Source organism: Castanea sativa, chromosome 4, assembly GCF_040712315.1.
Source record: "Castanea sativa cultivar Marrone di Chiusa Pesio chromosome 4, ASM4071231v1".
Classification (NCBI taxonomy): domain Eukaryota; kingdom Viridiplantae; phylum Streptophyta; class Magnoliopsida; order Fagales; family Fagaceae; genus Castanea; species Castanea sativa.
In genome coordinates, this window is record NC_134016.1 from 19,893,557 (window position 1) to 19,948,389 (window position 54,833).

At 36.5% G+C, this 54,833-nt stretch overlaps 2 protein-coding genes across 2 annotated transcripts; both read right to left on the bottom strand.

Moving 5' to 3' along the window:
- Positions 1 to 24,931: 24,931 nt before the first annotated feature.
- LOC142632577 (uncharacterized) lies at positions 24,932 to 25,402 on the bottom strand. The gene has a single exon (XM_075806954.1). The coding sequence runs from the start codon at positions 25,400 to 25,402 to the stop codon at positions 24,932 to 24,934; it is 471 nt and encodes a 156-aa protein (XP_075663069.1).
- A 7,651-nt stretch (positions 25,403 to 33,053) lies between these two features.
- LOC142631539 (PHD finger protein At1g33420-like) lies at positions 33,054 to 38,688 on the bottom strand. Its single transcript, XM_075805712.1, has 5 exons — positions 38,004 to 38,688; positions 36,558 to 36,684; positions 35,635 to 35,850; positions 34,360 to 34,980; positions 33,054 to 34,146 (listed from the first exon to the last, which is right to left on the bottom strand). Exons 1-5 carry the CDS (start codon positions 38,338 to 38,340, stop codon positions 33,324 to 33,326), a joined length of 2,124 nt encoding a protein of 707 aa, XP_075661827.1. The 5' UTR covers positions 38,341 to 38,688; the 3' UTR covers positions 33,054 to 33,323.
- Positions 38,689 to 54,833: the final 16,145 nt, after the last annotated feature.

Genomic DNA, 54,833 nt, shown 5'->3' on the forward strand with positions numbered 1-54,833 from the left:
TTGGACGACCCTTATCGGTCCTAAACAACCTTTCAGGTCCTGGACGACCCTTCTTTGTCTTGGACGACTCTATGGACGAACTGGAGATAGTCCGATTTTTAGTTCACCATCAGTTTATATTTTATGAAATTAGATTTCATAAATATGAATAACTAAAATATTAAACTGAGTACTCAAGGAATAAAATAGTTGTTTACAAAGTGACAGTTTATTATGACTTTGTTCATTATGGATATTTCATGGAGGGGTCAAATGATATCATATTAGAGTCTTGGGAAATAATTTATTAATAAGGCCTAGAGTGAAATTATATTTTCATAGTGGTACTTGTTATATAATTAATGGTAATTTCGGGCTTGTCAAGAGTTGATAGATAAATCTAAGGCCCATTGGAGTTAGAGCCTTATTAGTCCCTTTGACTCCATCCCAAGCCACATACTTAAGCCCAATTGAGCTGGCCCAAAAGGCTAACCCAATTAGATAATCAATTTTTATTTAATAAGAGTTATTAAATAAAGTAACTGCCAAGGCAGTTAACATGTACGTATGATTAAAAGAATAGAAAATAGTTTTTCTCTACAAGGATCTTGGAAATACATTTTCCAAAGGAAAATTAACGTACACAAGAACTGATTGAGAGACCACTCATCTTTGGCACCATGTGGAATTGGGATGAAGATTGAAGGTATTCTTAAGTTTTTTTTTGAATCTCACTGTATCAAGGTACACTTTCTTTTCTTTGTTCTAGAATTCAAAGTTACATGTTATCTCTCACGAATGAAGTAAATCTTTGTGTTGCTTCCGCTATAGGTTTTGTATGAGATGCAAAACCAGTTTTTCCAACACATATTCCACAAGTACTTATACTTGTGAAGTGACCATTGCGCCAAAGATGCATGGTGGTAATGGTCAATCCAATTAACCTTATTGCATGCACCTTGCAAATAGCTTAGGTCAGCACGTAACAAATTAATTCATGATTAGTGATTATCAAATCTGTATGAGCCAAATCATTCATTCAAATTCTTGCACGTTGCAATTCTAAGTATTTTTGAAAAGTTTACATGAGAAAAATTATGAAATTTTAATGAAAACAACACTTTTGACTAATGGACGTATCAGAACTTGTCATGAGACTTATTGGTGTTCACTGTTATGACCACATTGTATAAAGAATTATATCTCAAGCAAAGTTTGCCGACATTAGTTGAAAAAGTCAGGAATAAAAGATGTGCTCCATTAGCTTGCTGAGAAAATGATGATGCAAACGATTCCACTCGGCTCTTTCTGATAAGTTGGCTTAATAAATGAACGCTACTCGTGGAGGTTTGTTCTTGAAATCTTTACTCTCGAGGCTTCATAGGATTCAAGATTTCTCCACTATTTTCAATCAAATTATAAAATATTTCTCTACTATTTACCTAAAAATAATGGCAGAAAAACTAAAAGCTAGACAAAATTTGACTACAAATTTAGTTGTAGCTTTTTTTTTTTTGAGAGAAAGTTTAAACCTAAGGAGTCCACTACTAATGATAGATAGCTCTTTATCATCAGACCAAGACACCAATCAGTTTTTGGTGTAGACAGGAATTAAACTTCAGATCTCTTAATATATTTTTTTATTGGCTATGAATTTTGACAAATCCGTAAATGGATTACATATATTTTTTTCTTTTTCTTTTTTTTTGTACTTACAAAATTTCTAGAAGATGAAAAATCAATAACTATATCATCAATCAAATGTTTAAATTTCAAGTTTTGTAGTATAAAATTATGCATAAAAAATAAGTTAACAGATCAAATAATAAATAACATTTGATTTTCATGAAATCTAACAAGTGTATTAAAAACATAAAGTGCATACAATTCAATGATTAAATTTTCAAAATATATAGTCATGTTTTATTTTTTTTTTATAAGAGTTGTAACTTTAAGGTGTATTAAGAACATTTGATTTTCATGAAATTTAACAAGTGTATTAAGGACATAAAGTGCATACAATTCAACAATTAAATTTTCAAAATATGTAGTTCTTTTTTTTTTTATAAGAGTTATAACCTTAGGCTATAACCAATTTTGTAGCTAAATTTGTCCTAAAACAAAGTATAATCTTCTATCATGTGTCTTACCCTGCTAATATTAGAAGGATGTGTAAATGATTTAATTTATCTTTTTATAACGGCATAGTTTATGGGATCATTAAACGGTTATAAGTTTAAACATTATCTATGTTTGACCTCTTATTTAAAAAGTTAAAAATATGATGAGTTTGATTTCAATTATTAAAAGAAATTTGAGCCCATATTAGAAGAAAAAGAAAAAAAAAACAATATATTAATGTTTAAATAATTAAATTTATCTTCTTCTTCTTTTCTAACATATATTCAACTTTTGAGATTTGTCTAGAGTGTTGTTGGTGCACTGGCTCCTCCACACGTAGAAAGCAACTTTTGAGAACAAACCAACAAATACATATCAACGTGGGTTTGCCATTTCGTTGTTGCAACCGTTCCAATGATCACCACGTTTGCGGGTCAATTTGGTCAGATTGAGTTAGGGATGATCGGTGGAATTTTTTTCTCTTTCTTTTTTGGAGAGTCATGGTACTGTGGGTTGGTGTGACGTGGAATAACTTAGGTGCTCTTTATATGGTTCGAGTACAAAGACATGGTATTTATTTATCTCATATTCATAGTATGAGTCACTTATTAAATTTATGGTATAATCTATCATAAATATGCGAATAAGGAGCCCTACGTTATCATATTTTGAGAGTACTTAATAATTTTCCTTGATGATGTACGAAAATTGTCAGTGAGTTGATGGCTCTTGATCACACCGATGTGTAGCTAAAGAATAAGAAAATAAGAGCCAAACAGGAGGCACCGGTGGGGTACCGGTCAAAGACCCTCCGAAAGTTAAGTTAGTGAATGAGAAATCTCTAAGAACTCTATAGTGAGTTAGGGATTTTCTGCGTACCTAGGAAAGTAGGAGGATTGGTGCTTATATAGCGGTGGGGAGGAGACCTAGATCCTGAGAATACATGGATTTTCCTTAAATGAAGAATGCGGAGTTAATGCTATCAAGATCTTGGGAATACTCTCCATTCTAGGAAAGTGAAAATCATGTGGTAGGGTCTTTGTGCATGGTGCACAAGATGTTTTCATATATGAATATGTGTGCAGACCATGTAATGCCATGTAGGACCCGTCGGTATGCTTCTCCATCATTAGGGGTCATTTGTTAGTCTATTAGGGGGATGCACCTTTGAGCTTCATCTGGACCCATCTATGTAACCGTTGGCATTCTTATTGATGTAAGGTGCGGGGTCTTGGACGGCTCTTAATGAAACCGACAGCTTCTTTGGGGCCGACGATTCTTTGAGGTTGTCGGCTCTATTGTTGATACGATAGCTTTTTCTTGACGGGCTACCTCTGACTCCATGGTCCCGTCGGCTATGCCCAACGAGTCTTAGAGTAATAGGGCTTTTATGGGCATTGACTTCTCTATTGAAAAGTGTGTCATTAATGGGGTAGGTAGTCTTTGCAATGAATGCTAAATGACACGTGGCACTTGTCCATTGGCCTTGTTTCTAATTAGAAACGTCGCTTCGTATATTACGCTCCTTCGTTCTATAAATAGTTCATCTTCCTTAATTTTCTCCTTTTATTTCATTTTCATCTCTAGAGCACTGGAATTCTAAGCCCTTCCGTCGGTGCTTCCATGTTCATCTTCATTTGTCGTTTTAACCATAGAGTAATCGTTGAGCCCTTACGTAAGTTTTATTTTCTCTACCTTAGTTGTTGTTTTTCTAGTTGGTCGTTGCTTTTTAGAGACTCATAGCATGAATAGGTTCTTAGAATACATCTGTCGCTTGTAGATGAATAGATGTCAGGTGATAGAGAAGCAACGAATGAATAGTCGTCGTCAGTTCATGAGGGTGTGGGCTACAATGAAGTCTATCAGTCGGGGTGTGAGCCCATGAAGGATTTGACTTGGTCCCCAGAAAGGGAGTCATCTGCCCATTCTCCTATTGATGAGGAAGAGGAGGAGTACAGAGGGAATGAGGAGGAAGGAGAAAAGGAGGATGAGGAAGAGGAAGATGGTGAGGGTGAAGAAGAAGGCAATGATGACTAAGGAGGAGATCATGGGGAAGGTGATGGGGCCATCGGCCAGGTAGATAGTGGCAGTCACAGACCCTTCATCCTTCCCTTAATATGGACAGTGAATGATTTCTACCCGACCATGTCCTCAAAGGTTTTCAACACTCTTCATGATTGTTACCAAATTCCTGAACACGTCCCCCTGCGGTTGCCAAGGAAGTTTGAAAAGTGTTATTCGGTTAGGATGGTGGACGTGGGCATGTATGATGTCATGTTTACTGCTAGATTGAGGTTGCGTTAACGAAGCTACACTGTCAGCTTGCTAACTATTTAGGCCTATCTATTAGCTAACTCACTCCAAATGCATGGAGGATCTTTGTTGAGGCCGAGGTGATATGGGGCCAGTAGAGTGGTGGCAATCGTCGCCTTACTCTCGATGAGTTCTTCTACTACTACAAGCCTAGGCAAATATACTCATCAAAGGGCATCTATCACTTCTTGGCAAGCAAGCAGTCGTTTAGGTTGGTGAAAGACATGCCTGACTCCAATAGGAATCAGAAGAATAGGTATTTCTTTGTTTAGGGAACATACTGAGTATGTAAACCCGAGGAGTGGGATAGCATGCCTGACAGGTTTGATAACACTTGGTTTAAGGGAGTTTGGTGAGTCGTCGATGTCTATTATCCTTTTATCCCCTCAGTTTTGATTATGTAACTGACCTACTACTTTTTCATTTTCAGCTCAAGCCTATCTGGAAATATGCGAAGAGCAGGAGAGTTTCCTCAGGCAAGTTTGGGCGATTCCGCTTGAGTAAAGAAAGTGGAAGGATTTAGTCATGCTTGATACCCTTCGTGCTTTCTATAGTGGTCTAGAGCCGACGGCTAAAGCCTGACAATTAGATGCTTTCTCTCGTCAACGTAAGTTTTCTTTTTTCTATCCGTCCGCTTATCTTTCTAACCGTCCATTCTAGTCCGTCCATTTTCATTATTTCTTTTGTTATTGTTTTTCAAAGATGGATGCTAGCAGGAAAAGGGCCATGGTGGGGAAGTCTACTATTGCTCACCTTAAGTAGCAAGGGGAGGCATCGGCTTCCTTCTAGAGCGGCTCCCAAGAGGAAAGGCGCATGAAAGGATGACCATCTTTCCAAGAAGGCAATTGGTCAATCTACTAGGGAAGTCCAAGAGGTGCAACCACAGAAATCTCCTCCACCTCTCCATCATAGGGCTGGCAAAGGCCTCATGTCAGCCCATGGTCCCATCGTTTCTAACCCCGTCCAAAGGCTGGTGAGCCATAAAGGATATGCCGTTGAGATGGTCAACTCAATCATCAAGGACATGGACCTGGATGAATATGGTGAGCACGCCACTAAGGACTTGGGGGCCTCTGGCCTTTTCAGCCTGGCGAGGGAAAGTATCCGTCTAGTTTACATTCCCTTTTTTTTTCATTCTTCCCTATTATAACCGTCATCTTTTTGTAGCCAATGGTGAGGATGAAGGCCCTTCAGGACAGGTGTGAGGCCAAGGAGGGTGTGGTCTGTTGACAACGGAATCGTATGGAATACAAAGCAAATCAGCTAGAGCAATATAAGGAAGCTTCTCATATTCTTAACATGGAACTAACGGCGAAGATTGCTTTGCTAGAGAAAGAGACCCGTCACCGCGACGAATTGGCTAAGGTGAACACCAACTTGACGATGGAGTTGGCTGCCCTCCACTTGCAAATGGAGTGAGCCAAGGTCGAAGTTGTGGTGGGGTTCTAGACCTCTCAACCATACTATGACAAGTGTGGCAACTTCTATGGCAACAACTTCAATGATTGCCTCGAGCAGGTGGTTGTTGTCTACCATGACTTGGACCTGTCTCAAGTGGTTATTGATGATATCGTCCCGCCAACTCCTGGGGGTGCCGACGCCGTCATGGACGAAGCTGACAACTTCGTACACACAGTCGAGGAGGAGGTGAAGGAGTCTGAGGCCGTTGGCCAGCATGCTTTTGAGGGCCAAACCATTCCTGATAGTTCGACCACTCCTTAGGTTTCGTCTACACTTGAGGGTCCGTCTGCTACTAAAGACTAGCCTACCTCCAACGTTTCTTCGTCCTAGTTTTATCTTTTTTATTGTTGGTTGATGTTTTTTGTAAAACTAAATTTGAGACAATGGTGGGCCCTATTTTGGGCTTTATGTACAAACGCTTATTACCATTGGGTTTATATTTATTGCTCTTTTATCCATTACTTTCACTTGTTGCTTGTTTCTTTCGCTTTGTATGTCTATTGCAATTGTGGATATGCCCTCTATCTGTTGTAAAGACTTGACTATGCCTGCCCAGTGCCTGTCAATACCTTAGGTCATCTGTTAATCTCGTAGATAGGACTTTGTAATTTTATGACTAGGTACCCATTGGTATCCTTGGTCATCCTCACATCCCATAGGTAGGATTTAGTAACTTTGTGACCAGGTACCTGTTGGTATCCTTAGTCATCCATCCACTCTATAGGTAGGATTTAGCAATTTTGTGACTAGGTACTCGTTGGTATCCTTGGTCATCCTTCCACTCTGTAGGTAAGATTTAGTAATTTTGTAACTAGGTACCCATCGGCATCCTGATCACCCGTCCATCTCATAGGTAGGATTTAGTAATTTTGTGACGAGGTACCCGTCAGTATCCTTGGTCATTCGTTCATCTCGTAAGTAGGACTTAGTAATTTTTTGTGACTAGGTGCCAGTCGGTATCCTTGGTCATTCGTCCATCCCATAGGTAGGACTTATTAATTTTTTGTGACCAGGTGCCTGTTGGTATCCTTGGTCATCTGTCCATCCCGTAGGTAGGACTTAAGTCATTTTTTATGACCAGGTGCCCGTCAATATCCTTGGTCATCCGTCTATCCTGTAGGTAGGACTTAGTAATTTTTTGTGACCAAGTACCCGTCGATATCCTTAATCATCTGTCCATCTCGTAGGTAAGTCTTAGTAATTTTTGTGACTTGGTACCCGTCGGTATCCTTGGACATTCATTCATCTCGGAGGTAGGACTTAGTAATTTTGTGAAAAATCTCTTAAAGGCTAAATATTTATAATAAAAAATATATGAATGATGTAGAAAAACGTAGATAATGTGTTCGATAATCCTTAAGAGTTTCATTTCAATAATCAAAATACTTAATATCCTACTTTAACAACATAAAGAAAAGAAAATCAATAACGTAGTTTGTAGTTGTCTATTCCTAGTAGTATCTCTGTAGGTGCTCGGTGTTCCATGGGTGGTGGAGTCTTTGTCCGTCAAGGGTCTCCAGGTGGTAGGTCCCCTTTCTATGGCAGTCAACAATCCTATAAAGTCCTTCCTAGTTGGGGCCTAACTTGCCCTGTGCAAGGTCATTGGTAGCTATCGTCACCTTCCTCAAGACTAGGTCCCTGACCTGAAAATGCCAAGGTTTGGCCTTGGTGTTGTAGTGCTTTGTCATTAGGTCCTAATAACATGCAATCCGTTGTTCCACCGTTGCCTTAACTTCATCTAGAAGGTCCAACTACAGGCACATTCCTTTTTCATTCCTTCTTTCATCATGGTGAGCCACCCTGTAGCTGGTTAATCCAACTTATGTCGGGATGACGGCTTGAATCCTAAATGCAAGGCGGAAGGGTGTTTCACCTGTAGGCATGCGAGCTGTCGTCCGGTATGTCCATAACACACTTGGCAGTTCGTCGGCCATATCCCATTTTCCCCCCTCGAGTCGAATCTTGATCATCGGTTTATAATCTCTACTTAACCATTGGCTTGTGGGTGGGCGGGGATGAATAGTGGTTTTTGATTCCCAGCTGTTGGAAGAAGTCCCTAAATACGTCATTGTCAAATTGTTTTCCATTGTCGGAAACAGACTCTAATGATGCCAAAGCGGCAAATAATGTTCTTCCAGACAATGCCTCGGACATTCTTCTTAGTGATAGTGGCCAAGGGTTCTGCCTCGACCCGTTTAGTGAAGTAGTCGATTCTTATGACAAGGAACTTAAGTTTCCGGATTGCTATGGGGATGGGTCTCATTATGTCAAGCCCCCACTAAGCGAATGGTTAGGGAGAGTTCATTGGGGTAAGCTGCTCTAACAGTTGTCGTATTACTTTGCTGAAGCATTGGCATTTGTCGCATGCCTTTACGTAGGACTGGGTGTCCTACTACATAGTGGGCCAATAGTACCCTGCTCGTATCAGCTTGTGGACCAATGAGCATGCTCCTAAGTGGTTTCCACACTCCCTCATGGATTTCCCTCATGTTGTAGTCTCCTTCATTGGGGATTGAGCATCTTAGGTACGGATGAGAGAAGCCCCTTTTGTAAAGGACATCCCCAATTAGTACGAAACATGACAACTACAGCTTCAACCTACGGGAAGCATTGTGGTCTTTCAGGAGCATCCCATTCCTAAGGTAGGATATGATTGGTGTTGTCCAATAAGCTCTAATAGGAATCACCTGTACATCTATTTTGTGGATGGCAGGGGAGTATTGGACGAAGGATAGTACTTGACCAGTGATGACCATGTGCTCCGCGAATGCAGCCTTGGCTAGACTGTCAGCTTGCTATTCTCTTCCCTCAGGATTTACACAAATTTGACCATAAGCTTCTGGCTCACCCTTCCTTTGACCATGCTTAGATACTTCTTCATTCGTTCCACTTTGGCCTCATAGTCTCCATTGATATGTCCGACGAAAACTTGTGGATCACAGTGTATGACTACTTGTAAATAGCAGTGTATGACTACTATGGTGTGTGCTTGAAAGTACGGTCTGAGTTTTCAAGCAGCTGAGATCAAGGCAAAGGCCAGTTTTTCCATAGGGGGATACCTTCCTTCCCCTCCCCAGAGTGTGCAGCTGGTGTAGTAGATGGGTAACTGTATGCGACCTTCTTCTCAAATGAGAGCTGAGCTGACAGCCGTTGGTGACACAGCCAAGTAGAGGGAGAGCTCTTCATCGAGTTTGGACAGACTTAGTAATGGTAGGGACGCAAGGTACGCCTTCAATTCCTCGAAAGCCTTCTAGCATTCGTCGGTCCATTCGAAGGCCCGCTTTAGTATTTTGAAGAAAGGTAAGCACTTGTATGTCGCCCTAGAGATGAACATGTTTAGAGCTGCCACCCTACCGTTTAAGCTTTGCACTTCCTTGACATTCTTCTAGGTGTCATCTCCAATATGGCATGAATTTTGTCAGGGTTGGCCTTCGTACCTTGCTATGACATCATAAAGCCTAGAAATTTTGCCAATGATACCTCAAACACACATTTGCTGGGATTGAGTTCATGTCATAAAGACATAGGGTTTCGAATGTTTCCTGAAGGTCATCCAAGTGACTACTCTCCTTCGCGCTCTTTACAAGCATGTCGTCTACGTATACTTCGACGTTCTGCCCAATCTGCTAGATGAACATTTTATTCATATGCCTTTGGTATTGTTGGGTTAAGATAGCTTGACCCTGGTTAATTAATTCAATTACTCAAGTTGATTAATTAGGTCCAATTGCATGCAAATCGTGAAGGCATCAACAAATCACCAAAAATACTAAATGCAGCAGAAAATAAATTAGACACTATGATTTATTGACAAATGGGGAAAACCTCGCAAGGCAAAATCCCCACCAAGTGATTTTAGGGTCACCACTCCTAAGAATCCACTAATCAACAATCAAGCAGTTACAAGTATAAGGAATCTTACCAACTACCCTGGCCTATTCCGAAATACCAACCTACAGTTGAACCTTTGCTCCAATACCCAATTGGACTTGATCTTGTAGTAGCATTCTTTCCTTTAAAGCACAAATCTTCAATCTGTGACTAACCCTTTGCACGGATCCTAGTACATGACTAACTCTAGCAACTTGAATAGAATTTTTTGGCTGCAAAATTCTTCACTTCATTAACAATGAAGATTAAGAAGCACTTGGTTACAAAACCCTATGGCGTACAAACGAAATAACTTCTCATAGAAAAAATAAGTCTCTTGGTCTTTGTATCCGTGTGTGACGACTCTTAAAAATAAGCCTTATATATGTCTAGGGTTGTGAGAGACTAAACCCTAAACAAATACACTAGCCTAGGCTGAATTTCAGATTTGGAAATTCTAAAATCGTAAATCTCTATAGATTGAGTTGTTGTCGAGCTATCTATCAAGCTTCACATTAAGTCTCGATAGTAGGCATCTATCGAGCTATCTATTGAGACTTAATGAACAGCTTTTCTTCACTTGTTTCTTAGACCAATCTTTTGTCTTTAATACTTGACTTGAACAACATGTTTCTTGAAGTATTAAACTCATCTTAGATTTACCAAATTACAAGTAAAGTGCATTTTGTCAAAGGATTAGCCAATTACAATAAAATATGACCCTAACAATCTCCCTATGAGAGATCGGGAAAAACTAACCTGAAGGTGCTCTCAGAAAAGGAGTGAGACATCTGCATTTCTCTTTTTAGGATTATGTGTGGAGTCACCACTTATTTTTTTGTTACAAAAAATAAGAAAAAGAAAATAAGAAAATACATTGGGTACATATCTGAATAATACAACTTCTCATTAATTTGAATGAATTACAATTTAATAAAATGAAATATACAAGGCTTTGTCCACTAAATTACAATCTAGGAAAAGATTACAAAGCTTTGTTTCCTAGATTACAATCTAAAAAAGGAAAATTACAAGGCCTGGTTTCCTAGATTACAATCTAAAAGAAAAGATAAAGCACTGTCAACGAACCAAAATCTAGATTCGGGGGCTACGTTACATAATGGGAAGGTGTTAGGCACCCATTCTGCCCACATGGAGTCTGGTCTTCTAGACTCTAAATGACCATTTATATACCCATTTAAATGATGCATGACATTACAATGTAATATTGAAATCCCTAAATTCAATATTAATTCACTTGTTAAAAATTCAAAATCTACAATTTTTATTTAAGAAGAAACACAAAATTGTTGATATTTCACGTCGAAGAAAACATTTTTTTATGAAAAAGTTCAGTTCTGTATTTAAAAAAAATACAGATCAGATTTTATATTCGGAAAAAAAATTCAGATCTGTATTTAATTAAAATACAGATAAGTTTTTATTCAAAAAAAAATTTAGATCAATATTTAATGAAAATACAGACCAGTTTTTATTCAGAAAAAATTTCAGATGTATTTAATGAAAATACAAACCAATTTTTACTCAAAAAAAATTTCAGATCTGTATTTAATGAAAATACAAATTAGTTTTGTTATTGTTCTTTTTTTTTTTTTAAAGTTTTTAGTAATTAATTGCAGATCTTGAAATTTAAAGAAGAACTAAATCTTAAGCATGATAATCAACTAAAGAAAAATCGAACTAAACATGTAAACGTGGTATATATAAAATATGAACAAGATTGTATTGACAATGAAATCAAACATCTATATCCATGAAAACCATGCAATGAATAACACACATATATCAATTAGGAAATTAAAAAAAAAAAACAAAACAAAAGAATGAAATTAAATACCTACATGCATGAATGTACCCTTCAATGAAATAATACTTTAGAAATCAAAGAAGTTTAACTTCTTTGGGATCTAAAATATATTTACTTACAAAAGAGAAATTCTTAAAGCCAAGGCTTCTAGAACGTCTTTAACGTAGGGGGAGCAAAGAAGTCAAAAAAAGATGGGCCTTGATTTTTGATGTTTTTCCCCTATTTATAGGGGGTTGGATGCTTGAGAAATAAGCTGAATAATATCAAATATGAATTAGACTGTGTCGTTATGCCCAAAAATTTGAAATAAATGTGTTCTAGCTTAATCAGAAGATTTCCAGGCCGGGCCTCAGGGTTGTGCCAATCGGCATTTGAGAAAAGCCAATTGACACTTGCCATGGGCGATCGGCACTCCAAGAGTGCCAATTGGCCCTCTCGTGTGCCGAGCCCCACTTCCAATTTTGGTTCAATTGGGACTTTTTTTGAGGATTTTCTGAGTCGAGAATTACACCTAGACGTGTTTTTAACTCGTATTCTAAAATAAATCCCTTTTATTTTGATAATCAGGTCTTTAAAAAAATAATTATCTGATAGATAAATATTCTTAAAAAGACTTAATTATCAACAATTCTTTTGTCATCTGATCATCCATTTTATTTCCATGCAAACAGGCTTATTTTTTACAAAAACCAACAACCAATCACAAAATTATTTAATTAATTTTAATTGTTTAACTAATCAAAATTAATTTTAATTAATCACATGTGATTGGTTCCACCCAAACAAAATGCATGCAGACCGAGAACATTTGATCTTGTGATATCTTTTAATCTGACAATCTAATTTGGGAATTGGGCATACCGTCACGACTGTCAAAATCTCAAGATCATTTTTATGATATGCAATGAATGAATTAATGCATTTAATGCAACTATGATTTTTCGGGTATATGAAATGGTCATTTTAGTCATCTTTCAAGATTAAATTATGGTGCAAAATCGAGTGTCTACACTCCCCCTTTGGCAATTTGTGACAAAACCATAAACAACAATTAAGAGAGAAGTCTAACACAACTATCTCATAATTGACACAAATATACATAAGTCTAACCCTACTACAAACTCTTGAAAAACTTTGCAAAAAGAGAGATCATGGCATGGTAGACTTGCAACCTGTCTTAATTGAAACACTTAAACAAGATTCATCAAGTGTGAAACATAGACAAGTTGTATTAAAGAAGAAACATGTGTATATAGAGAGAAAGGAAACAACACATGTGAGACAAAGGTGAAGAAAGAACATACATCATCATATATCAAAAAGAATACAATGTATGTAAAAAGTTATCACAAGACCATAGTACATGAAGTGAGAAAAGATACACCAAAACCTCACTACATCCCTCACATACACTCTCCCCGTAACTAGTATATCATATGTTGTCTCTCCCCCTAACATAAAGACTACTCTCATATACAAAACTACTCCCCCTTTTTGTCACGAGTGACAAAGGGTGCATCACTGAAAGGCGTCATCTCATCATCAAGGGAAAAGCCAGAACCATTAGCATGATCATCATCATCTCCACTAAAAAGAGAACTCCTTAATAGACTTGGGTGAAGGTGAGGGCACGAAACCACTTGATAAGAATCAATAAGCATTAAAGGATCCATTGCATGTTCTAGTTAGCCCTATTACTAGAGCCAGATCCAAGAAGATCAAAGAAACACTTAATGGGCTGATTCAAGAGATTTGGGTTGATTCTAATACAGGACATTCCAAACTTGGGCCAAAGGAAGATGAAGGCGTAATAAATTTAGTCCAAGCTATTGAGGGCTGATCTGGCTTAATTGGAGCTACTAATTTCAGACCAAATCAACTTTGATTTAGGCTTTTATTATTTAGTACATTTTTTTTTAATATTTTTCTATTTTCAGTCATGTCTTATAAATAGCTGCACTCATTGTCATGGAGGATTATGGAAAAAAAATCAGAAGAAAAAAAAACGTGAGGTTTTGCTTCTTCTTTTGGTTCTTCAAGAACTGTGAACTTATTAGGGATTCTTCCTTGTGGCGTTCAAATTTTATACCTTCGGTTCACGATTCTGTTATAATCATTGGGTCAAGGTCTGTTACTTATACCTTTGGTTTACATTTCAATTATAAACGCTGGCTTGGGGTTTCTATCAAAATCTGAATTTTGGCTTTCTTGGGCAAGTATTCCAATATTATTTGTTGGGTCTCAAGGCGTGTCGATTGAGGTTTGCATCATTTGGTATCAGAGCACAAGTCCTAAAATCAGTTTTACTATCCCTTTATCTTTTGTTTCCTGTTATCATCCTATCTTGTTCCTTTTGTGTTCTTTATTTCTTGTCCTTATTTTGTGACACGCACCAAGTTCAAAAAAAAAAAGTGAAAAAAAAGAAAAGACATCAAAAGAGAAAATAAAACCGAAAAAATATTGTTTGTAGTTTTAGTTCTCTCAAACCAAAATATTGTTTTCTTTTGTCCTCTTCCTTTGATTTATTGTTTCTGTAATATTTTATTGCCGTTGATATTGGTTTGAATACTACAAGTAGAATTTCTTGATCAAGTTTATTAGTTTAATGAAGAATTGAAAAGGGGAAGCTACGAGTGGAAAAAGGCAAGAGAGTGTGAGACTAATATCGGGAGAAAGCCAATTTAGGAGAGAAACACGAGTGTGAGTGACATAATTTAAGTGCAAACACGTGAGGGAGTGTTGTGAGGAATTATTTCTAATATTTATCTATAGTTTCAAAAGTATGTCTTCCCGGGGCGAAACATCAAACAGAGAAGGAGGGGAGGAGTCATCTCTCATGTTGTAGGCTATGAAACAACAATTTGAGTGCATGAACGTGGTGTTTAATGAGATTTGGGATTGAATGGATAGGCAAGACGCTGTTATTGCTACTTTGCATGAGGCACATCCCCAAAGGGTCTCTAATGCTAGAAGGCAACAAAGGTGTGCAGGCATGAATGATTCTGATGATGACCACGAGGATGAGTTTGAAGCTGATGAGGATCAAGCTTTATTAAACAAAGAGGGTAGGTTTGTGCCAAGGGGAGAAAGGTGTGGTAGAGGTTTCCGAAGAGATCTGAGATGGCAAGATGGGACTGATATAAACCTAGAAAACATCAAAATGAAGATACCATCGTTCCAAGATAAAAAACGATCCTGAAGCGTACTTGGAATGGGAGAAGAAGGCGGAGTTAATCTTTGAGTACCACAACTACTCTGTGGAGAAAAATGTAAAACTCGCTGTCATTGAGTTTACAGACTATGCTATTATATGGTGGGATCAACTTATGATGAATAGAAGGAGAAACCATGAGAGGCCTATTAAGACTTAGGAGTAAATGAAGGCCAGTATGAGGAGGCGGTTTGTCCCTAGTCACTACTATAGGGACTTATATTAGAAATTACAAAGTTTGACTCAAGGCTATAGGAGCGTGGATGACTACCACAAGGAGATGGAGATTTCCATGATGCAAGCTAATGTAGAGGAGGATAGAGAAGCTACCATGGCAAGGTTTTTGAATGGGCTGAATCGGGACATTGCCAACGTGGTGGAGTTGCAACTCTATGTGAAGTTGGAGGACATGGTGCACATGGCAATAAAGGTGGAACGACAGCTTAAAAGGAAAGGAACTTGGTCATTTCAAAATTCAAGCTCTTCTGCTTCGTGGAGGTTGAATGGGAGGAAAGGTGAAGGGGTTGTTTTTAAGTCCAAAACCAAACCACCAAGAAGGAGAGATGAAGCTGCCAGTGTCAACAAAGGTAAAAATGAATTCCAAACTCGTAATCGTGATATTAAGTGTTTTCATTGTTTGGAAGTAGGTCATATAGCTTCACAATGCAGAAATAAAAGGACCATGATTGCACGTGTTGATGGAGAGGTGGAAACTGAAAGCAAGAGCGATGATGATCAAATTCCATCACTTGAGAATGCTTGTGACGATGATGTGGAGTATCCAGTGGAGGGTGAGTCACATGTGGCTAGGCGTACTTTAAGTGCCCAAGTCAAAGAGGATGACATGGAACAACAAAGGGAGAATATTTTTCATACTAGATGCCACATCAACAATAAGGTATGTAGTATGATCATTGACATGGGGAGTTGTGCTAATATGGCTAGCACTACTTTAGTTGAAAATTTGAATATACCTACCTTGAAAGACCCTACACTGTATAAGTTTTAATGGTTGAATGATTGTGGAGAAGTTAAGGTAAATAAAGTACTAGTTTCCTTTTCAATTGGGAGGTACAAGGATGAAGTACTTTGTGATGTTGATCCAATGATACGGGTCACATATTATTGGGCAAGCCAAGGCAGTTTGACAAGAAGGTCAATCATGATAGGTTCAAGAATAGACATTCTTTTGTAAAAGACAATAAAACCATTACTCTTGTACCGTTGACTCCAAGACAAGTGTATGAAGTCAAATGAAATTGAAAAGAGAGAATGAGTTGAAAAAAAATTGTGAGATTGAGAGCTCAAAAAAAGATAATGAGAAAGAGAGTGAAAGGAAAAAAGAGAGTGAAAAGAGAAAAGAGAGTGAAAAAGAAAATAGAGAGTGAAAAAAATGAGAGAAAAACAAAAAACAAGCGAGTTTTTATGCTAAGGCAAGTGATGTCAAGAGTGCTTTTTATACAAACCAACCTATATTTATACTCTTGTACAAAGAGGCATGTTTTAACACTAACAAACTTGACGAATCTTTGTCTAGTGTTGTTGTCTCTTTATTGCAGGAATATGAGGATGTGTTTCCTAATGATGTGCGTAATGGATTGCCACCTATTAGAGGAATAGAGAATCAAATTGATTTTATGCCCGGTGTGACAATTCCTAACCGACCAGCCTATAGGAGTAATCTGGGGGAGACAAAGGAACTTCAAAGGCAAGTTGAGGAGTTGCTGGCCAAAGGACACATGAGAGAGAGCATGAGCCCGTGCACAGTGCCGATGCTGCTTGTGCCTTAGAAGGATAGAACTTGGAGAATGTGTGTTGATTGCAGGGCTATCAACAACATTACAGTAAAGTATAGACATCCCATCCCTAAGCTAGATGACATGTTGGATGAATTGCATAGATCATGTATTTTCACAAAAATTGATTTGAAAAGTGGGTATCTATTGGAAAAATACATGTTTGTATTACATACAAAACATATGCAATGAAAAATTAACGAATCTACTTCATTCGCAATTGATAACATGTGCTATGTAAGTTTCAGAATATAATAACAAAAAAACGTACCTTGGTGCGGTGAAATTCAAAAAAAAAGATTAGAAGTACTTGGAAACACTCTTAATCTTCACTCTAATTCCACTTAATGCCCAAGAAGTGTGGTCTCTCAATCAGTTTCCAAGGAGAGAATAAGAGAGTGTCTAACACCCACATACAAACTATTTCATTCCTTATATGATCTTAATGAAAGACCCTTATTAAAAGTCTTATAAAATTCTGTATGTTTCTCTCCTTATATATAACTGATTATCTAATTGGGCTAACTTTTTGGGCTATTCCAATTAGGCTCTAGTATGTGGCTTGGAGTGGGACCAAAAGGAAACAAATAAGACTCTAGCTCCAATGGGCCTTGGGCTTTTCTGTCAACTCTTGACAAGTCCAAAGTTACCATTAATTTTACCACTATATGAATATTGATGGTGAACTAAAAATCAGACTATCTCTAGTTAGTCCATAGAGTTGTCTAGGACCGAGAAGGGTCGTCCAAGACCCGAAAGGTCGTCCAAGACCCGAAAGGTCATCCAGGACCAATAAAGTTCATCCAAGACCGGAAGGGTCATCCAAGACTGGAAGGAACGTCCAAGACCGGAAGGGTCGTCCAAGATCGAAAGGGTCATCCAAGACCAGAAAGGTCGTCCAAGGCCAAAACAGTCGTCCAAGACCGGAAGGGTCGTCCAAGACCGGAAGGGTCGTCCAAGACCGGAAGGGTCGTCCAAGACTAGAAGGTTCATCCAAGACCAGAACCGTCGTCCAAGACTGGAAGGGTCGTCCAAGACTAGAAAGGTCGTCCAAGACCAGAAAGGTTCTCCAAGACCAGAAGGGTCATCCTTGAGAGTCGTCCAGAGCAGAAAGGTCATCCTAACATAAGAAGGCCATCTATATTAAGACGTTCGTCCATGGACATGAGGGTCATCCATGCGGAAAAGCGCCTGGGCGACCCCCCAACACTTGAGAACTTGTAATTTGGACCACATGTTACCAAATCCTTGTTCATCGCTATTCAGTACTCAACTTCCGATGGCAGTTGTAAAGGATAAGATTGAACATTCTAACTTCCATAGCAGTTATGGAAGTTAAGTCTGAACGTTCTTACTTCCACAAATATTGGAGAAGTTAATAGACAAGTAACCACTCCAAGAATCCACTATATAAGGACTCATCCACATCAAATAAAAGATAAGTCTTCACTACTCCTAAAAAGTTGGAACTCTAGAATTTAAGAGAAAAAACTAACTTAAGCATCGGAGGGTTATTGGCCAATTCACCCCGATCACCTTTGATCTTGTGTTTCTTTCTTTTTAGGCCTTCCAAGCAATCACTAGCTCATTGAAGCCCGGACCATTCAACCTACTGATTTTCTATACATCATCAAATATAATTGCACTCTAGGCCTTATTAATAGATTATATCTCAAGACTTTATTATACATGCAACCCCTTCATTAAAATATTTGTAGTGATACAAAGTCATGAATGTTGACTGCCACTTTGAAGATTACCACATCATAATCCTTAAGTACCCGGTTTAATCTTTTATGTTATTCATCATATATTTATGAAATCCAATTTCATAAATATATACTTTAGTAACTCCTTACTAAAGTGGTTGGGCCCAACACTCTGAATAACTAAACCCATTAAACTTATCTCAAGGGAATATTTTATATCTCCGTTAAAAGATTATGAATTCTATCTTGAGAATATATATTTCATCAACACTAAATGTGGCTGCCCAACATACTGAGGTTTTGACCGTGACTAATAGATCTCACTCCTGATATATTAAAGCAACCTACATCTCATGATCAAGTCCATTATTCTCCTAGGATTTAGAGTTGATATAAATAGAAGTCGTGAGGATGCGCGTGATAGCCGAAGGAAAGATGAGCTTATCACGTGTAGCAATGTCTTGATAGCAATCTATAATAGATACTATCATGTGTGATGGAAAGTCTACAGAAAGACCTTCCATAAGAGAAAAAAGGAAATGAGCTCCGAGCTAACTACAATACATGTACCTCGGAATACCATAGTAAACCTAGGTACAGAGGTATCGATGGCATGCATGTTGGAGTAAAACTCCTATATGAACACATCGGGACACCTTGAGAGTTTCTCACAATGAGTAGCCCATTCCTGAGAGCTAAATGCACCGAAAAGAGAAGTGTTTTAAAAGGAACTAATTTCTTAGGTGCTATGACAAAGAGACTAAATAAGAGAGAGAGAGAGAGAGAGAGAGAGAGAGAGAGAGAAGAAAGACAAAATTATGACAGAAGATCAGGCACAGGAAAGAACAAAAACAATGTGCAATTTATGATAATGCATGAACATGTTATGTGTAAAAAAATTGCATCATAGGTAGAAACCCAACCCAACCTAAAAAGCATTCACCAAATATAATCAGTCACACAATCCTCGAATGCATGAAACATTATTATAATAAACATAGAATGCAATACATGAGCATGTGAGATCATTTTAACAAAACTCAACCTAAAAAATTTAACAAAAACACAAAAACCCCAAATATTTCAAAAACTAAAACTTAGGTCACAAAAATGCATGAAGAAAGGGAAAAGAAGAGATTTGGAGCATTTACCAACAAGTGAAGGAAGCTTGGATTAGGCCGAAATCTTGAAGGGAGGACAGATTTTGGTGAAATGAAAGGGTTTGGGTTGAGAGAGAAGTGAAAGAGATCGAGATATTTGAAAAAGCTCAAAATCGGGTCAAACCCTGATATATATATATATATATATATATAGAAAGCGCAACTCAATAGATCGAGAAGGTATCAAGGTTCTATCGAGAACAAAATCTCAATAGATCGAGAGGAGGAATTGAGCATCTATTAAGCAGACATAGACTACAAAGAATTTGGCTCAATGGATCAGGCTATCTGTCAAGAGGTATCGAGAATAAGCCCAAAAATCTTGATAGAAGAGGCATGTGTCGAGAGGTATCGAGAAGCTATCGAGGAGGTGTCGAGCTGCTATTGAGATGTTTGAAAAGAGGTTTTCAAGGAAGAGAAGTAGCACAAGATGGATGCAAACAAGATACATACTAAAGCAAGCAAAAAAAAGAGCATGTTAAACACAAGAACACAACCTCAACTCTAAATGCAAAGCATTTCTAGATCAAAAACACTCTAAACAAGTCTAACCAATTTTATTACAAAACAAGTTTAGATAGTTTAGAGAGCATATACTACCACATGCATTCCTTGTGATGGCCAAATCACATTGTATCTATACAATAGTATCAAAAGTAACAAAGAGTATGCGTGTTGTATGTGAAACTTTTGCAAGAGAGCATAAGTAAATTTTTATATGAAAAGTAATGATATAGGAGGATCAAATACATTCACACACAATCATAACTATTTGATGGGGACTATCACCTTCGAGGTACATCATATAACTCTCACATCTCCTAGAAATACACTTGCAACCATATTAAAAGCATCTTAATTTTTTTTGCTTTTCAAGTTCTTTGCATATTTTTCTTTTAAGCATATCATGCATGGGCATATAAGAGAGAAAATAAAATACCCAATTATGTAAGCTTAAACATCCTTATTTTGTTGTACAAGTGCTACACCTTACCAAGCTCGGTTTTTATGAATTGCACACAAATGTTTTATGATTAACGAGTTTTAGTAGTAAGATGGTTATTTATGTCTCTCTTAAGATTTTCTAGTCCTTCCCATCATAAAGAGTAATTTAGGATATGAAAGATAAGAAATCATATAAATCACATAAAAGAGCTACAAAACTCACATTGCTTAGTTGTGCATGAAGATACTCATCTAAGTTACAAGAGATACAAAGCTAAGCAACTTTGTTTTAAAGGCCATCCAAGGTACACAAGTACCAATATACACAAACACTCACTGTTTTTGTATTTTTATTTTTTTATTATTAAAAAAAACTCAAAACAAAGAATAAAAAAACTAACAAACAAACAAAACATTTTACAAGACTGACTCAAACCACAACATGAACCATGCAAGAGACCAAAGAGACGAAATCACTTAGAATCTTGTTCCTTCCAGATGGGAGACTTGGATGAAGATCCTTTCTTTTGAATGAACCTTTGTTTAGATGGATAAGGAGGAAAGTTAAAACCATTGAAGTTTGAGAGAAGCATGACCGCCTTAAGAAGTTCTCCAAGAGGGGCTAAAGAGAGTTGGAGATGATTTTGGTTCCCCAGAGATTACACACTATTGCTTTGTTGAGTGGCTAACTACTTATAGCAATTTGGAGAAGTGTGCCCAGATACTCCACAGTAGTGACAAAAGTGGGGCTTCTTTGGTAGAGACTTCTTGTTGGTAGAGCGATGATTATTCAGCCTAGTCTCCTTCTTACCAACCTTAGGGGGTGATCCTAGAATGGATTTTCCCTTATCACTTTTATCCTCACTCACATTTTCAGTTTTAGGATCAGCTGCCTTAAATTTATCATTATTAGTAGGTGGAACAAAAATAACTCTATTAAAAGCATTAGAAGAGGTACTACAGGAGGAGAGAGAATGATCATAGCCGAGACTTGTTTTTTTAGATGCAAACTTCTAGAAGTTTAGCATTTCATCAAGCTTGGCACTTAAAGTCCTTTCCACTGGTGCTCTAACCTGAAATAGTTCAGCATCCAGTTTCTTGGTCTTTTCAACAAGAAGGTTGTTCTCAAATCTTAGTGCTCCAATGGGTTGATTAACTTCATCAACCTTGGTGGAGAGTTCCTCATGTTCCAACTCCCCTTCACTGAGCTTTATCATAGCTAACCGGTAGAGCTTCTCATGCTTCTGAGAGACATTGTACAACTTAGTGTAGGCAGTGTGGATGTCATCCTAATCATCCATCTTCTCAAACTTTGATTCTATCAGCTCTTCTTCCTCATTAATTAGGTCTACTACTTCCTCTAAAGACTCAATAGTAGCTATGAAAGCACTCATTATAGTATAATGAGAATTTGCTTCTTGTTCTGTATCACTTAAGGTGGTAGCTAGGGCCTTGCTTTTGCCAATGGATTTGATATATGTGGGACACTCTTGCTTCATGTGTCCAAATCCTTGACACCCATAGCACTTTGGTCCAGCAGGAACATTGTTGCCTTGAACAACATCCTTGAATTCTCTTTTGCCTTTATCTTGGGACTTGAATTAAAAGAATGCAAACTATTTGCGATCCTTATCAACTGCTTTGACTTCGTGATATATGATTTTAACTTGGTATCCTCATCATCAAACGACTCATCGTTGTCATCATTCTTAGTCTTCAAGGCCATGTTCTTGCCTTTGCCACCCTTGCCAACCCTTGCTAACCCTAGTTCATAGGTTTGCAAGTTTCCAATTAGCTCTGTCAAAGGAATAAAGTCAAGATCCTTTGATTCTTCGATGGCAGTGATTTTGGCATCGAATCTCTCCAGAAGAGATCTGAGGATCTTCTTGACAATCTTGGGCTCCAGAATCTGTTCTCCAAGATTGAAGGCAGAATTCACTATGTCCTTGAGCTTGGCATAGAATTCATCAAATGACTAGTCCTCATCCATCCTTATTTCCTCAATACTGGTAGTGAGCCTTTGGAGTTTGGAGTTTTTAACAGATTTTGTGCCCTCATAGGTATTCTAGAGAATAGTCCAGGCTTCCTTGGCATTGTCAGTGGAAGAGATCTTCTTGAACTCTTCATTGGTCACATCACTAAACAGAGCATTCAATGCTCTACTGTTAAAGTTTGTAGTTTTGATCTTGGTATCATCCCACGTTGTAGGTGGCTCTCAGGTTTCTTCCAACCTACTTTAACTGCAAGCCATACTTTCTCATCTAAAGATTGTAAAAAGTCTCTCATGTGTACTTTCCAGTATGCATAGTAGTATCATCAAATAGAGAAGGAATAATTAGGGATTGCCCACGATCCAGAATAGTAGATGTCAATGGATCACACAGCAAATATTAAAACCTAATCAAAGTGTGCTTGCTCTGATACCACTTGTTGGGTTAAGATAGCTTGACCCCGATTAATTAATTCAATTACCCAAGTTGATTAATTAGATTCAATTACATGCAAATCGTGAAGGCACCAACAAATCACCAAAAATACTAAATGCAGCAGAAAATAAATTAGACACAGTGATTTGTTGACAAATGGGAAAAACCTCGCAAGGCAAAAACATTTTCAAGTGATTTTAAGGTCACCACTCCCAAGATTCCACTAATCAATAATCAAATCGTTACAAGTATAAGAAATCTCACCAACTACCCTGGCCTATTCAGAAATACCAACTGACAGTTGAACCTTTGCTCCAATACCCAATTTGACTTGATCTTGTAGTAGCCTTCTTTCCTTTGATGCACAGACCTCCAATTTGTGACTAACCCTTTGTTCGGATCCCAATACTTGAATAGATGTTGTTGGCTGCAAAGTTCTTCACTTCATCAATAATGAAGATCAGGAAGCACTTGGTTACAAAACCTTATGATGTACAAACGCAGTAGCATCTCATAGAGAAAATAAGTCTCTCAGTCTTTGTATCCGTATGTGACGGATCTTAAAAATAAGCCTTATATATATCTAAGGTTGTGAGAGAAAAAACCCTAAACAAATACACAAGTCTAGGCCGAATTTTAAATCTAGAAATTTTGAAGTCGTAAATCTCAATAGATCGAGCTACTGTCGGGCTATCTATCAAGCTTCACATTAAGTTTCGATAGTAGGCATCTGTTGAGCTATCTGTCGAGACTTAATGAACAACTTTTCTTCACTTGTTTCTTGGACCAATCTTTTTGTCTTTAATATTTAACTTGAACAACATGTTTCTTGAAGTACTAAACCCATCTTAGATCTACCTAATTATAAGTAAAGTGCATTTTGTCAAATGATCAGCCAATTACAATAAAATATGACCCTAACAGGTATGTTGCCCCTGCGTTCTTCAATCCAAACGGCATGACCTTGTAACAAAAGAGCCCTTATCTCGTGACAAATGAGGTCTTCTCCTGGTCAACTTCGTCCAACCTAATCTGGTTGTATTTGGGGAAGGCATCCATGAAACTCAATAGCTAGTGTCTAGCCATTAAGCCCACAAGGAGGTTGATACGAGGGAGTAGGTAGTTATGCTTAGGGCACGCTTTTTGACCATCACTACATTGGCCAACCATTCAGGATAATATACCTCCCTGATGAATTCTACTTCTAGTAGCTTGTAGACTTCATCAGCTATGGCTTTGTCCCTTTCCTGTGTGAAGACTCTTTTCTTCTATCAGACGGGAAGGAAGGACAGGCACACGTTGAGTATATGGACCATGACACTTGGATTAATTGACAACTAGGAAGCTGACCTCCTTAGTGAGTTGTTGAGGGTACGTTCCAATGGTTACTGGTAGGGTGATAGTTCCGATGGGGAAGGCCTTGGTACTACCAAATCCGACTAGCGATGTATCCGAGGGCAGAAGACATTTCTTGTCAATCCTCATTTGCTGAAATGTAGGGTAGTAGAGGATATCTTCTGAACTCCCATTGCCCACTAGCACCCGTCTGGTGTTAAAGTCTACAATTAACAGGTTGATAACCAGGGCATCTTCATGAGGGTGGTGGAGTCGTTGGGTGTCCTCTTCTGTGAAGCTGATCGCTAGGTTGTCAACTTTAATCATTTTAGGCTATTATCCAGAAATCTGGACACTTTGCACCATTTGTAAGCACGTCTTCCTTGCCTTCTTGGAGGAGCTAGCCATTAAATTCCCTCCTACAATCACCCTTATCTCTCCAAATGGGGCCTTTGGCCTTTCTTCGAACTGTTAGTTAGGCTCGGGGTCCCTTGGCGGGTTTTCTTCGTCCTTGACAAACTGTTGTAGCTTTCCTTTCTTGATGAAGGCTTCAATCTGCTGCCTAAGGTCATAAAACTCGGAAGTGTCGTGCCCATGGTCTTAGTGGAAGCAACAGTAATTATTTCTGGGCCTTTTGTTCAAATCGCCCTTCAGCTTCTCCGGCCAAGTTAGCACCGCATCGTCCATTATCTGCATTAGGACTTGGTCCAACGGGCTATTTAGAGGTGTGAAGTTGACAGTCCTTCCAAGCGGAGGTCTTGATCTCCTGTCGTCCATTCAATTTCTTGATCGGGCAAACTTTCTTCCTTTGTCAAGAAGGGGATCGTCCTGTCTTTCTCTTTTCTTTGGCCTACCCCCTTGGGCAATCATGGCATCTTCAGCATTCATGTACTTCGTGGCTTTGTACAGCATATCGGCCATCATCTTTAGGTTGTTCTTGTAAATGGAGAAGAAGAACTCTCCAGGTTGAAGCCTGTTGGTGAACGTAGTGACCAGAACTTTGTCGTCGGTTTCATCAATTAAAAGGGCCTCCTTGTTAAAGTGATTCATGTATGACCTTAGGCTCTCGTCTTCCCATTGCTTAATATTCAATAGACTTGCTGAGGACCTCTTGTACCTCTGCCCTCCAATAAAGTGGGTGACGAAGTGTCCACTCAATTCTTTAAAGGTGGCAACGGTGCTAGGGGCCAGTTTTGTGAACCATACCCTTGCTGGCCCCTTGAGTTTAATGGGGAACACCCTGCACATAATCTCATCTGGAACCCCTTATAGGTACATGAGGGTTTTGAATTACTCTAGATGGTCAAGCGGGTCCCATGAACCGTCATATGTTTCCACCTATGGCATCTGAAACTTGGCAGGGAGGGGGAAGGAAGTCACCTGCGCTATGAAAGGTGAGTCTGTTCGCTAAACTAACTCGTCTAGGTTGGTGGAAACGCATCCCCTCATGGCATTCATCATCATGTCCATCTTCTCCTTCATCATCTGCATGTTCTAGGCCATTCGCATTGCGCTGATTTCCAATTCCAATGGGTGGTTGGTGTCCTTCGGTCTATCTCGTCTACTGAGGACATTGATTTCTTCCTGATCTTCCTTCTCTTGGCGGTCCCCCGTTGGGAGATGACTACCGTTCTGCTCATCGTTACCCCGTTCGTCACGCTGGTCTTCGGGACGTTGCTCGTTCCTTTGGTTTAGCTGTTACTCCAAATCCTGGTTGCATTGGGTAAGTCATTCAACTGCTGCTTCCAGGGTCTGCACTTGCCCCTCCAAGGCATTGGAGGGATTCCCTGTCTCCCGGTTAATGGTGGCCATCGATCGCGTCTGGACCATGCAACTCTTTGTCTCAGAAGTGGTGATATGTCTAATCACTCGTTTCCCACAAACGGTGCCAACTGATGATGCATGAAAATCGTTAGTGAGTTGTTAGCTCATGATCACACTGATGTGTACCTGAAGAATAAGAAAACAAGAACCAAATAGAAGGCACCGGTGGGGTACCGGTCAAAAACCCTTCGAAGGTTAAGTCTGTGAATATAAAATCTCTAAGAACTTTATAGTAAGAGAGTTATGAATTTTCTGCATACTTGGGAAATGAGGAGGATTGTTGCTTATATAGTGGTGGGGAGGAGAGCTAGATCCCTAAAATACAAGGATCTTCCTTTTAGGGAGAAGGCGGAGTTAATGCTATCAAGATCTTGGGGATACTCTTTATTTTGGGAAGGTGAAAATCGTGTGGTAGGGTCTTTGTGCGTGGTGCGCAAGATGTTTCCATATCTGAATATGTATGTAGACCACATAATGCCATGTAGGACCCATCGATATGCTTCTCTGCTAGTAGGGGTCATCTGTCAGTCTAGTAGGGGGACGCACCCGTCAACTTCATCTAGACCCGTCTATGTAACTGTCGGCATTCCTGTTGGTATTGGGTGTGGGGTCTCGGATGGTTCCTAATGAAACCGACGGCTTCTTTGGGGCCGACGGTTCTTTGAGGCCGTCGGCTCTATTGCTGATACGATACCTTTTTCTTGACGGACTCTATTGTTTAAGGATCCCAATTTTATTACAAAAATACCCTTATCATTCTTGGTGTGTATATGTGTGTATTTCTTTTCTTTTTTAAATTCAATAGTTACAATGGAGGAAGAGAATTTGAACTTTAGATGTTTATGTTGAAAACAATAAGAAGTGTAAGTTGAATGATAGGATTCATGACAAATATGATAAACATCAAAATTTTACAAAGGGTTGGTGATGAGATTGTGGAAAGAATGTTTACTTATTTATTTATTGTCTTCCTCTATAAAATTATTTATGTATGTGAAGATTATGCTGATGAGATTGCTAAAAATGTTGTGGTTAGAGGTGATGATCTTAAAAAAAAATAATAAAAAAATAAAAACTAGTAATCATCAAGTTTTAGGAAAGAAAACAATAGAAAACGATTTTTTTTTTTTAATTCCCAAAAACATAAATTCTCTGTGTGTGTGTGTGTGTGTGTGTGTTTCCCTTCTCAAATATCTTTCTCTAAGATTTAGCTCTAGACTAACTAAGAGTATTTATGTGGATTCCAGTTAGCTCAATTGGTAAAGTCTCTAAGGGTTGAATAAAATATCCAGAGTTCAATTCCCGCCTACACCAAAAACAGATTGATGTCTTGGTCTAATGATAAAAAGCTATCATCAGGAGCGAATGGCATAGGTTGAAATATTAAAAAAATAAAATAAAAAATAAAAACTAAGAGTTTTTATTAAGTATGTTAAAAGTAATGCTCTCTTCTTTAAAATAATAGTAATCTTACTAATTATTATATGGTCCATCATTTATGTGAGAATTAGAGAACATTACTTTGGAAGTATTAAATAAATTTCCTTGAAGAAATTAAATTAGGACATTAAGATTGATATTTTCGCTTTGACATGGAAATTTCTAGGAGTGGCAAGACAACTAATTATTTAATTAATAATTACTAGAAGTTGAAACTTTAATTGTTATAAATAAATAAATTAAAGAATTAGAACTTTTATTTGATGAATTACTAATTTGACTTCCCTTAGTTTGGCTAATAATAAATTAATAATGTGTGAGCAACTGGGTTGATATCCATATAGATAAAATATCATTTTCATCTATAAACTTTCATAAAAGTTTTTTTTTCATCCTTAAACTTTCAATAATTCGTTGTTTGCCCCTAAACTTTACAAAATGTTCTACTTATCATCCTTCCATCTATGTCTATTAATTTAATTATGTCCTATATGACCTAACAAAATGATGACATAGTATTTAGCTTGGACCAAATGATTTTTTTTATAAAATTATGGACATATGACTAAGAGTTATTAGCACACATGGATTAAATATTTTGTGACATGGCATCCTTACAAATTGACTAACTTGGACCAAATGATTTTATTTATAAAATTATGCACATATGGCTAAGAGTTATTGGCACACATAGATTAAATATTTTGTGCTATGGCATCCTTACAAGTTAACAAGGCATTTAAAAAAAAAAATCCATCTCATAATTATGTTAAGAATTTACTAGGATTTAAATTAAAAACTTAAAACACCAAAACACTAAAAGAAAAAAAATCCCAATTTAAGTTGTCCATCTCCAATGACGTCCAACCAAAACTTCTCAGATCTTGTATCAAAAAAAAAAACTTCAAAGATCTTTCATTCATTTTTTATATTTTGATGGTTTTCTTCTGTAGGTTTTAGCATTAGCTTCTACTATCTTATGATTAAGTTTTGGATCTTTAGGGTGTTATATATTGTGAGGCGTGAATAGAGGAAGGTTTTTTTTTTTTTGAGAAAACACCAGATCTTCTTGTAGCATGGATTGGTGTGCAAGTGAGGGCAGATTTTTTATGGACAACAATGAAAGTCTTTGTAATTTGTAATAGACCACTGTTTATTGGTTGCTAAGAAACCCACTACTTTGTCGTCATCCCCGACCCTTCTTCTTTCTCTAGTGCTCGTCATCATTATCAAAAAAAAGAACGTTTGGATGGATAGAAATGAAACCAATGAGGCATGGGTGGCTGGTGGTTACCAAAGAATAGAGCTTGAATCAGTACTCATAGTGAAAGATTGGAGGAGATGAATAGTCGGCTTATATATTAAGGGTTTTGATATTTTGGTGTATTTAGGTCTTGATAAATGCTTACATTAAAATCTGAACTTTTTTTTTTTTTAGTTCATGTGTCAATAACTCTTTGCCATGTGTCCATAATTTTATAAATAAAATAATATGGTCCAAGTCATATCAGATCATCATTCTATTAGGCTACATAGGACATAAACTAACGGAGATAAACAGAAAGATAAAAAGTAAAATGTTTTGTAAAGCTTAGGGACGAAAAACAAACTTTTATAAAAGTTTAGGAATGAAAATGATATTTTACCATATTTATATTGATGGTTGAAATTAAAAGTTATTTTTTGCAACTATCAATCCTAACTATTTGCAGGAATGGTATCAGATGTAATACCCTAGGGATTTATTTGGGAACTGCTTATTTTGTTGAAACTAACAAAATTTTACTAAAAGTATTGTAGATAAAGATAAAAGTTAGTTGAAATAATACAAGAGACCCATAAATAGTACCAAAAAATGTAATAAAACTCATAAATAATACCAAAAAATACAATTAAACCCAAAAAAAATAAAATAATTTGGTCTATTCATCTGCGTCCAAACACTTAGATCTCAATCCGATAAAAGGAAAGGCAACAGTGAAAGGCAAATGAAAGTGGGGGTGGTGGGATTAAAAAGTGCATGCAGCTGGCTTCCATTGAGAAAGGAAGATATGGCCCATCTTTTCTTGTCCGGTGAAAGTGAAGTGATGGAAACTTATTTTCCAATCAAAGTTGGAATTGCGCATGAAATTCAACACTTTCATTATATAGTGCTATGCACACGCCTAACTCAAGTGGTGCTGGTATCATTCTTATTCCCAATGCATGTCTATGTACTGTTAACTCCACGAGTGTGGTAGCGGTACCCTGTTTTCTTTTTCTTTTTCTTTAATTTTGTTCCTGTACGGGTCAATGCACTATAGCTAGTCTATTAGCCGAAGCTTCCTACAACTTTGCAGTCGAAAATGTTACATTATGTTTGGCAAGATAGGGGTACGACAGATAAAAAGAAGAGAAAAAGGAGGATAGATTTCCTTCCCTCCCCTTCTTTTCTTTCCTTTCCTTTCATCTTCCCTCCAACCAAACATAGTCTTTAATGTTCATATATGTATAGTATTCACTGTTCATATATGTTATGTCTCATCAACTTGCCAATTCAAATTTTGAACTTTATATAATTTTCCAATTGCAAATTAAGATATTATTTGAAACTAGCTTTACTACACGTGCTTCGCGTGTATGATGATGTCTTTTTTTGGTTTAGTTTCAAAAATTTTCAAAAAAATAAAAGAAAAAGAAGCAACTAAAAATCATGAGCAATAAAATGATAAAAATATAATAAAAAACTAAAAAAATTACCTTATAGGAAAGAAATACTCCTTTCTCTGAGAAAAACAAGGAAGAGAGACATTTATTTATGTTAAATTTTAGTAACTAACTTGTCATTCAAAAAGAGAGGTGTCATGTCCACAATATTTTTACAACGAATATGTGTTTAGTTGTTATTGGTTCAAATTTGAACCTAACACTAAGATTATTTTGTTGGTCCACCAGTAACAACCTACCACTTAGGATTTGTTGTGAAAATTTTGTAAAAATGTTATGGACATAACACCTCTCTCCTTTTGAATGACAAGTCAATTACTAAAAATTTAAGAGATGGAAGTACCTGATTTTAACGAGAGATGGAAGTACCTGATTTTAAGAGATTTGGATAAGGAGTTATGGTTGAATTAAAATAAGTTAGCTAAAAAAAACTTACGTGAGAGATCGAGTGGAAAAAAAAATCTACTTTTTTCATTTATTTAAAATTTAGGAGTGTTTGATCAGTAATTTTACATATTTAACTCTATTATTTAAATTTTTTAAACATAAATTTAAGAGTATTTTAGTACGCAAAATAATAAAACTCAAACAGAGAATCCTATTATTTGTAGTATAAATTATGTTCAACTTTGTGCTATTTTCAATTTGTATTTAAATATAAATTGGTTCCTATTTTTTAGGATTAGATTGAGATAAGATTATTTCATCATTGACTATATAAGTAAATTGAATCTCTTAATGAAAATTAAGTAGAACATTAAATATATAAAAAAAATCTAATTTAGGAGGTTAGTCACCTCAAATCAACTAATCTATATTTCAATTATCCCAATTCATATTATATGACATCCGCAAAGAGCAACCATCAGTAAATGTCGCATCCAACCCGTCAAGTGTCGCGGTCTCCTCTGTTGGCAATGCATAAGCCAACATGGCTTGTTAGGTGGCCCTTAATTATTACCAGCCATGCCTAACATTTGTTTAGTTTGTGTTAAGGTTTGTCCTGGATTTAATTGTCACGCATGAGGACTAATTGATCTCATGTACCCTTCTTTTTTCTTTTTTGAGAAAAGATCTCACGCACATGAGTGGAAGGTTTCCATTCCTCAATACATTTTGTATGCATTTTAAAATTTTGAATAAAGTTCTACCCTTTTATATGATATGGGTTTAAATTATACGTGGTGTAATTTTAAAAGAGTTACATATTTTCTTGATCATTAATCTCTATTAAATCTAAGAGTAGAAAAACAATCATGTTATATTATAATTGTCATAGAAATTTGGAATTAAACTGTATTAACGCTCTCTAGCCTTTGCCTAATGTTTTCTCTCTCTCCCCTCTCTCTAAATTTCACCCTCTTGAAAACAGTAAACTCTCTCTGAATTTCGTCCTCTCGAAAACAATTAAAAAGAGTTACTCTACTTGCCATTTGAAGTTACACTACTCAATGTAGGAATAGGATCAAGTTATACTTGGTGTAATTTAAGCAAATATTACACCACTTAATATGATTTATATTATCTTTTCTTCTGAATTGACTTTAGTATTATATATATATATATATTGACGGGACTATATATTGATGGGACTAACGAACTCACGTTCAATAGACCACATCACACTCGTCCACCTCAACGAAGCATGGACGAGCACAGGTAAATCAATAATAAAGAGCACTTAATACCTCAGACGGTTACCGATCAGATGGTAGACCGTTGGAATCTCATTAAATTCCATAATCATGAACCCCGGGGTGTTATAAGAAGAGCATTAAAACCACAATCAAAGTCCCAACAGCTAGAAACCCCCAAAGACCATATATATACGATCATTAGAAGCATAGAAGGTACACAACTCTAACAAAAAAGACATACTTTTACACTTTTCATTCTATTCTAAAAGGATTTCTAATCACTAACTTAAACATCAGAGACGTTGTAGCTAGCGCCACACCGGTGTCCACCTCATAAAAGTTTCTCTTATTTTTGCAGGAACATTGATGAGGTCTCGACATCATCTGGACGAACGTACACGACTAACGAATTAGACTTCATCATATATATATATAAACTATTATTCATTTACGCATTCATTACCCCATAACTTAGGGCTCGTTTGGTAATATCGTTTTAGTAATGCTGTTTAAGTGTTGTGGAAATATGTGTGGATGAAGAAGAATTGTGAAAATACGTGTTATATTGTTTAAACAACGAAAACTGTTGTTCAAACAATGTTACCAAATAAGCCCTTATTTGACTAGACACAACATTTTAAAAGTTCTTTGGAGCAATTGTTAACAAAAATGTTTATTTGAATAGATACAACATTTTAAAAGCTTTATTTTAGGCCACGAACTTGTAAGGTTGTAACCAAGATTATCAAAATCGAGATCTTACATAGAATCGTGAGAGATAGGTAAGATCATGAATTGTAAGATTTTACCTTTTTTTATAAAAAAACTAAAAATGCACATTAATATATTAAATAGTCACATAAATTATACATTCATTAATATAATTACTATACATCACTACATCCATTTGTAAACATTATTTAAAGAGGCTAAAAATCTCAAAACATAACACTATTGGGATATTTTTATTTGGGTCTAACTGATACTCTCTATATTAGAGTAGAAAAACTTAGTCTATTAAAATTTTATTTTTCTTTTGGGTCCAATTGAGCCATGACCAAGTTAAAGAAGATTATAAAAATCATGATTGTTTGAAATAGTCAAAAATCCTTAAAAGATCCTGATCGTTTTGGACAGGTAGAATCGTAAAATCCAAATTGAAATTTTGACAACCATAACATTACCTCTTCAATTAGCAAGAGGATTCAAATCCAAACTCCCAGTCATTGTAACTATCGAAATACTATAAAGAAAATGGGTGGAAAGTTTTAACTCAAGTAATGGCAAGGAAATTAAGAAAGAAACTGAGTTAATGCAGCAGTTAGGTACTTGTTTTTTTTTTTTACCATTAGTGTTAATTTCATATTCTCGTTTCTTGTTAAGGACTACTGTCATTGGTATGTACAAGATAAAACGAGGTAGGAGTCCAAAAACAAGTCGACCGCCCTAATGCAATCTTCTTGGCCCGATTCTTATGTACACATTTGTTTTGGCCCAGGAAAAAACTCCTAAAAAATAAAAATAAAAATAAAAATAATAAACCTTTACAAACGTTCAAAACCTCAGCGAACATCAAAAGGAGCAGTCAAGCTCTTTCCGCTACCAACAGCAACAGTCTCATCCTTGCAGTGTCCACTGGCTTTGGTATTTCGGTTGGAATTCCTGCATCTTTGACAAACAAACTTGGATGGGACAGAATCGGAGTCTTTGATACCAGAACACCTAGTGTGTTGCCACACACCACAAACATCACACGCCATCATTCTCTCTCCATCATCATCCTTGGCCCCACAGCTGCAATCCACCGTCCACCTCTCGACACCCCTCTCCATTCTATACCTACTCAGTCCATTTTTCCCAAGGCATCTACCTCGCACTCGAACTGATTCAGTTGACCCTAGCAAAAGTTTGACCTGGTTGGAATCATCTACACCGCCAAAGCCAACTAGCTCTTCCCCTTGAAATCTTCTAAACATCAGATATACCTCTTGAAATGCTTTGGACACTTCAAGCTTAAGGTCAGAAACTGTGGCATATGGGGGAAGGATAATTAACTCTGGCGGCAGATTTGTGGAAAACTCTTCAGATTCATCTATGAGCTCCACTTGACACGACAGGCATACAGCAAATGGGTTTGCAATGGATGACATGTTCTCATCCTTGTAGATTTTCACAAAGTGCTTGCAGTCAAGGAGCTTCTCTGCTGAGCTGATTGCAATATTCCTTGTTGCCTGAGGGTCATAATTTACCATAGTTTGAGGGTGGAGCAAGGATTCATACAGGTATCTGAGATCTTGCAGAAGATTTTCTACAGATGAGCAGTTTGAAATCGAAGAATCACTGCAAGCAGTTGTTTCACCTATGGAACCACTTCCAGGCTCGAGTCTGTAAATGATAAAGTACAATCAGTCCAAACAAGTAACACAACAAAAAGATAAACATGTCAATGGGATGGATATTTTATTCCCAATCACAAGTTTAAGCAGTCTTTTACAGCTTAAAGAAAATCCTATGCGCAACAATCACATGATTCTTTTCTCAAACGACTAAACCAATTAACAGCAAAAACAGCATGTAACAACCAGAATGACCACTCACCTGTACTCAAGGGCTCCTGAATCAGGATTGCATCGGGCTTTAACAACCATACCATCTGCTGCCAATTTCCCTCCAAGTTTCCCAAGGCAATAATCTAGGAGCTCTGGAGGAGCCACCTTAAAAACAGCGCCTCTAAGAAGACGACAATTTACCCAATTAGAGCCAGACACTGCACGAAGAACTCTGAAAATGGCTTCTTCCACCCGTTCAACGTCAGTCACACTCCATGAACAAAAGACTGCCGCCGAAGTGGAGATAAGACGCTTCTTGCAGGGGACATCATCGACCCTAGACGGAGACTTGTGGGCATCATGTATCAAACTCAACAAAAAACAAAAGAGATCTCTTATATTTACAAGCTTATGCTCTGCTAAGGACTGATAATGTGAGATCGTGTCCTGCAGGCGAGTGCAGGATTCCTGTCCCCGAGAGAGAAGAATGGACAACTGCAGGCTGGAGAGGTTTTCAACAGCCATTTTATAGGCATCAAGGGTGAGAGCAAAGCTACCAGCACCAAATTCATAACCCCATTCGCCATACCATGGATGGCCTTTGGAGATGGCATGAAGCAACCGGTACTCTAAGCCATACTTTTTTGACACATCCATCACACTCACTTTTCTGTTGATGTATGAACAAGGAATGAATAAATAAAACTGGACTTTAAGATGCGGCTAAATTTAAAAAATAACATTGGACTAAAAGGGCATCAATAATTCAAAAAAAAAAAAAAATCCATCAGCACATTCGCATCAGAAGATGGGAGGGCAAAATAGAAGGAAACATGAAACATGATATGATATGATAAAAAGCAGAGACCAAGCGATCTTGTTAGCACATCATGAGATGAATGAAAAGCAAAACAGGAATCCTCTCAAAGTAAAACAGCATCACATAGTCTTTAACTGAACCTTCAATTAACAAATTGATATGCATAGACAACTCCCCACCAATATTAAAATTTTTTCATGTTCTTTGCATTCTTCTATGTAGCTACTTTGAGGTAGCCACCGTAGCAGCCAATATGATATGTGATTCTAGTACATCTTCCAATTAAATGATTATAAAACAGACCATTTCACTGAACTTCTCACAATATAGCAAGAGGGGGGAAAGGGAGGGGGAAAAAAGGAAGCAAATATATATATATATATATAAAATATAATTCTAAAAGAAAATGATTGAGGAGATGAAACTAAATGGCTCATAAACATAATAGAAACACTTCCATTAGTAAACAAACAAGAAGCTGTAATTAAAATAAAAGATCTCAACCTGACTCCAAGTATTTTACAAAGGCGATCCCAGAAGTCCATGATATGATATCCAGAGAGAATCCTTGAACCCCCTTCCCTACCATTAACCCTAAGAAGGTGACCATAACCATTTGAATGAACCACACCATGTAAAAGGTGAGTTGTGTTTTCCAACTGGTGGAACACCCAATCTTCAACATCATCTGTACTAGTCACGTGGTTGCATGACTTGCACCTGCAAGAAAGAGCATATCATGTATCGCACAAATAATGATACCATCCTTTTGCAAACTAATTATATGCAGCAAAAAGGTCATATTTTGTATAAATACTTGCATTAAACCAATTTAACACCAATGAAATCAATATCAGAGTTCTCAAAAGGCCATAAAATTCAGTGTCCATACAGTTCCTTATGAACAAATTACGACAACTGTTACAGTGCTCTCATGATATTTATTAACAACATAATGGTAGAAAACCAAATTTCAGTTCTAAGAAATAAGCATCAATGACAAGCTATATGCCTAATAGATGTTTCTATATACATATGCACAACTAAATCTTGCAAAAATTAATTTATAAAACGTAACAACATTATTTAACTCAATTACATAGAAAAATCACTTTAGAGCAAGCACCAATACTTGGAAAGGGGGTTAAAATGCCTAATAGTTCTCCATGACAAAGTCAATTAAAGATGTATATCTAAGAAAATATGGTTGAGGACTGAGTTATCATAATTCCGCATAATGTGCATTTGTCAGCATATGCTAGGGTCACAACACTTACAACTGAATTGAACCTCTGAGATTTAATTGAAGATAAGTTAAACAAACTTCAGCTAGATTATAGCATACTGATACCCACATAAGAGCTACTACACATTTCAATTATACAAAAAAAAAAGGCAAATTGAGGAGAAAAAGTAATGGTCCTCACTTGGATTCTGACAAATGCAAGACATCTCCACAGCACATGCATGGCTTGTGATACCCACCAATGGAACTACCATCAGCCTTTATTATAAAATGGTAACGTTTCCCACATACTGGATGCCCACTCCAACCTGAGGTTTTGATAATAAGTTAGTAACTGCAATCTTTTTGGAAGCTAAATCTTAGCAATGTCCCACAACTCAGAAATCAGACAAGATGATTTGCGTAGTGTCTACAAGCACCAAATAGAACAACCTTTTTTTTATTCTTTTTTAATAAAAACCCAAAACAAATTGTCAAATTTCCAGGGTTGTATTTTTCATTAAAAAAAAAAAAAGAACAACAGACAAAATTAAACACAAATTTTCAGGTGATTTTAACCAAAGCTCACATGGGTCCACCTTAATATTTAGAAGAAGAAGAAGAAGTAGTAACAAAAGAGATGGGCCCATCTTACTACTTTTTTTTTTTAATAAATGGGCCCATCTTACTACTTAGATTCATGTGAACCCAAACCTTAATTCTATCCCCAAAAAAATAGCAAAATGTCCAAAAGCATTGAATTCATGACGTGTCACAACAAACATTGGTCCAAACATAAAAAAGTAAACAATGAATAGGGTGATGATCTATAAAAAAAAAACAAAAACAAAAACAAAACCAAAAAAAAATAAAAAATCAATTCATAGGTATCAATAAAATTAATTCCAATGAAAGCAATTAATCAAAGCCTTATATGGACTAACAATTGTAATTTAAAAATAAAAAGGCACGAAATTATCCAATTTCTTAAAGGGTATTTAGGGTACATAAGGAAATGATAGCTGCGACGCAATAGCAAAAGCATGCTGTTCCAATTCCAATCAAATAATAAATACACGGTCCACATAAATGCCACGTGTAAAGAATACAAGCAGCCAATGACAAACGGGCAACATTATAACATCCCTTTCAATCATATGTCTACTTTTCTTTGTTTTATCATGTCAAACTGGACCCACATTCTTCTAAATATATCCCCACTACTTTTATTTACTAAAAAATATCTCAATTCACATCATCTCGTGATATTTTCACGATAAATGGAGTGACAATAATATCCACAGCTTTGGTTCCAACAACTTTTCAGTTTAATTCACGTCAATCCATCGCTTTAATTAACACTCAATAATAAATATCTTATTTCATATCATATCGCCATTTTATTCCCACGATAAATTGAGTGACAAAAACTTTTTAGAACTTCCATCAAGTTATTCATCACTTCATTAACACTCAATAATAACACAGAATGCACTATTTAGTAAGTATTATCTTACTTAGCACCAAAAAAAAAAGCATCTCGTAATACGAGATGACCACGATATTTGTACGACATAGAACAAGAAAATAAAGAGAGAGGGAGGGAGAGAGTTAGGGAATCGGTGAATTGGCTCGGTGAGTGACTCACCAACAACTCGGCACTGGTCGCAATACACAGATCTGGATCTAGCCACATCTTCTTCAACTACGTCAAGGTAGACCACATCCGGGAGCGAATCAGGGCCTTCGGTGACATCTCCGACGCGGAACAGCATCTGCCACGTAAGCAGGTGAGGGAACAGCGACGAAGGAGGAGGGAGAAGCGCGTGCTTCGTCAGAAATTCCTTCACGCGCGTCCTGAACGGTCCTCCGAACGCACCTTCTTTACCTTCCATGGAAGACAAGGAAGGAAAGTTCAAGAAATCGTGGAGATCAGCCGTCACGCGCCTCTTCATCCTCTTTAATGGCCTTCCGTTCACAACCATAGCGCGTGTATCAGATCTGAAGGCTCTCTAGATCTAGATCTGAAGGTTCTAGGTCGGACGGTTGAGATTGAATCTGGAGGAAGAGAAGTGGTTCAGTCTAACTTTACAGAGAGAGAGAGAGAGAGAGAGAGAGAGAGAGGTTGGGAGGGAAAAAAGAACGTTTTGTTTGGGAGTTTTGTTTTGGGGTTACGGTTCTCTATGAGTGTTTGGATTCTGAGATTTCATGGACATCCAATTACTTTTTTTTTTTTTTTCCTATATTTCTTTATAATTTTTTTCTCGTTGTGATATTTTTAAATTTTTGTACTTTGTAAAGAAATCAAATTAAATTTTAAAATATTTTCTGGGAATTCGGGACAGCAATAAAGTCGGTCTTGTTTGTTTGTTTGAGAGAGAAGAAAATTTATAGGATCGAAATCTTAATCGTTAAGCGAGTTTACCGATTCGTGGGGTTTTCGAAAGTATATAAGGGCCTGGGAATGAAGGAAATTACGGGAGTGCCCTTATCATGAGGCCGACCTGACCAACTGGCAATTCGGTCTGGACTCTGGACTCTGGAATGTTCGTTTGACATTGTTTGGTTTCGCTGTACTTCTTATCTCATTTATCGCCGCATGATTATGATTAATAAGATACTCACCAATTGTGGAAATACCCACCTACTTTTTCTTTTTTTGGGTTAAAATTTAAATTATGATTTTTTTCCCTCAAATTCTCTTTTTTAATTTGATTTTTAACATTTTAATTATGTTAATTTGATATTTTTCAATATCGTGTCAATTTAATCATTACCATCATCTCTTACGTAAAAATTGCTAATGTAACTAATGGCCAAAATAAAAAATTAGCTTCTGTTAATGTGAGAATAAACTAATTTTTTATTTTGGTTGTTTGTCACGTCAGCAATTTCCATCCAAGAAATAACAGCAATGATTAAATTAACATGACACTAAAAAGTTGTGGACCAAATTGACACTGAAAAGTTATGAATCAAATTAAAATTTTATGTAAATGATATAGACCAAATACATAGTTTACCGTCTTTTTTTGTCATATTTATCTTTGAAGTTTATATTTGTTGTCAATTTAATCCTTTTTGGTCCATCCATTAAAAAAATTTTGTTAACCCCTGATATATGATTCTCCTTTTTTTTATTATTGCTTACTTACATTTTTTTTAATAAAATATACAAGATAAAAAATTATTAAAGTCTTCCTTTAAGTTTAAGGCTTAAAGTAAGGAGTTGTTTTCTTTTTAACCCTTTATGTATTTAGATTTTTTATTTTAATCCTTAATATTTAATATTTAATTTTGTTTCATATTAACTTTGCCATCCATTTTTATTAATAAACTAATGACACATGGCATTATATTGGTGATGTACCTTGATGAACATCATTTATCTAGAACTTAATGATCATGTTAATTATAGAAATGGAAGGCAAAATCAAAATGAAAGCATAATCAAATATAAAGGGTTCATTTGAAAATTTTGAAACGTAAATGGCAAAAATGAAAATCTCCCAAATTCGAAGGACCAAAATGACTCTATTCTATTAAAAAAAATACCACTATCTCTCTCATAGTTTGGGGCTATCTCCTATGGCAATAAATTTAAGGGTTGTCTCTAATATTTAAATATTGATTAAATAAAATACCAAGCAATTTGATAAATTAATACTAACCAAGCTAAAGTTAATTTTATATAGAGAATCAAATAGTATGGTTCAAACATAACATTTAACCAAAATAAATGAAAATTTATTATTCTTTTAAAAATGAGGTTGACTTTTCATCTTGGATAAGGTAATATATCGTGAAGTAAAGTTGTAATTTAATTTTTAATTTTGATTTTGGTATTAAGAAATGGATAGAGATTGTTAGGAATACATGCATATGGGAGATTAGATGGCTAGTGTTCACAATCTACCATATATGATATTGATTTACAAAATTTGAAAACTCAAAACTTTTTTTTTCTAAACAATTTATGGATTTCAATTGGGTGGAGTTTCGATTGGTTTAATATTTAAATCATTCTGGAGATGAAATAAATAATATATAGCCTTTTTTTATATTTTAAACCACTTATTATCATATAAATTTGGGAAAAAAAATATTATCCAATATAAAAATTTTACCCTAGTCTAATTTAAGTGTATACGTGCATGAAGTTCCCTCTTGGATACTTGAAACTCTACCATTTTCCCTACTCTCACAAGAACTTGTACTTGTGGAGCAATCATCATGCCAAGGGTATGCAGTGGTAATTTTGAAAAATTTTAAAGGTACTACAAATCTTCATAAAGCACACAAACTAATGTGCAAATGAATGTGGTTGGTGGGATTCAACCATCTAATATAAATTAATGGTTTGAATTATTTATGAGCAAATTATAACTTACCCACCTGTGATTTAAAATTCGGCACTTTACCTGCCTAGGGTTAGCTTCATTACACTTTTGCAATCCACCTATGGCTTTTCCGTTAAAAAAAAACTTTTAACATCAAAATATAATATAAAACGGATCAAAAAGCTAGAGTTAAATGGTGGCGATAAACAAAGTAGTGAACAAGGGCACACAATGGTAATTTTGGAAAATTCTAAAGGTACTACAAATCTTCACAAAGCATACAAACTAATGTACAAATGAATGTGATTGGTGGGATTCAACCATCCAATATAAATTACAACTTACCCACTTGTGGTTTGAAAGTTGGTACTTACTCGCCTAAGGTTAGCTTTGTTACACTTTTGTAACCCACCTATGGCTTTTTTGATAGAAAAAACTTTTAACATCAAAATATAATATTAAACGGATCAAAAGGCTAGGGTTAAATGGTAGCAATAAACAAAGTAGTGAACAAACTGAACACAAACCCCAACCTCCTTCTCAAATCAGCCATGGAATTGTAGCAAAGGCTTGAGAGAACCATCATCTTAAATGGTGGTAATGAACAAAGTAGTCGCAAATGGCAATAGCAGAGGTACAAGAAGTTTCAACCATATGTTCCTCGGATAAGATAGAAGAGAGAGAAATGTATCTTCAAACTCTAGCCTTTTGATTTGTTTTATATTATGTTTTGATATTAAAAGTTGTTTTCTAACAGAAAAGTCATAGGTGGGTTATGGAAGCCTAATGAAGTTAACTTCAAGTGGGTAAAATGTCAAATTTCAAATCATAGGTAGACAACTTAAATTTCAATCAAACTACAAGTGAGTAAGTTATAATTAGCCCATATATTTATTTTGTGATTGATGACACATGAGTGTATTAGCTTAGTATCCCTAGTATCACTCTACATGAATTATGGGCTTTTTTTATAATAGAATGGGGAATATAACTTCAGGTGGATAAAATGTCAAATTTCAAATCATAAGTAGGCAACTTAAATTTCAGTCAAACTACAAGTGAGTAAGTTGTAATTAACCCATATATTTATTTTGTGATTGATGACACATGAGCGTTAGCTTAGTATCCCTAGTATCACTCTACATGAATTATGGGTTTTTTTATAATAGAATGGGGAATATAACCATATTTTTAATGGGGACCTTAGGCCTAGGGTTTAGGGTTTAGGGTTTAGGGCTAAGTGGTATAGGCATTGAGCAAATGCTATTAGCTTTCTAGCCACCGACTTCTTCTCTTCTTCACCTTGAGTTTGTGAGCCGGTGGCAGTAGATGAACCTAATGGTTCATAGCTCCAAAAGTTCCTCCTCCACCCAACTTGTTTGATTGTTTCTCATGCAAAAGTTTAAATATATAATGTTGCTTATATATATATATAAAATGTTGCATACAATTTTTCCTACACCTAAACATTTTAATCCAGTTCAATCATATTGGAAACAGATCAAACGCCCCAAACAAAAAAAAAATGCTGTCATAGAACTCTGATATATTAGCTACACTCCACCACTCCCTTTTTCGCCATGACGTTGTCTACTTTAACAGATGTTGAGCCAAGCTTTAATGTGGGTGCTATTAAAGGTACAAGTGCATACACACAACATAATTACTTCTGAAAGCTCCTAAAATTGTCAATACACCGAGAGGGGTTCCGAACTCCATGTTTTTAAGACATAAATTCCCTTTTATGGAGAAATATGTATCTCGGTAAACCTCCTATTTGGCATGTCTATTGAGTTATGTATCTGGCCCTCTTATATAAGTCTGGTACAATAGTTGTAGCCACTACTATCATACTTACAGGGCTGGCTCAATACATTGTGGGACTAAGGCAACAATGTTAGTGAGGCCTTTTTTCATATTATAATATTTAATTAATAAATTTTTATTTAACTTTTTATATCAATTTTATAAAATATATTTTTCTTGCTTTATAAGATACGAAATTATCAACAAAGATTTTGTATTCAAGTTCCCGTAATATTTTCTTCAATATAACTAATGCACTTAATTTTTTGTGGCATAATTGATTAGTTATACATTTTTTTATTTGCAATTTTTTTTTGTTAACAATTAGAATATTATAATTAGAAAACCAAAAAAAAAAAAAAATAGAAACAAAGAAAAAATTGAACTAAAATTTTATTTAAAAAATAAAAACCTTTTTTGACCAAAATAATAATAAAAACTAGCCTCTAAGCACATGCTCAGAGGCTTTTCTATTTTTTGGGGGAAAAAGTTAATAATTTGCATACATTATAATTTGGGATTATTACACTTTTCAATCATAAAAAAACCTAGGAGTGTGATGAAGGGATAGTACTCATCACACTCCTAGGTTTTTTTTGTGATTGAAAAATGTAATAATCTCAAATTATAATGGATGCAAATTATTAACTTTTTATCCCTTCATCACACTCCTAGGTTTTTTTGTGATTGAAAAGTGTAATAATCTCAAATTATAATGGATGCAAATTATTAACTTTTTTTCCAAAAAATAGAAGAGCCTCTGAGCACGCGCGTGACTAGTTATTAGTACTTATATTTAATCCTAACATTTAGCCACTTACTATATATCCATAAAAAAACAAAGTACGCAATTGTAATCTTTTTTATTTATTTTTGTTACAGTAAAACCTGCAAGTGTAACAGGAATATAAAAAACGTGAGAATTTTATTATGAGGACGTTTGGATGCAGCTTATTGCTGCGTCCTGCGTCCACGTTTTGCCCCCTTTTTTTTTTTTTTTTTTTTTTTTTTTTCAGCCGTAGTTGTTGACTAATTTCTCATGAACAGTGCATCCGTGCACTGTTTATGGACCCACAAATTTCACTTTTCAGCAACTTTTTCATTAAAAATGGGTCCCACGGCACTATTCACACATTTAAAAATTTTTTTGCTACAGTGTTTTCAGTTTTCAGTTTTCAACAATAAGTTCTATCTAAACGGACCCTATATATATATATTTTTTAAGATAAAATAATGGTATAGAAAAGATAATGATAACAAAGCAAGGAAACAAAATATAAACCAAATACAGGAAAGTAAATAGTAAATGGATGAAAGATACTCACATTTCTACTGTTGACTACACATCCGCTTTGTAAGTCTCATAGCTGTTGTGTTTAATTAATATGCTATAAATAACAAATTCCAAGAGAAGCTATAGAACAATGGTATTAAATAGAATTTGGTGACAGAGATTCGAAAAACATAAAAGCTTAAATTATCTGACATGAATGGAAAGAAATTAATGAGTAAATACATTTTTAAGTGGCTTCCTCTAGCATGTAGTCACCTATTACTATTGTTCCTCTTACTATAAAAAGTAGGGACTTGAGGATGGAGATGGGGAGTATTTTCTTTTTTATGAAAGAGATGGGAAGTAATTTGATAATATTATAACTTTTGGGGAGATTTAAATTTGTTAGATAGCAGTTTGGAGTTGTGTATGTGACTAAAATGTGGGTGTATGGCTGGTTTTTTTTTTTGGCAATAGTTGTAGATGTATTTAAACACCCACATTTACGTGTGTTAGTTTTTTTTTTTTTTTTTATCAGTACATGTGTTAGTTAGTTTTTTTTTTTTTTTTTTAATTTTTATAACTATTAGTACGTGGGGTGTTTTTTCTTTTTAAATAATAGTAATAAAGTATTTTTAAAAAACAATAAAAGTGGGTTAGTGGACATTTACGTGTGTAGGTTTTTTTTTTTATCAGTACATGTCTTAGTTTTTTTTTTGGCGTAAATGCACTTTTAATCCCTACATTTTGACGTTTTTCCATTTTAGTCCCTTCATTTTATTTTTACCACTTTTAATCCCTAATTCAATTAACGCATTCCATTTTGGTTTTTTCTGTCAGTCAACCGACAGAAATAGCTGAGGTGGCTATCGGAAAAATGAAAATATTATAAAAAATGTCACATCACCATGACATATCAGCATATAAATTTAAAATTTTAATTTATTAATTTTAACTAAATAATAAAAATAAAAACAGAATTAAAAACTAAAATTTACATAATTAAAACAGAATTTAAAAAATCATCTCAAACTCAAACTCAAACTCTATTCTCTCATCTCAACCAACCCAAACAAAAATTTATCATTAGTGAGCTCTACCAAAAAAAAAAAAAAAAACCTTTCAAAAAAGTGTATTTACTTTTCTTTAAGTGAGCTCTCTCTAAAATTAGATCATGATTTTAGAGAGAGCTCTACCAAAAAAAAAAAGAGTTTAGAGAGAGAGGGAGAGAATGAGCAGGTGAGCAAAAATGGGAGAATGGATGCATGTATGTGTAGATCGGAGGTGGCTGAGCTTTGTGGTGGTCTGTAGAGGTGGACAGTGGTGGTCTGTAGAGGTGGACAGTGGTGGTCCGTGGGCTAAGCTAGATCGACGGTGGTTGAGCATTGTGGTGGGTCCGTGGAGGTGGGTTCTGGTGGGTCCGTGGGTTGAGCGTGGTTGGGTCTATGTGTAGATCGGGGGTGGCTGAGTATTGTGGTGGTCCATGGAGGTGGACGGTGGTGGGTCCGTGGGCTGAGCTAGATCGGCGGTGGTTGAGCATTGTGGTGGGTCCGTGGAGGTGGGTGCCGGTGGGTCCGTGGGTTGAGCGTGGTTGGGTCTATGTGTAGATCAGTAGTGGCTGAGCTTTGTGGTGGTACGTGGAGGTGGACGGTGGTGGGTCCATGGGCTAAGCTAGATCAGCAGTGGTTGAGCATTATGGTGGGTCAGTGGAGGTGGGTGCTGGTGGGTCCATGGGTTGAGCGTGGTTGGGTTCATGTAGATCGATTTGGAGCAGATCTAGAGGAAGGGGGCCGGCGGTGGGAGCAGATCTAGAGAATGGAACTCGATCTCTGTCTCCGTATCGGCCACCGTCTCGGCCACAATAGAGCTTGCCAATCTTGGCCACCGTCTTGGGTTTATTGTGATTGGTTTCTTGATCTAGGTTTAATCTGGGTTGGTTTGTTAACTGGGTTTATGGGTTTGATTTGCTGAGAATTCGGTGTTGATTGTGTTAGAATTTGGGGAAGAACATGAAGTATTCGATGATCTTGATTTATGGTAGATCTGATGGTGCTGGGTTTGATGATCTCTTGAGGTGTTGAATTTGGGTTTTTTCTTCTTGTTTTCATTTATGTCCTAGTGATCTGGGTTTGAGTTCTTGGGTTGCTGGGTTTGTATTCTTATGATGGGTTTGAGTTTTTGGTTGCTGGGTTTGATTTGGGAAGAATATGAAGGACAAGTTGTAAAATGAAGAACAATTTGAAGAACATGAAGAACAATCTTAATTCATGTGAATTTTACTTTTTAATTTTATTATTTAGTTAAAATTAATAAATTACTTTTTTAAATTTATATGCTGATGTGTCATGGTGATGTGGCATTTTTTATAATATTTTAATTCTTCCGGCAGCCACCTCAGCCATTTCCGTCGGTTGACTGACAGAAAGGACCAAAATGGAATGCGTTAATTGAATTAGGGACTAAAAGTGGTAAAAATAAACTGTAGGGACTAAAATGGAAAAACGTCAAAATGTAGGGACTAAAAGTGCATTTACGCCTTTTTTTTTTTTTTTTTAACTATCAGTACGTGGGGTTTTTTTTTCCTTTTAAATAATAATAAAGTATTAAAAAAAAAAGTGGGTTAGTGGGAGAACATTCCTATTTTGTAAGTAATATTTTAGTGCAAGTTAAACATATATTTTACCAAATTATCTTTTAGTTTTATCTCTATTTAAACCTAGAGAAATAGGGGTATTTTGGAAAAAAAAAAAAAAGATCCGGTCCAAACAAGAGCAGCCCCTTAAATATTAGTATAGATAAAAATCTAAGAGATATGTATGTAGTGGTGAGTGATTGGAGATTACTATACTACTACATGTCCCCACTCTTAGCCCCAGGACCCAGCCCAACCCAATTTGTAAATCAGTATAATTTGGCTCGCCTATACTGTGTTAGAATGTTAAAGCTTCATAGTGAAACAAGTATCAAACAACTAAGTAAAACATTCAAAAAGTAAAACAAAGAAGCAAGAACCAAACAAAGACAAAAGTAAGCAAGATTCATACATTTTACAGAAGTGCAAAAACTAAAGAAGAGCAACGCTCAACAAAGAGGAGGGTCCAATGCGTTGCTAAGAAACGTATGAAAAAAATCACTTTACAACAATTCATTGAGCCAACCCTGCATACTCACACAAAGTTACCATCCTCGACGCTAGATTAGACATTTAAGCAAGAGCGAGTGTGTAGCTTAGTTACCTCATGGTTAAGAAATGGTACTCTTTATTCTAACAAGGGGAGACTCTATTTGTTAGGAAGCTTGTGCCTTGGAAAGGATGTGTTGAATACCATTAAGCAAGCTAGCATGATGAGCCTATAATTATGGTATAAAGCTATGGTTGTTGCATATTATTGTGTACATACAGACATATATGCAAACAACTAAAATTGTGAGTTGAAGACACAATTTCAAGGGTGAAAATGGACTTTTGCCCATTTCGTGCAAAAAAATTAGCAATTTGCCCCATTTTCCAAACTAATTAGGGAAATGTCCCTCTTTTGAAACTCGATTTTCTCAAAATTGAGTTTTAAAAAAAAAAAAAATCTCTAGAGCCCTATAGTGGCGTTTTAAGGAGCCTATAGTGACATTTTCAGGACCTATAATGGCGTTTTGGAACTCGAGCTCCATGAACTCGAGTTCCATGCAAGTTTTTTTATTTTTTTATTTTTTTATTTTACCTATAACTTGAGTTCATGGAGCTCGAGTTCCAAAACACCACTATAGGCTCCTCAAAACGCCACTATAAGCTCCTTAAAACGCCACTATAGGGCTTAACTCGATTTTGAGAAAATCGAGTTTCAAAAAAGGGGCATTTCCCTAATTAGTTTGGGAAAGGGGCAACACGTTAATTTTTTTGCATGAAATGGGCAAAAGCCCATATTCGCCCAATTTCAAGTAGGACACGTGTTTTCATCTCACGTGTTCAGTTGTTACATTCATGTGTGTCCATACACAAATGTGCAACAAGTATTTGCCTATGATATGACTCATCTTTCGTTAGTTCAGTTTGTTCACTGATTTGCACCTCAGTCGAGCTTGATATTCAATGGTATTTTTAAAAAATTGAAAAATTATTTCATGTTATTCTTGTTTAAATTTTTAGGTTCTATTTGTGGTTGTGGGATGGGTTGTTGAAATAGTTCCATTTCTTTTATTGTTTGGTAGAATATGGAATTAAGTTCTTATTTTAATCAAGTTGGGTGCCTTTGAAATCTTCTTTCAGGTAGAAAAGTGGTGCAATAGTTGAGGGTTTTAATCATGTGGAAGTCATGGCTTTCGAGTTCTAACTCTTTTCTACTCTCCAAAAAATAAAACTCGACATTTTTAAATGGTGTTTTATCCTTAAGGAACTTTAGAACTCACTTGTGATCTTCTAGCTATCACTACTGGAAATTTTTTTGAAGATAAACTTAGTGTAGACAGAGTAGTTGATGATGGTAGTGCAGCAATTGAGTCACGTGACTTGTAGCTTAGTGAGTGTTAGTTCTGGTATGACACGTGTCTGGTACTGGTTGAATGCTAAAGATTCAGTTACTGCAAGAGTGTTTCCCACTGTGTTAGTTTGGGTTTGTTAGGGAAATCCCCTTGTATAAATATCTCATTATCTGTAACTTTATGTCATTGAGTTGAATAATACTTTTTTAGATACATTGAACCTAGACTTTTCTCTCTAGCATAGCTTAGTTTCTCATGGTATCAGAGCCATTAATTGCATCTTCTGCGAGTGCGAGTTCAACCTCTGCTACTTCAAGTTCTACTGCTTCTAATCATGAAATCAATCCATCATTGTTGCTTCTCTCTAATATGGCAAGTATGGTAACCGTAAAGCTAGATTACAATAACTACTTGGTTTGGAGGCACCAGATCGAAGTAATCTTGGAGGCCTATTCTTTGATTAGCTTCATTGATGATTCCAATGGAGCTCTTGATCCATTCATGAAGGATAGCTTAGGGAATTATACCACTGAAGCGAATCCTAATTATGTTCACTGGAAAAATGGTGAACAAGCACTGTTTACGTTTCTCAATTCCACTCTTTCTCCATCAATTATTGCTCTAACAGTGGGCAGAAATCAGGGAGAGGAGTATGGAAGATTCTTGAGAAACGTTTTGCCTCTATCTCTCGGTCTCACATTCTTGGCTTGAGGGATGAGCTGATGAGTATCAAGAAAGGACCTGAGACAATTAATACTTTCATTCAGAGGATTAAAGAAATTCTTAACAAATTGAGTGTTGTTGCTGTTTGTGTAGATGAAGAAAAGCTGATTCATCTAACACTTGAAGCACTTCCTGCTGAGTATGATGCTTTCTGTTCTGCAATTATGACCAGAAATGATGTGCTCTATCTTAAAGAATTGAATACTCTTTTGAATTCTGAAGAAAGATCCATCAAGAAGCGTGCTACTTACAAGGAATCTACATCCCTAGCCATGTCTATGAATCATTTTAATGGTGGTTCCAATAATTTCAATAGTCATGGCAGAGGTAAGAACAATGGTAACAGAGGTCGTGGTAATGGTAAAGGTAATGGTAATGCTCAGTTTCATGGGAATTTTTCTTCTGGTGGTGGTGGTCAAGTCTATGGATCTTTTGGCAATAGTCAAGGTTCATTCTTTGGATCTCCTGGTAGTTCTTCTCCATCACAGTTTCAGTCTAAGTCTGTTCCTCAACCATCACAGAATCAGAGACCTACTTGTCAAATCTATGGCAAGAATGGTCATATTGCCCTTGATTGTTATCATAGAATGAATTTTGCTTATCAGGGAAGACATGCTCTAGCCAAGCTTGCTTCAATGGCTGCAAGTTCTATGGCTGCTGCTGCTAATGTTCCTCAGAAGTCACATTTGCTTATTGATACTGGGGCATCTGATCATGTTACTCCAGATCTAACTCAACTTTCTCTTCATTAGCAGCCAACTATTGGTAATGATTCAGTCACAGTGGGCAATGGGCAAGAATTACCAGTTACTCATATTGGCAATGGTAAGCTTGTCACTCCCTCTCATGCTTTTAAGCTTGATAATATTCTTTGTGTTCCTCACCTTGCATCAAACTTACTTTCTGTTCATGAATTGTGCCTTCAAAATAATGCTTTTTGTTATTTTGATGCCTACAAGTTCTAATTTCAGGATTTACCTACGGGGAAAATTCTTTACCAGGGATTGAGTAAGGATGGGGTATATCCTATTCCTCCTATGTCCAGCCTTTCTTCTTCATCACTTAGCTCTACTGGCTTCGTTGCTGTCTCTGATCAAGCTTTGCTTTGGCATAAGAGGATTGGTCATCCTTGCTTCAGAATACTTCATTCTGCTTTATCTGATTTTCATTCTGTCCATGTTTCTTTAAATAATGACATTTGTTCTCAATGTCCAGCCTGTATAAGTGCTAAAATGCACAAGATTTCTGTTCCTAAACATGTATCAGATTCTAAATTTCCTTTGGAATTGATCCACTCTGATGTATGGGGTCTTGCTCCTATTGTTTCTGAACTTGGACACCAGTTTTATGTCATTTTTGTGGATGATTTTACTCGTTTCACATGGATGTTTTTACTTCAACATAAATCTGATGTGTTCAATGTTTTTTTCATTTTATATCCCTTGTTGAGAATCAATTTAACACTATTATAAAGGTTTTGAGGTTTGATAGGGGTGGTGAGTATAATAATCATAAATTCAAGTCTTTTTGTTTGTCTAATGGGATTCAGCACCAATTTTCCTGTCCATATACACCTCATCAAAATGGTGTTGCTGAGAGGAAACATAGGCATCTAGTTGGGAGTGGTCTTGCTATGCTTTATTAGTCTCATCTTCCTTTGTCTTTCTGGTCTTATGCATTTAGCACTGCTGTTTTCTTGATTAATAGGATTCCTTCCTCAGTCTTGAATTTTGTCTCCCCATGGGAAAAGCTCTTTCATAAGAAACCACCCTTGCAAGCTTTAAAATCCTTTGGTTGTGCTTGCTATCCCTTGCTCAGGTCTTACCCCTCTCATAAGCTTCATCCTAAGTCTTCTCAATGCATTTTCCTAGGTTATCCACCTATTTCCAACTATATTTGTTTAGATGTAGCTTCTGGTAAGATTTATATTTCTAGTCAGGCTATTTTTCATGAGTCAGTTTATCCTTCTTATCCTTCTGTGTCAGGTTCTTCAGTTTCTTCTATGCCTTCTTTAGTTCCTCTCTCTACTGATGTTTGGTTCACTTCCTTGCTTTCTTTTCCTGCTGAGTCTATTGTTACTCCATTGCCTACTCCTGCATCTATGGTCTCTGTTAGTCCTGTCATGGCTGATAGTCCCATTTCTGTTGTTCCTCCTATGCCTAGTCCTCCTCTCACTAATCTTCCCTATCTGGCTTCTAATTCTGTTTCTTCTACTACTTCTTCACATACTTCACAACCCTCTTCTATTCCTGTGCCTTCTTCCACTGCTGCCAATATACATCCTATGGTGACCAGGTCCAAAAATGGTATATTTAAGCCCAAGGCTCTTGCTGTTACTTCTGATTATACTACCATTGAGCCTTCTTCATTTTCTGTGGCTTCCAAGCACAAACATTGGGTTGAAGCTATGGATTCTGAGTTCAGTAGTTTGCTGCAACAGAACACTTGGTCCTTAGTTCCTTTGCCTTTTGGTATGAATGTGGTAGGTTGTAAGTGGGTATTTAAAATCAAGAGACATAGTGATGGCAGTCTAGCTAGGTACAAGGCTAGGTTGGTTGTCAAAGGTTATCTTCAGCAGTATGGCTTGGATTATGGAGACTTTTAGTCATGTTGTTAAGCCCACTACTGTCAGGATTATTTTGGCTTTGGCTATTCAGTTTGGGTGGTCTTTAAGGCAATTAGATGTTTCTAATGCCTTTTTACATGGTGTTTTGCAAGAGGAAGTTTACATGGCTCAACCTCCTGGCTATAGAGATCAGTCAAGGCCTAATCATGTGTGTCTTCTTCATAAGGCAATCTATGGTCTTAAGCAGGCTCCAAGGGCTTGGTTTAATAGTTTTACCACTCAATTATTTCATCTTGGCTTTCATGCTTCTGGGGCTGACAGTAACTTGTTCATTCTCATCCACTCTTCTTGTGTGGTTTATCTTTTACTCTATGTTGATGATATTATCATTACTGGTAGCAATTCTTCCTTTGTTTCTGCCATTATTCATCAGCTTAGTGCAGCCTTTGCTCTTAAGGATCTTGGTCCTTTGAGCTATTTTCTTGGTTTGCAGTTTGAGTATACTCCTACTGGTGTTTTTGTCCATCAATCCAAGTATGCTCAGGACCTTCTCCACAAGTTCAAGATGTTTGATTGTAAACCTTACTCCAATCCTTGTTCTTCTTCTCACCATTTGATTCCTGCCAGCAGCCCTGTATTACCTGATCCTACTGTTTACAGAAGTTTAGTTGGGGCTCTTCAGTATATGACTTTTACTAGACCTAATCTTTCTTATGCTGTTCAACAAGCTTGTCAATTTATGAGCCACCCTACCTCTCATCATCTTGTTGCTGCCAAACGGATTTTGAGATATATCAAAGGGTCTTTACATCTTGGCATTCATTTTCAAAAAGGTTCTCTTGCATTATCTGCCTATAGTGATGTTGATTGGGCAGGGGACCTTATTGACAGGAGATTTATCACTGGCATGGTCGTGTTCTTGGGTAATTCTCCCATTACTTGGTCAACCAAGAAACAACCTACTGTTTCTAGAAGTTCTACAGAGGCTAAATATAGGGCTCTTGCTATCACTGCTGCTGATGAGAATCAACAAGCATTCAAGATCCATTGCATGTTCCAGTTGGGCCTATTACAAGAGCAAGATCCAAGAAGATCAAAGAAGCACTTAATGGGCTGATCCAAGAGATTTGGGCTGATTCTAGCACAGGACATTCCAAGCTTGGCCCAAAGGAAGATGAAAATGTAATAAATTTAATTCAAGCTATTAAGGGCTGATCTGGCTTAATTGGGAGTAATTTATAGTGTGGATTAGTGGCTGATTGACTTTCCAGCGCTATATTAGTTAATGAAGATTTTTTCCTATTTTGGAGTTGCTATTTCAGACCAAATCTACCTGAATTTAGGGCTTTTATTATTTAGAACCTTTTTTAGTTTTTTTTCCCTTGTTTTTAGGTGCATTTAATTCTCTTTAGGTCAAATTTGATTCCAGATATGGTAAGGTATCAATTAGGAGTTATTATATAATATATTTTCTTGTCTAGCAAGTTTTATGGAGCCCTTAAATAGGTCCTTAAGTCTGTAATCGTTTTTCATATATTATTAAATAAAAATCAGAAAAGGTGAGGCTTTGCTCTTCTTTTGGTTCTTCGAGAACTGTGAACTTATCAAGGATTCTTCCTTGTGGCGTTTAAACTTTATACCTTCGGTTCGTGATTCTTTATAATCATTGGGTCTAGGTCAACTTATACCTTTGGTTCGCGTTTCGATTATAAACGTTGGGTCATGGTTTCTATCAAAAATATGAATTTTAGCTTTCTTGGGCAAGTATTCCAATATTTTTGTTGGGTCTCAAAGCGTGTCGGTTGACATTTGCATAATTTGGTATCAGAGCCAGGTTCTAAAATCAGTTTTCTATCCCTTTATCTTTTGTTTCCTGTTATCATCCTATCTTATTTCTTTTGTGTTCTTCATTCATCGTTCTTATTTTTTTTTTTGTTGAAGTGCACTAGGTTAAAATCGTGCACCCAGTTCCCCAAAAAAAAAAAAAAGTGAAAAAAAAGACATCAGAAAAGAAATAGAAAAAACAAAAAATTGTTTGCAGTTTCAGTTCTCTCTGACCAAAATATTGTTTTCTTTTGTCCTCTTCCTTTAATTTAGTGTTTCTATCATATTTTCTTGCCGTTGGTATTTGTTTAAACACTATAAGTTGAATTTCTTCATTAAGTTTGTTAGTTCAATGCAGAACTGAAAAGGGGAGGCTACGAGTGGAAAAAGGCAAGAGAGTGTGAGACTATTATCAGGAAAAAGCCAATTTAAGAGTGAAACACGAGTGGGAGTGACATAATTTGAGTGCAAACATGTGAGGGAGTGTTGTGAGGAATTATTTCTAACAATTCTCTGTTGTTTCAAAAGTATGTCTTCCAGGTGTGAAACATCAAATAGGGAAGGAGGGGAGGAGTCGCCCATCATTTTGCAGGCTATGCAACAACAATTTGAACGCATGAACGTGGTATTTAATCAGATTCGGGATCGGATGGATAGTCAAGAAACTATTATTGTTACTTTGCGTGAGGAGCGTCCGCAAAGAGGCCCTAATGCTAGAAGGCAAGAAAGGCGTGCGCGCATGGATAATTCTGATGACTATCACGAGGATGAGTTTGTAGATGAAGAAGATCAAGCTTCATTCAACAATGAGGGCAAGTTTGTGCTAAGGGGAGAAAGGCGTGGTAGAGGTTTCCAAAGAGATCCAAGATGGCAAGATGGGACTGACAGAAACCTAGGAAACATAAAAATGAAGATACCAACGTTCCAAGGGAAAAATGATCCAGAACGTACTTGGAGTGGGAGAAGAAGGTGGAGTTAATCTTTGAGTGTCACAACTACTCCGAGGAGAAAAAGGTAAAACTCGCTATCATTGAGTTTACTGACTATGCTATTATATGGTGGGATCAACTTGTGATGAACAGAAGGAGAAACCATGAGAGACCTATTGAGACTTGGGAGGAAATGAAGGCCAACATGAGGACGCGGTTTGTTCCTAGTCACTACTATAGGGACCTGTATTAGAAATTACAGAGTCTTACTCAAGGCTATAAAAGCGTGGATGACTACCACAAGGAGATGGAGATTGCCATGATTCGGGCAAATGTAGAGGAGGATAGAGAAGCTACCATGGCAAGGTTTCTGAATGGGCTGAATCGGGACATTGCCAACGTGGTGGAGTTACAGCACTACGTGAAGTTGGAAGACATGGTGCACATGGCAATAAAGGTGGAACGACAACTTAAAAGGAAATGAACTCGGTCATTTCAAAACCCGGGCTCCTCTTCTTCATGGAGGTCAAATGGGAGGAAGGAC

What these genes read in the sequence shown, in the direction of transcription:
- LOC142632577 (XM_075806954.1), bottom strand. Translation starts at nt 25,402, where the DNA reads ATGTGCAGGGTGTTCCCCATTAAACTCAAGGGGCCAGCAAGGGTATGG.
- LOC142631539 (XM_075805712.1), bottom strand. Translation starts at nt 38,340, where the DNA reads ATGGTTGTGAACGGAAGGCCATTAAAGAGGATGAAGAGGCGCGTGACG. An exon ending in CGACCAGTGCCGAGTTGTTG is followed by an intron (nt 36,685 to 38,003) that starts GTGAGTCACTCA and finishes TCAAAACCTCAG; the next exon opens with GTTGGAGTGGGCATCCAGTA. An exon ending in TCAGGAGCCCTTGAGTACAG is followed by an intron (nt 34,147 to 34,359) that starts GTGAGTGGTCAT and finishes TATCATTTACAG; the next exon opens with ACTCGAGCCTGGAAGTGGTT.